General features: G+C 44.9%; 5 protein-coding genes across 8 annotated transcripts in view; 4 read left to right on the top strand and 1 right to left on the bottom strand.

Annotated features, from left to right (window-relative positions):
- The window catches only part of tmprss15 (transmembrane serine protease 15), a 33571-nt gene extending 16104 nt beyond the window's left edge, over positions 1-17467 (top strand). The window contains exons 12-27 of the mRNA XM_026182727.1: positions 26-170; positions 253-394; positions 3673-3762; positions 3887-4012; positions 4123-4263; positions 4913-5023; positions 5333-5456; positions 5679-5774; positions 9447-9496; positions 9574-9648; positions 9727-9871; positions 9966-10147; positions 10225-10317; positions 14972-15111; positions 16819-16873; positions 16976-17467. Of these exons, the coding sequence (XP_026038512.1) occupies positions 26-170; positions 253-394; positions 3673-3762; positions 3887-4012; positions 4123-4263; positions 4913-5023; positions 5333-5456; positions 5679-5774; positions 9447-9496; positions 9574-9648; positions 9727-9871; positions 9966-10147; positions 10225-10317; positions 14972-15111; positions 16819-16873; positions 16976-17109 (1849 nt within the window). The 3' untranslated portion in view covers positions 17110-17467. The remainder of the gene's footprint in view (positions 1-25; positions 171-252; positions 395-3672; positions 3763-3886; positions 4013-4122; positions 4264-4912; positions 5024-5332; positions 5457-5678; positions 5775-9446; positions 9497-9573; positions 9649-9726; positions 9872-9965; positions 10148-10224; positions 10318-14971; positions 15112-16818; positions 16874-16975) is intronic.
- Positions 17468-19170: 1703 nt separating this feature from the next.
- Positions 19171-28225, top strand: ttc1 (tetratricopeptide repeat domain 1). 3 transcript variants are annotated; one of them, XR_003273660.1, is made up of 9 exons: positions 19171-19251; positions 19643-20109; positions 20192-20252; positions 20911-21023; positions 21538-21574; positions 21665-21813; positions 27252-27306; positions 27689-27993; positions 28087-28225. XR_003273660.1 is itself a non-coding variant. In XM_026182597.1 (8 exons), the coding sequence occupies exons 2-8, from the start codon at positions 19657-19659 to the stop codon at positions 27826-27828; spliced, it is 1008 nt and encodes a 335-aa protein (XP_026038382.1). In that variant the 5' UTR covers positions 19171-19251; positions 19643-19656; the 3' UTR covers positions 27829-28225. The 3 variants fall into 3 exon arrangements, 2 of the variants coding, with proteins under 2 accessions (XP_026038382.1, XP_026038384.1); XM_026182597.1 differs by having other exon boundaries at positions 27689-28225; XM_026182599.1 differs by lacking the exon at positions 19171-19251 and having other exon boundaries at positions 19258-20109; positions 27689-28225.
- Positions 28226-33989: 5764 nt separating this feature from the next.
- On the bottom strand, positions 33990-35456 carry pfdn1 (prefoldin subunit 1). The gene is made up of 4 exons (XM_026181885.1): positions 35384-35456; positions 34881-35047; positions 34710-34794; positions 33990-34169 (listed from the first exon to the last, which is right to left on the bottom strand). The coding sequence occupies exons 1-4, from the start codon at positions 35414-35416 to the stop codon at positions 34086-34088; spliced, it is 369 nt and encodes a 122-aa protein (XP_026037670.1). The 5' UTR covers positions 35417-35456; the 3' UTR covers positions 33990-34085.
- Positions 35457-40768: 5312 nt separating this feature from the next.
- LOC113030460 (deoxycytidine kinase) lies at positions 40769-44615 on the top strand. Its single transcript, XM_026181942.1, has 8 exons — positions 40769-40951; positions 42066-42184; positions 42258-42341; positions 42430-42539; positions 42814-42961; positions 43084-43199; positions 43279-43378; positions 44481-44615. Exons 1-8 carry the CDS (start codon positions 40843-40845, stop codon positions 44505-44507), a joined length of 813 nt encoding a protein of 270 aa, XP_026037727.1. The 5' UTR covers positions 40769-40842; the 3' UTR covers positions 44508-44615.
- A 2041-nt stretch (positions 44616-46656) lies between these two features.
- Positions 46657-65816, top strand: oatx (organic anion transporter X). 2 transcript variants are annotated; one of them, XM_026183048.1, is made up of 16 exons: positions 46657-46991; positions 47198-47311; positions 47417-47584; positions 47719-47792; positions 47874-48003; positions 48108-48211; positions 48288-48442; positions 48519-48687; positions 48783-48906; positions 48978-49093; positions 49262-49316; positions 49444-49603; positions 50455-50563; positions 58270-58348; positions 58436-58563; positions 65490-65816. In XM_026183048.1, the coding sequence occupies exons 2-16, from the start codon at positions 47285-47287 to the stop codon at positions 65575-65577; spliced, it is 1686 nt and encodes a 561-aa protein (XP_026038833.1). In that variant the 5' UTR covers positions 46657-46991; positions 47198-47284; the 3' UTR covers positions 65578-65816. The 2 variants fall into 2 exon arrangements, with proteins under 2 accessions (XP_026038833.1, XP_026038834.1); XM_026183049.1 differs by having other exon boundaries at positions 46975-46991; positions 47174-47311.
- The last annotated feature ends 3616 nt before the right edge of the window (positions 65817-69432 follow it).

Below are 69432 nucleotides of genomic sequence, written 5' to 3'. Positions count from 1 at the left end.
TTATGGTGAATAACTCTGTGGGCAGGTACCACATGTTTGGACAGGATGTTCACCAGCTCAGAGTCCGGCTGCTGATGGAATCTGATGTTACCATATTCCAGAAAGATGGTGACTATGGCGACACCTGGAACTATGGCCAGGTGACCCTTAACCTGACATCAGAGGCTATGGTCAGTGAAATCACACAGGAAGTCCACAGATCAGTCAGGTGATCAATAAGTGATTCATTGGCATGACCTCTGACCTCTGAAGGTGGCGTTTGAAGCTCTGAAGAAAGGAGGGATGTTGAATGACATTGCTCTGGATGACATCACACTGACCTCTGATGCCTGTGGGCCCGCCCCCCCTGAACCCACCAATGTACCACCTCCAACAACCACATCCCCCATACCAGGTGAGAAAAAAATCCCCCCCTCCCCATACCAAGTAGATTAGATCAGATTAGATCAAATTAGATCAGATTAGATCAGATTAGATTAGATTAGCAGAACACCGACAGAAGTTGCAGAGTTAGAATATCAAATAAAGGGGAATGAGAGAGTACGAACATTAGCATAAAACTATAGCATATATACACACACACATATATAAATACAGAATATATAATAAGAATAAATCAGAATACTAGTGAAATATACTCATTGATGAGATGCAGACAGCCAAAGTTTGTTGCACATTTCAACTATTGTAAGTCAAAAAACACTGCAGCTTAGTTGGTCCCGCCCCCCTCTGTCCTCCTGTTTCCCCTCCCCCGCACCTGCAGCAGGGAGTTAAATCGTTTGATGGCGTGTGTATTTATCTATCTATAGTTATGGATGATAGATAGATAGACTATTAGCTTGGTGTTCCAACATTCGAAAGAAGGGACTGCTCTCACAGCTAGAGATTGACGAGGTACAACACAAATGCTACGGCAAGGAGGAGTCAGGATGCCAGGTCAGGGGGGAGATATCATCACCCCCACCCGAGATTGGGTACTAAGCCCCAATTGCGACAAAAGAAGGATCGTTGAGTGTGAGAGGAACTGACCTGAAAGATCATGGCCAAGCTTGAAACCACGGCCCCCCCATAGCCAGTTACCAAGACTACATGAAGTGCCCTCAGAAGGTCTGCTAGATGATGTTAATGCAGCACTACGGATGATACCTACAGCCACGATTATCAACACTAACAAGCTGATCTACACCACGGCAACAGTGATCAATGAGATGCTTGGATATAAGTTGAACAGCCACATGGGGCAGCATGGACAAGGAGGCTAGAGGCTAAGATCAAGGTAGCACAGAGGGAGGTTAGCCAACTATCGGAGCTGCAGAAAAGTGCGATGAAGAAGGTGCCTAAGAAGTACAGCAAGCTGTCCATACCTGAGGCCTTGGAAACTGCCAAGCAATGACTCACAGCCTTGGCCACCCACTTGAAGAGGTACACCAGAGAGATCGAAGGCAGGAGAATAAACCAGCTGTTCTCCACAGAACCAGCCAAGGTGTACTCTCATTTGCAGGGGAACAATATGAGAACAGCACCACCATGCTGGAGACGGAACAATACTGGAAGAGCATATGGGAGAAGGACGCAACCCATAACAGCAATGCTCCGTGGCTAGTGGATCTGAGGGCAGACCACAGCGACCTCCCTGAACAGGGTCCAGTAACCATCACAGTGGCAGATATCCAAGAAAGGGTCTCCAGTATGAAGAGTTGGACAGCACCAGGCCATGACATGATTCACACCTACTGGCTAAAGAAGCTGACTGCACTCCACGAGCACCTGGCAGCACAAATGAACCAGCTGCTAGTTGACAAGAGACACCCAGAATGGCTAACCAAAGGCCAGACAGTCCTGATCCTCAAGGACCCCAAGAAGGGACCGGTCCCCTCCAACTACCGACCAATAACCTGCCTCAGTACCACGTGGAAGCTCGTGTCATAGCGGCTAAGATGAACAGGCACATGCAGAGGGTCAGGCAAGTCCTAAGAAGTCAGCACACCTACGCCCTGCCCGTGATCAGGTACCCTGCTGAGATAATAAGTTGGCCAAAGGAGGAGATAGAAGCCACTGACATCAAGACAAGAAAGCTCCTTACCATGCATGGAGGGTTTCACCCCAAGTTCAGCACCCCGAGGCTGTACGCTAAGCGGAAGGAAGGAGGCCGGGACTGGTGAGTGTCAGCACCACAGTCCAGGATGAGACAACAAACATCCACAAATACATCAGTAAGATGGCCCCAGCCGTGCTCAGTGAATACCTCAGGCTGTAGAAACCCAAGACTGAGGAGGATGAGGAGGCGCCTTCATGGAAGGACAGGCCCCTGCATAGTATGTACCACCAGCAGATAGAAGAGGTGGCTGATATCCAGAAATTCTAAAAGTGACTGGACAAAGTCGGACTGAAAGACAGCACAGAGGCACCAATCATGGTAGCACAAGAACAAGCTCTGAGCACAAGATCCATAGAGGCTGGGGTCTATCACACCAGGCAAAACCCCAGGTGCAGGCTGTGTAAAGATGCCCCTGAGGCAATCCAGCACATAACAGCAGGGTGTAAGATGCTAGCAGGCGGGGCATACATGGAACGCCATAACCAAGTGGCCGGCATAGTGTACAGGAACATCTATGCCGAATATGGTCTGGAGGTCCAGAAGACGCCCCCAAGGGTGGTGGAGAATGACCGAGCTAAGATCCTGTGGGACTTCCAGATACAGGCGGACAAAATGGTGATGGCTAACCAACCGGACATAGTGGTGGTAGACATGCAGAGGAAGACATCCCAAGTGATAGATGTAGCTATACCAAATTTTAGCAACGTCACGAAAAAGGAACACCAGAAGCTGGAGAAGTACCAAGGGCTCAGAGAAGAGCTCGAGAAGATGTGGAGGGTGAAGGTAACAGTGGTCCCAGTGGTTATCAGACCATTCAGTGATCCCCAAACTGGGCGAGTGGCTCCAACAGATCCCAGAAACAACATCAGAGATCTCTGTCCTAGGAACAGGTAAGATACTGCAGGACCCTGAAGCTCTCAGGCCTCTGGTAGAGTACCAGAATTTTTTTTTGATATACAGTCACCTCAAGTTCCTTGAGATAATGCCAAAGAGTGTGCAAAGCAGTAATCAAAGCAAAGGGTGGCTATTTGGAGGAATCTAAAACATAAAACATGTTTGGAGTTACTTCATACTTTTGTTTACTACATAATTCCATATGTGTTCATTCATAGTTTTAATGCCTTCAGTGAGAATCTACAATGTAGACAGTCATGAAAATAAAGAAAAACTATTAAATGAGAAGGTGTGTCCAAACAAGTTATCCCAGCAGAGGAAAACAAAAAAACCCCGCAGCGCTGCATGCAGAGCTTGCAGTGAGAAACAAACCCCACCCACATACCAGCTGAGAACCCCCACCACAGACTAGGTGAGAAATAACCATACTTCCATACAGATAAGATATAGCAGGTAAACTGAATCTTTTGTCTGATCATTTAATGATGTCAGCAATTGTCCTTTGTACCAGTCAATTCAATTCAATTTTATTTATACAGCACAAAATCATAACAGTCACCTCAAGGCGCTTTATATTGTAAGGTAGACCCTACAGTAATACACACAGAGAAAAAACCAACAATCAAATGACACACCTGTGATGCTGATACTCTGCTACCTCTGTTCTCTGATCGGTCCAGCTGACTGTGGAGGCCCGTTTGACCTCTGGGAGCCAAACTCTACATTCAACACACCAAACTACCCAGAATCCTATGGGAATGGGGCAGAGTGTGAGTAAACCTGTCTGCTTTCAGCCTACCTGTATTTACACATGATCACTGGTTTCACTTGAGAACGTGTGACGTTTTTACCTGGCAGCAGGTTGTAATTACTCATAATGCTGTTCTGTTGCAGGTCTGTGGACTCTGCATGCTGGGGAAGGTCACAATATTCAGCTCCACTTCCTGGACTTTGACATTGAAGCATCCAGTGATATGGTGGAAGTGCGGGATGGGGCGGGGCCTAACTCCACCTTACTGGGTGAGGTTGTGTTTACCCACAATCCTCTGCAGCTTTATCCTCACCAGAAGACGTCCAAGTGAATTTTACGCTGACCCAAGTGATAACTTCTCTCTTTTTGTCTTACCCAGCTGTCCTCACAGGAAATGGCCCCACCCATGACTTCTTCTCAACAGCCAATCAAGTTACAGTGTGGTTCTATACAGACAGTTCAGTTTCTGGGAAAGGATTCAGAGCCAACTTCACCTCTGGGGTCAACCTGGGGTCACCAGGTGAGCTCATCACACGTGAAGAGACAGCAAAGATGTCATGGTCCTGGGTCGGTGACCCAGCGCTTTAAGTTTATTATTATCATTTTCTAGTTTATTATTATGATGATTATTATTGTTTGAGTTCTCTTTGGTCTGCCTCTGAGTCTGCGTCTGTATCTCTGTCTGTCTATGGCGTCACCCCGTCTGTTTGCGAATCTGTCTGTTCAGTTCAGCGTCTTGTCTGGTTCCCTGTGTCTGAGTTTCCTGTTTTATTGTGAAGGTCTGTGTCTTATGTGAGTGTGCTCAGTTTACTATTCCCCTGTCTCGTCAGCTGTGATTTCTCCCAGGTGTGTTCCCCTCCTCTGCCTCATCCCTTGATTACTGCCGTATGTATATTAGCCCTGTGTTACCTTTGTTCTCTGTCGCATCGTTAATGTCTACTCACCTTCATTCTGTACTCTGTTTTCCGTCCGTGTGTATCTGCCTGTTAGTTTGTATTTTCCCAGTTTAGTTGGTCCGCTGTTTACCTGCTAATAAAGCGGTTATTTTGAGTTCTACTTCGCCTCACTGAAACCTGCATTTTGGGTCCTTCTCTCCTTGCCTGCCGGTACGTAAACATGACAAAAGATGTACTGATTGATTACTGACAGCTCATGTGACGTTTGAACAGCTCCGTGTGCTGATGGTCAGTTCCAGTGTCAGACAGGAAGTTGCATCCATGGTAACAATCAGTGTGATGGTGTGGTCGACTGTCCCGACAGCTCTGATGAAGCCAAATGTGGTAAGTCACTCATAATCAATACTGATAATAAATACACAGTATCAGGTCATTTTGATTTCATGCTGCCCCCAAAGTGTGTGAATCAAAACAGAATCTAATCATCTGTAAATATTTTATATAATTTAATGTCGGTAGGAGTTTTTTGTGTTTGTGGGTTGGTGTTGGTGGGTGTTGGTGGATGAGCTCATCGAGCAGATGTTCACTAAAGACAGTGACAAGGAAGTTCTCTAACATCTTAAATTAGTCACGTGACCCCAGTTTGTCCACAGCACCTGTTCTGCTTCAGGTTTTAAGAAATTTGTGTATCAGTTATGTTGCAGGTAAATGGTTCCAGTCGGCTTCAGGTTCAAATTGTCTCTTCTCTGTTCACGGTGTGCACTGACACCTGGAGCTCTCAACTGTCTAACTTCACCTGTCAGTACCTCGGATACAGGTAACTACTTCTCTCTGGAAACTTGAGGACTTTAGTCAAACTGTTTGAGTGTTAAACAGTTTGATTTTTAAATACAGAAATCCTGGAAACTTTGAAGAACAGCTAATTTTTTCTTACATCTGTCTGTCAGGTGAGCCTGATTGTTCCAGCTGGACTGAAGGTTCCAACAGAAACAGGAAATGTTGAAGAGGCCCGTAGACTCAGATCTGGTATTTGTTGCAGGTCCGGGAAGGCCTCGTTCCTGCCGGCTCGGCCACAAGACTCGCCGTTTGCTCTCATCACAATCAGCAATGATGGGACACTGAAAACCAACATCAGGTACCAGAACCAAACCAGAACTAGGGCGCCTTTCAGAAACCCAAGGTTACCTTACAAAAGAAAAACTAAAAAGGAAAATAGTTATTAAAATACATAAAATAAGTTAAAATTGCTTGACAACAGACAAAATCAGCACTAAAGCGAATAAGCAGGCTTGAACAGATGTGTTTTGAGCTGTAGATAAGGGAAGAGAGTCTGCATTTCTTGAGGCTGGTGGAAGAGAGTTCTAGAGCTGGGGAGCTGAACCGAAGGCTCTGTTCCCCATCGTGGTAAGACAAGCAGCAGGAACCACAAGATGAATAGGAGGTGAGGATCTGAGAGGGCGGGAAACAGTGGTGATATGAAGCAGATCACACAGATAGGAAGGACAAGCTTTGGATACACTTATAAATAATAAATAAATAATAAATAAATTTTTATTTATATAGCACCTTTCTAGACAGAATCACAAAGTGTTGCACATAAGATAACAAATATATCAAAAGGTAAAACACTCAATATAAAGCAGGCAGAAATTTAACCAAAAACTGTTAAAAAGGTGAGTTTTTAGTTGTTTTTTTAAAAAAACTACAGAGTCCACAGTTATTAATGTATGAGGGAGAAAGTTCCAGAGTCTTGAGGCCACAGTGGCAGAAGCTCTATCACCCATATGTCTGTGAAGGTTCTCAGTCATCCAGGTCATCGTAGTCTAAGGAGCTTGGAAAGAAAAGCGTCTGGACTTCTTTGAGTTGCTTGAAGACGTTTCACCTCTCATCCGAGAAGCTTCTTCAGTTCTAAGGTCAAATAGTGGAGAGTCCCAGAGTGGTGGTAGACATGCAGTGGGAGTTTCCCCCCCACAGAGGGACAAAAGGACCCCCTGATGAGAGCCAAGGTGTGAAAATGGGTGTGGGTCACAATCAGCCATATCACCCTTAGTTCTCATCTTAGTCTGTTTTATAGCAAGTAAGCCCTGATCAGATGACCTCAGGGACCTGCTAGGGACATCGGGCTGTAGCAGATCAGAGATGTAGGCTGGTGCCAGTCCATGCAAGGCTCTAAATGTCAAGACCAGGATCTTAAAATGTACTCTAAATTTAACAGGAAGCCAGTGTAGCTGAAATAGCAATGGTGTCACATGTGAATACTTGGAGGATTTTGTCAGGAGCCTAGCTGCAGCGTTTTGCACAACCTGCAGACGACCCAGAGAACCTTTGCTTAGACACATTAACAAAGAGTTACAATAATCCAAGCATGAGGAAATAAATGCATGTATAGCTATCTCCAGTTCAGGGCAAGTTAAAATAGGGCTTAACTTAGCCACATTTCTTAAGTGATAAAAACAAACCAGAGATTTCACATGCCCATCCAATGTGAGAGTCGAGTCAAAAGTGACACCTAAATTCCTGATAGAGGATTTAACATACACTGAGAGAGGACCAAGGGCTTTCACTATCTGGGATAAAAATCTGTCCGGAGCGCATATGAGGACTTCAGTTTTCCCCTCAGTGAATTGGAGGGAATTTGCAGCCATCCAACGTTTGATGGAATCTAAGCAATCATTCAGAAGCTGAAGCTTAGATAAATCCTGGGGCTTAAAAGAGATGTACAACTGAATATCATCAGCATAACAGTGATAAGACATGTCCTCAAAAGAGCCCATTATGTGCTGGAGGGGGAGAAGATATATTAAAAACAATAAAGGCCTCAAAACCGAACCCTGAGGGACACCATAAGTAAGGGAGGTAGAGGATGACCTAAAACCGGAGACCACCACAGAAAAAGATCGGTCACGTAGATATGAGGAGAACCACTCCAAGGCAGTACCCTATACACCAACCCAGTGTTTAAGCCTTTCGAGGAGAATGTGATGGTCAACATTGTCAAAAGCCGATGTGAGGTCCAACATTAGGAGGACCAAGTATTTTCCTGCATCATTACTCATCAAAATGTCACTACAGACCCAAAGAAGAGCTGTTTCTGTGGAGTGAGCTCATGGAAAGCCGGACTGAAACTTATCAAAAATGCTATGTTTGTCCAGAGCCGCTATAAGTTTCTTAGCCACAACCTTTTCTAGAAGCTTAGTGATTAACGGTACTTTGGAGATTGGTCTGTAGCTGCTCCAAACAGAGGGGTCTAGCTGAGGTCTTTTTTAAAGCAGGAGAATAGCAGCATTTTTTTTAAAATAAACTGGAACTATACCAGACGCCAGTAAAGAGTTGATTAGAGTGAGCACAGATGGACCAATAACCAGAAGACATTTTTGAATAATGATGCAGGTACAGTGTCAAGAGGACAAGAGGATGCGTCCACTGAATTCACTAGTTTTACCAGCTCAGGTAGTGAAACAGGAGAGAAAGTATCCAAGATGACGGGCCAAGATGGGGTGGAGATTGAGATAACAGGTGCTGAATGACAAGAAGTTATTCCTATGTTATTAATCTTTGCAAGCAGAAAATAAAGAAAATGTTCAGTCTTCATTAGATGAAACAGGAGCCACAGGTAGAGCAGGAGTAATAATGTCACTAATGGTGTTAAAAAGCACCTTAGGATTACCTCTGCTCTTTGTAACCAAATGTAAGAAATAGGCAGCCCTCGCATCTCTGATAGCATTATTAAAAGAAGCTAAAAGGTCCTTTAGGTAGAGGAGATGAACATTTAGGTGAGTTTTCCTAAATGTATGTGAGAAGTAAGATTTTAAAGTTTATCCTGGCTTCTATGGATAACCAGTGAAGCTGCTGAAGAATTGGGGTAATAGACCTGAGCTGCACAATTTTGAAGAAGTTGAAGTTTATGAAGGGATTTATTAGGGAGACCAAATAAGAGGGAACAACAGTAATCAGTCCAGGAAGTACTAAGACTATGGACGAGGATGGCAGCAGTATGGGGAGGAAGGAAGGGACGGAGTCAGTTAATATTATGTAAGTGGAAGTATTTTCAGTGTTAATGGAAAAACTGTGGGATTTGGTTAAGATAGAGGCTGTGCCAACAAGTAAAACCTGTTTTATTACTGTTAGGTTTAGGAAAATGGGAGGAGAACAATGATCTAATCTCAATAAGACAGTTTGAGAGGGAGGTAGGTGGGAGGGATGAATCGGGTTTAGAAGAAATGTAGATCTGGGTGTCATCAGCATAACAATGAAAATTGATATTATATTTTTGGAATATATGACCAAGAGGGAGCATGTAGCTGATGAATAAAAGAGGCCCTAATACTGAACCCTGTGGCACACCAGCAGAGACAGGACAGAGACATGAAGAGTGTAATTTCAATTGGATAAACTGAGTGCGGTCTGAGAGATATGAGGCAAACCAGGCAAGGGGGGGTATGACTAATGCTAATGGATGCTAACCGGTTCAGCAGGATATTGTGAGAAATGGTATCAAACGCCGCACTAAGACCAGGAAAAATGAGGATGGATAGGAGATCAGAATCAACTGCCATCAGAAGGTCATAGGTAATCCTTAACAAAGCAGTTTCTGTGCTATGATTGGGGTGGAAACCAGACTGAAATTGTTCATAGAGATTATGGTCATTGAGGTGTAACTGAAGCTGGGGGGGCGACAACTTTTTCAAGAAATATGATGTACAGGACTCTGCCACTTTTCCCTAACCTTTGACCTCACAAAACATGCTCTTGGGTCAGGTCTTTTTCATGACCTTCTTTGTGGATGTTAATGCTTGTTGTGTTACAGTGAAACTTGCCACAGAGAGGAAGTGATGTCACTGGCCTGTAATAACCAGCGTGAGTACTCTCAGAAATGCAGACATGTTTCAGGCTCAGTGAATTTATGTTTATGTATAAAATGAAACGTGTTTCAGCGTGTGGAGTCCGTCAGGTCACAAATGTCTCAAGGGAGGCAGACCAATCAGAGCACAGGACACCTGGTGATGAAGGTGAGAGTATGAATGACCTGAACCCATGATCCTGATCGTGTTTCAGCCTGACTGTAGTCACATTGTTCTAACTGTCAGGTGCTGGCCGAGTGGTGGGCGGGGTTAATGCTGAGGAGGGTGCATGGCCGTGGATAGTGTCTCTTCAGTGGAAGGGACGTCATGCCTGTGGAGCCTCAGTGATTGGCAGTGACTGGCTGCTGACTGCGGCTCACTGCGTTTATGGGTGAGAGGCTCACAGCTGCTGCCTGCATGGGGCGCTAACAAGTGTTAATGTTGATGTTGGACATGAAGACATAGGTGCACGTCTGTCTCTGCAGGAAGAACGTTGACCTCCAATCATGGTTGGCGGTTCTCGGTCTTCACGCTCAGAATGATCAAACCTCAGAGGCTGTTCAGACCCGACAAGTCGATCGCATCATCTTCAATGAGCAGTACAACAGACGGACCAAACAGGCCGACATCGCCATGATGCATCTACAGCAGCCAATCAACTTCACCCGTCAGTAACGGCACAAAAACACAGGTATGGGTGGAGGCAGGCTGCAGGGCGCTGATAAATGTGCGTGTGTGTTTCAGAGTGGGTCCAGCCAGTGTGTTTACCACCTGAAGGTCAGAATTTCACAGCAGGAAGAAAATGTTTCATCGCTGGCTGGGGCCGAAACACTGACGGTAACCAAGCACCAGGTTGCACAACCTTTGACCTCCACAGTCTCGTCCTGTACAGGTCCACCTGTTCTCTATCATAAAGTTCATTACCAATGAACTTCTTCATAACACCTGTACAGGGGGAGGATGCTTTTATAACTTGCGTATTTAAATTAAATTAAGGCTTATTATTATGATTACCTTTTTGGGTGGCGCTGTTACTTGGTTTCTCGCTCTCTGCGGTAGAGTATCACTTCCTGTTTCTGTTCCAACCAGTGACTGTATAAAAGTCATTGGTTTTATACAGTCATTGGTTCCAACACACAGTGGTGTTTTTGTGTAGCTTGTCTGTGTAGCAATTTAATTAAAAACTTATAGATAAATTATTTCATAGTATAATCTTCACGTGCTTCATCCGAAGCACACTCTCTGTGTACTCACTCCCTAATTTATAGCCAAAGTATTCACTCACTGTGTCTTTACTGATTCTCTATCTTAGCTTAGCTCGTAGCCGACTCGCTAGCAGCATGGCCTCTTCACCTGTCCCTCCTGCACTTTCCTGCTCATTGTGTCAGTTACACCTCGGCCTCCTTTGGCAGTAATGATACCTGTAACAAATGTAGCATATTTGCAACTCTGGAGGCCAGGATTACTGAATTGGAGACTCGGCTTCGCACCCTTCATTCACCCGTAGCTAGCCCCTGTAGCTGATGCAGCCGAAGGTAGCGTACTGACTCTGGTAATTGGTCATTCTGTTCTCAGACATGTGAAGCTAGAGACACCGGCAACCATAGTCAATCGTCCTCCAGGGGCCAGAGCGGGCGACATTGAGGGAAATTTAAAACTGCTGGCTAAGGGTAAACGTAAATTCAGTAACATTATAATTCTTATAATTCTTTGCTAAAATAATGTAGTTTTGTTATGATACTGGATTGGGATGTACAATGCTTCCACATCTGCAGCACAAACTCTAAACAAACGCTTTATTCAGGTTAATTGTAAATTCTGTCTCTGCTTGGAAGATAGTATTTTGAATTACATATTCTCCAATATTCTCCCTACAGATAATATTTAATAGGAATGAATGAAACAGAACTGTACTGGTTATTATAACAAGATGTAATTCCGACAATTCAAAATAGATCCAATCAGGATTAGGGAACAATCAAGAGAAATATATTTCCTAAAAAAAAGAAGAAAAAAAAACAATTGAAAGGTACAAAATACAGAACAAGTTGCAAAGTGCTTGAAAGTAGTGCAAAAGGACTTGCCCTAACCACTTAGTGGCCTGAGTGATGAGAGTTACTCAGACCATGGCTCAGATTGGTGGGCAGGTGGGCAGGAGAAGGTGTGGGGAATAGTGTTTGTTAACAGTCCGAATGGCTCAGGGGAAGAAGCTGTTAGTGAGTCTGGAGGGACATGCGCTGATTGACCTGAGGCACCAACCAGCAGGTCAAACAGGTGGTGGGCGGACTGAAAGGGGTCACCTGTGAACTAAGTGTTATTATAGGAGATAGAGTTTTTCCTTTCCAGTCACCTTTCTCACTCACTATGTGTTAACAGACCTCTCTGCACCGAATCATATCTGTTATTAACCTCTGTCTCTCTTCCACAGCATGTCTTTATCCTGTCTTCCTTCTCTCACCCCAACCAATCACAGCAGATGGCCCCGCCCTTCCCTGAGCCTGGTTCTGCTGGAGGTTTCTTCCTGTTAAAAGGGAGTTTTTCCTTCCCACTGTCGCCAAAGTGCTGCTCATAGGCGGTCATATGATTGTTGGGTCTGTACCTATGAAGCGCCTTGAGGCGACTTTTGTTGTGATTTGGCGCTATATAAATAAAATTGAATTGAATTGAATAAGGAATAGTCTTATAGTATGGTAAAGGCAGGTTGACACAGCAAAATGGTGCTAGCATTAACACAAGCAAAAAGGAGCTGGAGTGGTTTAACCTGCAGCAGCTAAGACTGAAGCAATGGATGTTGCTGCTGAGCAAGTGATATCATGCTCACCTACAGTCTTATAACTAAGTTAGCAGCTGATAAGTTAGCACATATCAAATTCGGTTCTTTGATATTCTTTTACTGACAGAGAAAGACTCCGACTCAGTGTGGTCAAAAATAATTATTATTTTATTCAAGCATTACTTTCTGCTGGACCCTTCAGTGTTTTAGGTCAGTCCTGCTGTCTGTTTGTTGCCTGCTGTTAATTCTTCAAGTTCACGGTGTTGCTCTGTCTGTCTTCAGGAAGAGATTGACCATCCTTTAAGCTTCTTCTCAGGATAAGGACAGGATGAGCGGTGAAGCTGTGAAATTTCAGCCAAAGCCTGGACTGTTTGTCGTCCCAATTAAGTTAAACTATGATTTTGTTCTGGCCGCTGTACTGTTCCACGAGGCTGAGCCAAGTCCATGGGCACCTGTATTAATGCACTAAGACATTTATTTAATCTCATTTCCTTTCATTTCTCTAATTCTTATACCTAGATTTTAAGGCGTCTTTCTCAATCTCACGTTGCACACACACCAGGCAATTTCCATCAAACTGCCTGCAAACATTTCACTTCCTGTCACAGACACACACACTCTCCCAGTGCTTCTGTGCTTCTTACAGACACACACACACTTCACTGCATTTTCATCAATTTCTACAGCCTAATCGAACTCTTGTTTTATGTTCACACTCTATATACTGTACCCTCTGTAATTCTACTCATTTTTATATAAAAAGAATGCACCCTCAGCCACACACGCAAGCTGAACAGCTTCACACATATATATACTAAGCTCTTTACATTTGCAAGCATTAACCAAGAGAAATCCTTCGCATCAAAGTCCTCAGCATAATTAGCAGAATTCCTTTAGCACAAATCTTCAGCACAATTAACAGTTTGTCAACACACGTCAACATTCTCTTAGCGCAGCTCTGCAGCACAATTCACACAATCCTTTCAGCAGCATTTTAGCACACTTCACTCAACTCATTTAACAAATCTTCTCACACACACGCCACACCCTTTTCTATCACACTTTCAAAACAACATGCACTTCTGACCATTCATCCAAAGAACAATTTTACACTTCCCTCATATATTCACACGTTTATAAAGACACCAAATGCCAAGATACATTATTTCCATTTCCATAACACACTTTACATCATCTTCCCTGGTACCAGTTTTCCTACACAATTTCGACAACTTTAAAAGCCTATACGCCCAGGTCTCACCTTGCTGATCAATTAACCCGTTTCTGTCAGATTTCTAAGTCCTATATTAATTTAAAAGCGTTTCCCGCAGCTTGACCGGAAGTTTTACTTTCTCGGCTCTCTTCGCTTCACCCGCCACTCTACATTGAGGTGGTCACGCCTGAGGCCCGGCCTCTTCACTCAAACAATGCACAGAAAGTGGTCCCTGACCACTGGCCGTTAACCAAAGTCCCAAGTCTTGGCAGTGGCTAACTGAGATGACCTGACGCTGCGGGACCTTGCCCTGCATCCAAAACAAGGGGGGGGGGGTTCTCACCCCTGAACTTGTGTGCACTCTTAGGAGTCCCACTCCAGTCCTGAAATTAATTTAACTGGGACTCTAACCACCAGTTTACTGATGTCCAGGCCTAGCCTTCTGACCAAAAGGGACCAACCCTGAAACAAATGCTCAATTCCCTACTCTAATCTGTTTTTCTTGGCTGACACAACACAATTCACATTACACACAACCCATCAACTTTAAAATTTACCCCAACATTAACAGCAATAAATTTTCATTAGATATTTCCCCAGACTTTACTTTTATTGTCACAAATTACCCCAAAATCACCATGGACATTTACCAGAAATCTACTGAAACAGATTTTATAATTTAGTTTAATTTCACCACTACCGAGCCAATTTAATGGTGAAGATCATTAACTCGGCGAACAGATAATTTAGAATTCATCCAATACGCACACTTTGCTTTTTTTTTAAAACAAATATTAATTAATTAAAATATTAATTACATTACCTACCTTTAAATTTGGACCGGTCCTCTGTTCGCCTCATTTCACGATCCCACCTTGGACCAAATTTGTCCTCTCTGCCATAAAAGAATCCAGGTTCACAGCACCAATTATCAAATTCGGTTCTTTGATATTCTTTTACTGACAGAGAAAGACTCCGACTCAGTGTGGTCAAAAATAATTATTATTTTATTCAAGCATTACTTTCCGGAAAGGGATGAGCACAGGCCAAATCCTGAGCAAATCTATAGCATTACAAGCCAAATGCGTATAATATAGTTCTGTTATACGTCACACATGGTCACACAGAGTTTCAATCAAAACAGCTCCTGCGCTGCACTCTACCTAGTCTCACGTCCTGTACTCTGCAGGCCTGCACAAAGCGTGCAGAGTTTCCTGTCTTACACAGTACTCTGTGACCTTTACCACACATTATAACTCAAAGTGCCGTTTCTTCTATACTGTGCTCTATAAAACAATATAAACAGAAAATAAGCACTAAGAATATATATTTATTCCGTAACACACGCTACCCTCTTGTACAAATATGTCCGCTCTCTGAAGCAAAAAAACCCCAAAATGTTGGGGCTGTTGCACTTTGAAAACCACTGGATGACACCACTGCAGTCATCTTTATTGTAGAGTCCATGTTAGCAGTCACTCTCACTTCCTATCTCTCTCTCTCAGGTTCTCTCCCCAATGTTCTCCAGGAAGCCGAGATTCCACTGGTGGATCAGGATCTGTGTCAACAGCAGCTACCCGAGTACACCATCACCTCCAGCATGCTCTGTGCCGGATACCAAGAGGGAGGGGTCGACTCCTGTCAGGTAACCTCTCACCTGGACTCCAAACATCCACCATAACACAGACAGGGTAATGCTAACGTTTGGGCACCAAAAGATCAGAGCTTAAAGTCTTAGGCCTAAAGCTTCAGCTTATTCAAAACTAGGAACGTTCTAGATCCTCTGACTCCAACAACAGCACAAACATTCAACTCAGTGTCGCAGAGTAGGAGAAGCTGTAAAAACTTTAAAAAGAGTTTTCATCACCTCAGTAGACAGGTGGAGACAGAGAATAAGGTGGAGGGCTGTTAGACAGGTGAGAAGAACCTCTGAGGTGAACCAGCTAAAAGAATGAAGGTTTTACCCTCAGAGGTCCTGAACTAAACATCATCAATTTAATCAGTGATCAGAACTCAGAGCCTTTATCAGGAAGAACCAACCGGAGCCCTCCAAACAGACCCTGAATAACTCTCAGCTCACTGACGAAAACTTACTGACAGAGGAGAAGGTGTTACCCAGTACTTACCGTTCAGATAGTTCAAACTCATGCAAAAAAAACTTTCCTACAATATCAAATTCATTATTCAGCTCATGCAGATGTTTACACACTCTCACCCACTGTATCCACCCGAATGGTGGTTACTCTGTGCTGGGCTGAGTCAGAAACCCTTAAACATCCACCCTATGTCATCAGGTTACTGTACACCGAAGGAGGACACCATTCATATCTGAACAACACACTCTGCATGTCACCTCCTCAGCTCTTCTTTAGACTGCAGGGACAGATGAAGGTACATGTGCAGCGTCTGAACCTAACGGCAGTTCTTTATATAGAAGTACTGCAGCATTCACTTCAGTTTGTATAGTTCAGTCTTTGGAGGACAAGCAAACGTATGACCCCCTTTTATGGTGGAGGACTATAAATACCTTAGAGCACATGTAGATAACAAACTGTACTGGGTTTAAAACACCGTTGCACTATACAGGAAGGGCCAGACTCTCTGAAGTCCTTCAACATCTGTCTGACAATGCTCAGGATTTTCTATGAGTCTGTTGGGGCCAGTGCTATCCTCTCTGCTGTTGCATGCTGGAGCAGCAAGTTGGGGGTCGCCGATGCCAACAGGCTCAATAAACTGATCACAAACCTAGTAATGTTGTGGGGCCAGACTCCCTTAGGGTGGTGTCTAAGAGGTGGATATTGTCCAAGATAAGGACAATGCTGGACCTCCCACCCACTCCATGACATGCTGGCCACTCACAGGAGCACGCTCAGTGGGAGACTGAGATTACCCATAATACACTACTAAACAACACAGGAAATCATTCCTGCCAGTGGCTGTACAACTCCTCCATCTAATGGACAGCACACAGTGCAGTAGTTACAACCTCACTATCTGCACACGCTCCACAGTAAAATAACAAAGTTTTACAGGTTAGAGTCAAATGTCAGTCACACAGTAATATTCTGGATATTTATAATTGACTTATTTGTATATATTAGAGCTCTTTCTTATATTTTGTAACGCTATAACACATTGTATTATATAATTCAGCCTGTTCCTCTTATCGTCTCAGAGTGACTGTAAACACATCATTTCTTCAGGGATTAATAAAGTGTTCAGATTCTGATTCTTTTGCATGTCGTACTGAGTAAAGGACGAACCTGTAACATGGATGTGACTCTCAGGCTGTGCTCTCAGTGCTGATGGTCTGTAAGCTGTAAGTGTGTAAGTTTAAATGTGGTGTTTTCAGGGCGACTCTGGTGGTCCTCTGATGTGTCTGGATGATGGAAGCTGGACTCTGATTGGTTGGTGTCTCACACACAGACACGCGCACACACACACAGAATATAGATATAAGCCTCACATTAGGTTTGACGGAACGCTGCTCTCTGATTGGTTCCTCACAGGCGTGACCTCATTTGGCGCAGGCTGTGGACTTCCTCAGAAACCCGGAGTCTATGCTCGAGTCTCAGCCTTTGCTTCCTGGGTCGCTCAGACCCGACGTTCCTCCTCTTCATCACACTTTAAAGATCCACTGTGACCTTCCACGTGTTCCGATTATAAAAGAGTCACATGACACACTAACAGCTGACTAGATGGAAACACATTTCCAAAGAGAAATCAATCAAGTTTGATTGTTTCAAATAAAGATCTGATTAATCAAGTCTATGAAATAAAGATTTTATTCTAAAACGTTCATTATGGCGTAATATCCAACTCTGTCAGCAGGTGGCAGCAGAACACAGTGACCAAAAAGATGCGTTCAACTTTTTATGTTTATCAGTAACAACCAGAACAGAAATGTGTTGAATGCAGAGAAAATATCAAATCTGTGATTCTAAAATCTCTTCTCTGTTTGTATCAGTCTAAACAAAATAAATGAAATTCAACAAATTGAATCCTTGTGATGAATGACAATAACTGGTTTGGTATGCTTAGTTTCTGTTACTAAGACCCTCCGCACCTCCTCCTGTCACAGCGTCCTCCTCTTTTTTTTTCTTTTTTTTTTTTTGCCTGTCCCGTTTGGCTCCTTTGCATCAGAATTGTTGTCTAAAGGCAAAGAAAGATGCCCAACGGATTTACTTTACCAAATTGACCATCCCAGCCTTGCCGTAATGGTCCATTTGATTCACCTTTTATTGTTTATTTTATTTTCACTTACTGAATACGGGACAGACTTGACTGGGGGAAAGAAGGGGAGAAAGAAAGAGGGGAAAGAGAAACAGCTGAGAAGAGGGACGGGGGAGAAGGGCAAAAGACAAAAACCAACAGAACGAGCAGAAAAAAAAAATACATCTATCGATCACCTGGATCACCTGCTGAGAAAGAAAAAGAAAACAAGCAGAAGAGAACAAGAGTAATAGAATAAACAACATCACAATGATATATGGGAATATGACAGTAAATACTAAATATTAAACATTATTGTGCAGCACATAAGATCAACAGAACACAGTGTGCTTTGAGGTAGGAGCCAAAAAGGGTGTAGTTTGTGGGTGTGATCACCCGTGTGTACACCTGTGAGCATGGACGCGCTTGTTTTTAAAAGGTTCCTTCATGTGATGATGTGCTAGAGGGTGTGGGGGGGCCACAGCCCCGTCCTCCAGGGCATGAAGCAGGTATGGAGGAGATCAAGACTCCAGACATCCAGAGGCCCCCAGAACACAAGAGACCAAGGAAGACCAACAGAGGGGCAGCCGCGCCACTGTCCCAGAAAGAGCTGAGGAGAGTCCCAGATGAGGGCTCACTCAGCAGCCGCGGAGCAGAAGCCAGGGGGAGTTGCAGTGACGCGCCCGTGAGCTCCGCCGGCAGCCAGCCGTGCCTGAGTGACCGAGCCCCAGGCCGAGAGGCCGAGGGCACCCCACCTCCGAAGTGGCCCGAGCGAGCCCCAGGCTCCAGGCCCCGATAAGCGGCCGCCAAGGAGTGAGCCGGTGTGTACCTGGACGCCCATCCCCGGACACAAAGAACCACCAACGCACCGACACCTGAGGGAGTCCGCCACTGGCAGGGGAAGTGGTGGTGGGGGGAGATAAACCTCCAAACCTTGGAGGGCCCGAGATGTCCCCAGAGAGGTGGCGCCTGATACCCAACCTGACATATAGACACAGACATACAGGCACACACAGACACAAACATCCATTCCCACCCTCATGCTCTCATATGCACTTACTCCACACTCAACCAACGTGGAGACAGACATGAAGAGTGTCCTCCTCTTTTACTCCGACCCTCTGTACCTTCTCCTGCCTGTTTAAATCAACAGGCAGGATTTAAACACATTTGTGACCTAATATTTAATAATCCACATTTCACTGTTCTACTCTTTGGTTCAGATGTGGATACTGTATTGTTCTTTCTTTGTGAATTTTTATGTTTAAGTTGTTTTTTGCTGGTTTTTAGTTTGTTTTTGTCTGTTTGGGAGCTGACACAGTCTCTATGGAGATGGGTTTTTGGGGGGTAGCAGGAGGAGAGAAGCTGCAGAGAGGCGTGTAAGACTGCAACTCTGCTTCCTGGTCCCAACTCTGGATAGTCAAATAAAGTTCATATCAAAATAAAAAAGACCAAACTACTCCTCCGGCAGGGGGCGGTACCTACAGGACACTTTAAATAGGAAACGGAAGCGTTCCTCGTATAGGAAATGACGTCAGTGAGCGTGGTCGCGCAGATTCACCGGTGTTTACAGGTGAGACCGAAAAGCAGCTGATTTTAACGTTTCTGTGGTTATCGATATGCAACGGACTGTCACCTCGATGACGTCAGGCAGAGCCGTGACATAGTTACGACTGACACGTGCGTGTAGAGTCCCAGCTGACCGTTAGCTTAGCTGTTAGCATGTAGCTCCTTAGTAAACAAACAGAAACCTGACCAGTGATCGATACCGGCTGATCAACAGGAAGTGACGCAGACGCGAATCGCGCCGATCCTTCAATAGCTGATCAGCTGATCGCCACAGAAGAAGAGTGAGGCTCAGCAGGAACTGAAGCTGTTAGCTCAGTGCAGCTAGCTGGCTAACACTGGCTCTGTGTGACGTCAAAGGTCAGGCCTCTAATCAGTTTGTTAAATTTTTATTTTAGCTCAGAGTTTCAGAATGAGCGGAGGAGGCATACAGAGACACAGCAGGGCCGAGGAGGAGGAGCACGAGGAGGACTTCTATGACTGTCCGGACACGCTGGAGCCTCCTGACCCCACTGCAGGAGGAGAGGAGAGCCAGCAGGACGTTCATTTTAAACACACACAGACTGAACGAGGAGACACAGAGAGGGAGGCAGCAGAAGGACACCGGGGAGAGGAGCGGGGAGACAGACTGAAGGAAGAGGAGGACGAGAAGGAGGTGAAAGCTCCACTGGAGACAGAGGATGTGGAGCAGGGGGAGGAGGGGGTAGACGGGGTGAAGGAAGAGGAGGAGGTGAAGGAGCAACAAGATGGAGACTCCCTGCATGACTCTGACACGGAGCTGAAGGAGGAGGTGAGCCCAGCCGTAGAGTTTGATGATGATTACCTGAGGGAGGTGGAAAAGGAGCTGACCGAGGAGGAGAAGGAGGTAATACCTGCTGACCAGTACCTGCATTGAGAGACATTTAGGTGTTGGCACACGGTGGTAAATCAGAGTTCTTCTTTTTCAGAGTCGACGGCAGCAGAGCATCAGTCTGAAGGAGGCGGGAAACGCCCACTTTAAGAGGGGAGGTGAGTCTGTGAGATCAGCACTGTGGAGCTCCTGCATACTGCAAGGGGTCAGAGGTCACACTATCAGGGTTTCCCGTACACGGTCAAATGAAAGGGGCGGGGCTGGCTGCTTCTGACCCATTTAAAAAGGGCAGTATGGATCATGTGACTCATCTCACACAAACACGAACCCTGAGAGCCGCCTAAACCACAGGTGAGAGTCTGTGTGACCTCTGACCCTGAACGACCTCTGACTCAGACCAGCAGAATCTGGTGATCTGTGGCGGGAAAATAAATTTTGATTGCCGTGAATGATTTTGTGTCTGAGCATGCTCAGCACTGCCCCCTGCACTGTGAGACTTTAACCTGTATCCATGGAAACGTGAAAGATTCCTCTCCCACGGCCTGATGAAGGAGACGTGAAATCAGATTAGGGTGAATGAATGTGATTGGATGAACACGTGTTCAGGTGTGTGCTCTGTGTTTGCAGCTGAATGACAGAGACTTGATCACATGATCACTTTCAGTCTGACCTGCTGGAGCAATCAATATTATTTATTACTGTTGCTCATCAGGAAACTGAGCCGTCTTCAGAAATGGTGATGTCATACATGTTGATCTGTTACCGTGGTGACCTGCTCTGGGCTCTGTGTGTAACATTTGCTTGTTGTTCCCACAGACTGGGCGGAGGCGGGGCGAAACTACACGGATGCGCTGTCTGTGTGCCCCATCTGTTTCAGCAGAGAGCGAGCTGTGCTGTTCTCCAACAGAGCCGCCGCAAGGCTGCACCTGGTAACATGCTATAAACACGCTAGCTCTATGCCAGTATCGTTGCTAACATGAAGGATGTAGAGCCGTCGGTGTGACAGAAGTCTGGTTCTATGAGTACCTGCTTCACCTCTAACACAGCTTTGTGTTGGTTAGTCCTTTTGTGGCTCTGCACACAGATACACCTCATCCAATCAGGAGGAAGCGTCCACACGCTGTAAACATCGCTCGTTTCCCTCTGAAACTTGGGTACCCCCCTAACGTTTTCTACTTCCTGTGTCACTTCCTGTGTGATGCCCTGTGCGTGGGCATCACACAGCCCCAAATTAGGCCGCTGGACATTTAATGTTGCGACTGCAGTTTGCTCGAGTCACCAGGTTCGTGCTGCAGCAGGTGGGCGTTTCCTCCTGATCGACCAATGAGAGCAAAAGTTTGAAACGTGCAAAACACTGCATGTTAGCAATGATCAGTTATCAGTAATGCCATTAGCTGCGTGCTAACAGGTTAGCGGCGTGCTTACAGTGTGTGTCTCTGTCAGGATCTGAAGGAGCAGGCGATCTCAGACTGCAGCAGAGGTGAGCGATGACATCACACCCCTCCTGGGTAGCAGCGGCTGTGTAATAATTATTCATTGTACTGACTGATTGGCTTTGTGGTTCCCATAGCAATAGCGCTGGATCCTGACTACCTGCGGGCGCTGCTGAGGAGGGCGGAGCTTTACGAGCAGACAGAAAAGCTGGACGAGGCTCTGGAGGACTACCAGAAGGTTCTGGAACGAGACCCAAATAATGTTGCTGCCAGGCAGGCGGCCATGGTGAGTTCACTGACTGTGGGACAAAGCAGAACCAGGCAAGCTCTGTTCAATGTTAAAACCTAAAATGTGGGCTAAAAGCCAAAGAAGCTGGAGTTTACATGAAATCTCCATTTCATTTGTATAATTTATCAGTCTTTAAATTGTGATGCCAGTTAGCGGAGTTTTAGAAACAGGAAGTGAACCCGTTAAAGAGATGACCGGCTGATGGAGTACTCTGTAGGTGAAATCATGATGAATGTAAATTCACTGAAAGTTCTCAAACTAAGGATGTCTGTGGGCTGATGCAGTTTGTCTGTCGTGTAGGCAGGTCACCATGGTAACTGCTGTAGTGTGTTCATGACGGCGCCAGGTCAGAGTGTTCTCAGAGCCCTGCTAAGGTTACTTCTCTGTAGAAGAAGAGCGCTCGTGTTGGTGCAGATCTTATAGACTTCCTGTGGTGATTAACAGCTTAACTCTTACATGTGAAGGGTCCCCGGTTTGATGCTTGGAGAACACACAGACTCTGGGCAGGCCTCAGACGATGTGGGCGCTGTCAGGAAGTGAAATCAAACACCTGCTGTGAGGGAGAACAGCTGGAATCACCTGCACCATCTGTTTGACACCATCAGTCATTCTCTAACTCAGCTTGTTTTTGTGAGGATGTTCCTCTGTGGATTCAGTCGTGTTTAGAAAGAAATGTGTACGTATGTATGGCGTCACATCGCCTTCCCTGTACTGCAGGCTCCCGCCCCCTGTAACCACACCTTACATAAACTGCCTCCCTGCTAGGACTGGGCTATATTATACAGTTCACGGTAATACCGGTACAATGGCCCTTTCTCAATTCTCAGGTACGCGAGTCCGTAGGGCTGTTCGATATAACGATATATATCGGATGACAATATAAAAACGTTTAAAACAATAAAATCATCACATAAGAATTAAATCAATAAAATCAGGGTCTGACTGTGTCATAAGCCAAGAAGTAAAAACGGGTTTTACATTAAAAGTGGACAGTGAGGGGGCCTCTCTAATGTGCTGGGGCAGAGAAGGCCCCGCCCCCTCTGAGCTTCCTCTTGGACCTGGGTACCTCCAGGAGCAGACCTGGGGGGTAGGTAAGGACGAAGAAGCTCAGAGAGGTAAGTTGGGGAAAGACCGTTTAAGCCAGGGGTGCCCAATCCCGGTCCTCGAGAGCTACCGTCCTGCAGCTTTTAGATGCATCCTTGTTCCCACACACCCGAATCAAATGAATGGCTTGTTATCAGGCCTTTGCCAAACATGATGGCATGCTGAAGAGGTAATCAAACCATTTGATTCAGCTGTGTTGGAGTAGGGATGCATCTAAAAGCTGCAGGATAGTAGCTCTCGAGGACTGGGATTGGGCAGCCCTGGTTTAAGCATTTAAAAACAAACATGAGAATTTTAAAATGAACTCTAAGATATACAGGCAGCCAATGGAGTGAAGCCAGGATGGAAGTTATTTGCTCTCTTTTACGAGTTCTGGTTAAAAGTCGTGCAGCAGAATTTTGGACCAGCTGCAGACGAGAGAGAAGACGCTGACTAACTCCAAAATACAGCACATTACAGTAAGCCAAACGAGATGGAATAAAAGCATGGATTACTGTTTCAAAATGCAGCCTGGATAAAATAGGTCTTCTCTTTGCCAAACGCCTTAAATGATAAAAACTGGACTTGACAATAGCCCTAATTTGACTGTCTAATTTAAAATCACTGTCCATCTTAAAACCCAGGTTAGTAACAACAGATTTAAAATACTCTGCCAGGGGTCCCAAATCAATAGCGGAGGGTTCACAAGGTCCACTAGGACCAAACAGAATCACCTCAGTTTTGCTTGAATTACATCTTAGAAAGTTTAGGGACATCCAAGATTTAATGTCTTCTAGAGATGCTAGAAGTGGCTTAATAGCAGTGGAAGGATATTCCATGCCTTCTGAGGATGGTTCCCAGGGGCTGTAAATATAATGAAAAAAGTAGAGGCCCTAAAATTGAGAAAAGTTAACACTAATAGTTCTGTCAGAAAGATAAGACCTAAACCATTTCAAAGCAGTACCACGAATGTCTGCAAGATGGTGCAAGTGAGTCAGTAAAATGCGGTGGTCTACAGTGTCAAAGGCAGCTGTTAGGTCAAGGAGGACAAGAACATCATGATTGCCAGAGTCACAGGTAAGGAAGATATCATTAAAATCCTTTAAGAGTGCTGACTCCGTGCTATGAAAGTTTTTAAAACCTGATTGGAAGACCTCCAGGACACCATTCTCCTTTAAAAAATCCATCAATTGGCAGTGTACAATTTTCTCTAAGATTTTAGACATAAAAGACAACTTGGAGAGAGGCCTGTAGTTAGCCAACACAGTGTGGTCCAGGGCAGGTTTCTTAAGCAAGGGTTGTACTACTGCATGCTTAAAATGAGCAGGGGCTACACCAGATATTAAACTGCTGTTTATAACAGTAAGAACAGCCTGGCCTATGCTAGGAAAAATCTCCTTAAAAAATTGTGGTGGGACAGGATCATTTGGGGAACCAGAGGGCCTCAGGTGGCCGACCACATCCTCTAAATAAGAAAGAGTCACAGGCTCAAACTGGTTAAAAACAGCAGAGCAAGGGATCGAGACAGAGGGGTCGGACTCATGAGTGCCCGCGTGGCTGCAACCTTCTCAATGAAAAACACATAAAATCATTAGTTTATGAGAGGCCTCCAAGCAGCCACTTTGTGGAGCATTTAAGACTGAGTCAGTAGAGTTAAATAACACGTGGATTGTGACTGTTGGAGGAAATGATCTTAGAGAAGTATTTTCTTTTAGCCTCTTTGACCGTATCCTGATAGAGGCGCCAGCAGTCCTTTAGGATTTGCAGAGACACCTGCAGTTTGTCCCTCTTCCATCTGCGTTCAGCTCTACGACACTCCCTCCTCACAGCCCGAGTGGCGTCATTAAACCAAGGATCGGTTTTAGCCTTGGGCTTCCTGGTTTTTAATGGTGCCACAGAGTCCAGAATGGTTAGGCAAGAAGATTGAAACCAGGAGCTGAGGTTCTCTGTGTCCAAGGGAGTATGATCGGCGGGGATAGACAACTGGTTAAAAGCAGAGGAGAACTGGGCAGCAGTGGAAGGGTTAATAATCTGACAGCGGCGAACAGGAGCGCTGGTTTGAACTGTAGTGTGTGAAAACACATCATCAAATGATACAGCCATATGGTCAGAGAAGGCAGTGTCAGTCACTTCCACATTAGACACAGGTAGACTGTGTGACAAGACCAGGTCTAGTGTGTGTCCGTGTTCATGTGTGGGACCAGGTACGGACTGGACCAGATTAAAAGAGTCAATGAGGCTTAAAAACTCCTTCACCAGAGGTTTGTCAGGACAGCAGACATGGATATTAAAATCTCCCACAATAAGAACATGATCATAGTTGGGCATAATCCCAGCTAGAAATTCTGAAAAGTCATTAATGAAATTCTTATTGTATTTAGGGGGACGATAAATAACAGCAAAGAGCACAGAGTTAGAACTTCAAAACACGTGAGCTCAGAACTGGAAGACGAGGGCTGTAAAACACACTGTTTACATTTAAAATCCTTTTTAAAAACAACCGCCGTACCTCCTCCTCTCCCTGATGTCCTTGGTGTGTTAAAATAGGAACAACCCGCTGGTAAAAGTTCGGATAAAATACTGGACTCACCAGTGTTAAGCCAAGTCTCCGTGACACACATGAAGTCCAATTTCCAGGAGATGACGGACTCATTCAGAATAAAAGATTTGTTCACGAGTGATCTGGCGTTTACCAGCCCAATCCTGACAGGCGCCGGGGATGAGGTAAAAGCCCCAGCGGCACAGGGAGTCCGACACAGCGGCCTCAGATTGTCGAGGTTCGCCCGGCGCACGTTGAGCCGAGGAGGACAGGGGTCACAGAGGAGCGGCGCATCATCCTGGCAGACCACAGGGATGAGGCAGGAACCCACGGGGTCCAGGAAACGTTGGTGCACAAAAACTCCAGGAAATAATCTTTGACGGTAGTGAGATGGTGCACCAAAGAGATCTTGAGTTTGACCAGCCGACCACTGCGCCTACCCCGACGCTTCGCCGGGGAGGTAGCATGACAGCAGGGCATAGGCAAGTTGGGATTTGTGACAGCAGCGGGAACCAGGACTTCTGTCCTCCATTAGAAAATCTAACAGTATTTTGTCCAGAACTTCGGAGATTCAGAAGCGATTGGCGATCGTACACCAGTAATGACCCGATTTCTTGAGTAACACACGACAGGAGCAATATAAAAACAAACAAAACTGACAGCGACAGACGAGCAGCCACGTACACCAGCGCCATCTTGAGGTACAGAGGACATTTTTAGTACGTTTTAGTTCGACTTTGCTTTTTAAGTTTTGTGGATATTATACATGGTTATGGTGGGGATACGTCGGCCAGTTTCCACTGGAAATGCCTTTTGGTTAAACTGAAGCAGCTGCTACACGTCTCAAACACAGTTTATTTGATGAGTGTATCCGCTGGGGCTGCAGGCGCACCTGGTCACTTTTACTTGAGTCTGGCATGTTTACATCACCGTGCATGACCTCTGATCCGTGCATGACCTCTGATCCGTCCCTGTTAAAGACAGTCACAACTCTCAGAGCTTCCTCACTCAGTAAAACAGTGGTTCCCAAACTTTTTTTGCTAGGCCCCCCGCACAAACACATCCTCCTATCACACGCACATATTTTGTTTTCAAACTTCATTGCAGTTTACTGTCAGTGATAGACAGAAAACAACGGGTCAAAACAAAACAACCCAAAATAAACAAGATTTGACAGCAAGTAAAATCTGTATTAAAGCGAGATATGCTTCATCACACGTTCTAGTCTTTGGCCTGGAAGGAAGCTGGTTTGGAAGCATATCTGGTGATGCTTCATCCTCTGCTTTGTGTTTGTGTGGGAGCCCCATCAAAACAATGTTCATTATGCTCGCTGCGTCCAAACATTGTTTTGTTTGTTTTGTTTTGTTTTCATTCATACCACGACCCCCCCTGCAATGGCTCTGCGCCACCTCCTGCAAAAACACCTCAGCCAGTAAAAGAGAAACGCCTCCTCGTTTCCTACACGGTCAGAGCTGCTGCAGCAGTCTGTGGAAAAATCGTTGAAACAAACACTCGACAGTGTCTCAGATCTTCAAACTTTGCTTCTAGTTCTGACTTCTTCTTCTCCTCCGTCTAACGTGGCGACTACAGCAGCTTCCTGTGCCAGTCTGATGGTGTCACAGTGGCGTGCAGAGCGACCAGTAGGGTTTACCAGGGCCTCCTGTGCTTATTCAGGTTCAGCCCCCTCTGAGGTCAGGGGTCAGCGCTAAGGAGGCGTGAAAGGGACGAAAAACAGACTTACACAGCTGACCTCTCTCTCTCTCTCCCTCCACCTGTGTCTCCCACCCTGTGTCCACCTGTGTGTCTCTATCAGAGGCTGCCTCTACAGATCCAGGAGAGGAACGAGAAGCTGAAGGAGGAGATGCTTAGTACGTATTGCACCTGAACACACCATTAATCAATCATCCATGATTGTCTGGTACGTACCTGTCGGTGCGACATGCAGCTTGGTACCTGTTCAGGTGGAGACAGTGTTTTTCAGCCATAACATCACCTGTGACAGGTGAGAGGAGCCAATCGGTGACAAGACTGAAATGAAATCACATGATCAATCCACATGATTTTAAAGGCACACACAGATCAGACATGAACTCTGATCAGCTGTTGGCTCTGATTGTTCACATTACAGAGATGCGACTTAAACAATAAAAGCCTGCAGCCTGATAGCTCAGGGCCTGGAGTCCTTTCACAATAAAAGCCATACATTAGACATACAATGGAGCTGTGATCTCTGTGACCTCTGACCCACAGGTAAGCTGAAGGACCTAGGTAACATGGTCCTGCGGCCGTTCGGACTCTCCACCAACAACTTCCAGGTGAACCAGGACGCCGCCAGCGGCGCCTACTCCATCAACTTCATCCAGAACCCCAACAACAACAACAACAGGTGATGATGTCACAGTGATGTCGTTGCTCACAGCTGTGACATCACACCACAGAGCAGCGGTTCACCTGTCTGCTGATCAGTTTAGTTACTGATCATGAAGAAGCCAGTACGGACTGGTTATTGATTGGTGATTGACTCTTAATGAAGAGGAATAAAAAACCTCTGAAAGGTAATCTGTTCCAACCAGACTCCATTCATTTTCTGTCTGATTTAAGCTGCTCTGATGAAACTCTTAACTTGGAGCTTCTATGCGTCACCGCAGTTACCTCTGACGGTGTTGAGCTGGATTAGGCCCTCCTCTGTGCTGAAGCAGTTCCAGCTGTGAGTCTTTATTAATAAAGTAAGCAGACAGGCTGTTGTCTGTTGTGGAAGTTTTCCGTTTAAATAAAGCCTGCAGACGAGCGGTGAGCAGTAGCTAACATTCTTTAATCAAACACAAAGAACAGAAAAAAACAAGCTTGATGAAGTCCCTGCATGACCGCAGGGCAGGTCAGCAGAGTCTCTCTGAGCCTAGCATGGCTCTCAGTTAAATGCGTCTGTGAAGGTTCTCAGTCATCCAGGTCATCGTAGTCAAAGGAGCTTGCAAAGAAAAGCGTCTGGACTTCTTTAAGTTGCTTGAAGACGTTTCACCTCTCATCCGAGAAGCTTCTTCAGTTCTAGGGTCAAATGGTGGAGAGTCCCAGATATAAACCTAGTGGGAGTTTCCCCCCACAGAGGGACAAAAGGACCCCCTGATGATCCTCTAATCGCCTGAGCCAAGGTGGGAAACTGGGCATGGGTCACAATCAGCCAGGGTTTCGGGTGTGTTCATTGTGAAACCTGGCCCCACCTTATCATGCGAATTCCTGAGGTCAGATGGCCCAGGATGTGAGTGGGCGTTAAGGCGTCTGGGGAGGGATCTCAAAACTGGATTATAGATGGCAGAGAGTTGGTGTCGTAAACCCCGCCTCTGTTCAAAGATGGTCGCTCACAGTGGACATAGATGCTTCTTTCACTCCTCTTTCAAACCATCTGTCCTCTCTGTCCAAAAATGCTCGAAAGAGTGACCTTTGACCTTTAGATGCAGCTGGACTGCTGAGTCTTGTCCTGTGGAGGTGGCTCTTCTGTGTTGTGCCATGCGCTTGTGAAGTGGCTGTTTGGTCTCTCTGATGTAGAGGTCTGAGCATTCCTCGCTGCACTGTACAGCATACACCACATTGTTAAGTCTGTGTTTTGGCGTTTTATCTTTCGGGTGAACCAGTTTGTGTCTGAGCGTGTTGCTGGGTCTGAAATGCACCGGGATGTCGTGCTTGGAGAAAACTCTCCTAAGTTTCTCTGATACACCGGCTACATAGGGGATGACAATGTTGTTGCGTCTGTCCTTCTTATCCTCCCTCGCTGGTGTCTGGTCTTCTTTTCTGTGCCTCTTTGCTGACTTTAAGAACGCCCATTTAGGATAGCCGCACGTTTTGAGTGCTTCCTTTACATGTGTGTGTTCCTTCTTTTCCCCTTCAGGCTTAGAGGGAACATGTTCTGCCCGGTGGTGTAGGGTCCTAATTACTCCAAGTTTGTGTTCCAGAGGGTGATGGGAGTCAAAGAGGAGGTACTGGTCCGTGTGTGTGGGCTTCCGGTAAACTTCGATGTTGAGGTTGCCGTTCTGTTCAATGTGCACAGCGCAGTCCAGGAAAGGCAAACAGTCGTCCTTTGTGTCTTCCCTGGTGAACTTGATGTTTTTATCCACAGCGTTAATGTGCGCAGTGAAGGATTCCACTTCTTGTGTCTTGATTTTGACCCAGGTGTCGTCCACATATCTGTACCAGTGGCTGGGTACTCTTCCTTTGAAAGAGCCAAGAGCCTTCCTTTCCACTTCCTCCATGTAAAGGTTGGCTACAATAGGTGACACGGGGGAGCCCATGGCACAGCCATGTTTTTGTCTGTAGAAGCTTTCGTTGTATTTGAAGTATGTAGTGGTGAGGCAGAGGTCTAACAGTGTGCAGATCTGATCGGGTGTGAAGTTGGTCCTGTCTTCCAACGAGCTGTCTTCTTGTAGTCGTTTTCTGACAGTCTCCACGGCCTCCGTGGTGGGTATGCAGGTGAAGAGAGAGACTACATCAAAGGACACCATGGTTTCATCTGGATCCAGGGTAAGTTTCTGGACCTTGTCGGTGAAGTCAGTGGAGTTCTTGATGTGGTGTGGGGTGTTCCCCACGAGAGGTGCAAGGATGGTAGCAAGGTGTTTTAGCAATGTTGTAAGTGGCTGAGTTTATGCTACTGACTATGGGTCTGAGTGGGACAGCTTCCTTGTGGATTTTAGGAAGTCCGTAAATGCAGGGTATGGCATCCCCTGGGTAAAGGCGGTGATATGTAAGGCGGTCAATAATCCACACCTCCACAGGACAAGACTCAGCAGTCCATCTGCATCTAAAGGTCAAAGGTCACTCTTTCGAGGATGCCAATGTTCACATTTTGGACAGAGAGGACAGATGGTTTGAGAGGAGTGAAAGAAGCCATCTATGTCCACTGTGAGCGACCATCTTTGAACAGAGGCGGGGGTTTACGACACCAACTCTCTGCCATCTATAATCCAGTTTTGAGATCCCTTCCCAGACGCCTTAACGCCCACTCACCTGGGCCATCTGACCTCAGGAATTCGCATGATAAGGTGGGGCCAGGTTTCACAATGAACTCACCCGAAACTCTGGCTGATTGGGACCCATGCCCAGTTTCCCACCTTGGCTCAGGCGATTAGAGGATCATCAGGGGGTCCTTTTGTCCCTCTGTGGGGGGAAACTCCCACTAGGTTTATATCTGGGACTCTCCACCATTTGACCTTAGAACTGAAGAAGCTTCTCGGATGAGAGGTGAAACGTCTTCAAGCAACTTAAAGAAGTCCAGACGCTTTTCTTTGCAAGCTCCTTTGAGCTCAGTTAAATACCTTCTCCAGGAACAAAATGCAGTACACAGCTGTTTCACACCTTAAGGGTCACACTCCCTTGCTGCCTCCCAGAGTCCTCGAAGACACAAAGGATTCTTTCTGTGGAGTCGTCTGCTCCCACCAACTTCCTTACTACACCCCCACCATTTGTCTAACTGCATGAGTGTGAGACATGCTAAAATCCAGTGGCACCAAGGTATCATACAATAAAGTAATGTGATTAATACATAAATAAAAGAAATTCCTATACATGTCCTGCAGAGGGGCGTGGCCACAGACTGAGGTCATGAAGACAGGTACAGAGCACTCGCTGACCTCAGTGTCAGCGCTCTGATGGATCAGCTGTTTGTGACACAATAACCTGATTAGACTTAATTATCCTGACAGCAGGTGACTTCCTGTCTGACATCAAGCCCCGCCTCTAACAGCGGTATTAGCTCCTGGAAACCAAAGAAGAAGAGTACCTTCCACTTTTTTTTTGTGTGTGATTTCTTTTTGAGCCTAAAAACTACTTATAATGTATTTTTTAAACACACAGGACTATAGTGGACAACAACAAAAGGACAACTTTGGTTTGAAATTACAGCTGAATTTAGAAAATCAAACTGGACCACTTTACAGCTTTAGAGCAGAGGTGGGGAACTCCAGACCTCGAGGGTCGGTGTCCTGCAGGTTTTAGATCTCACCCTGGGTCAACACACCTGAATCACATTACCAGGCCTCTGGAGAACTTCAAGACATGTTGAGGAGGTCATTTATCCATTTAAATCAGCTGTGTTGGATCAAGGACACATCTAAAACCTGCAGGACACCGGCCCTCGAGGCCTGGAGTTCCCCACCCGTGTTAGGGTGTCATTAAAAACCTTTAATTAGATGAAAAAACAAAAATCTTCATTATTCTTGTTTTCTGCTGTTTGCTACCAGGACGATATTAACCTGCATATTTAGCTGAACAGACGTAGTTCTTCCACCATCACTGATGCTCCTCTCCTGGCGCCTCATTGGCTGTGACACTTGGTCCTTCACTGTGGTTCCAGTTGTTAGAAGACTCTGAGATCGATGGCTGTGAAATATAGATCAAAGCTTATGTGAGTTCCTGTGGGAACCGATCCAACCAATCACAAGTCGACTGCAGCACCAGTCTCTGGTCACTCCACAGACAATCCAGCCCCAGACCATTAGCAGCAGTGGGGGCAGAGACTTGTAGGCAAGGAGGTTTTGCCTGCTAACCTACCATCGTTGTCCTGCTGATAATTCTGGTCAGTGGAGGCAACCACATGTACTGACGTGGCAAAGAAAACCTTTGTGTTGGCAGGTGGTGTTTGTTGTTGACAGCGGGGTCTGAGGAGCAGCTGCCAAACCTTCAGTTTATCATCCATGTGCTTAATCGGACTCCAGTGTTCTCGGACTTCAGGCTCACACGAGTACTGAAGTACCGGATACTCTCAACACAGTAATCTAATGTGATACTACGCTGGATACGTTATCCTGGAACTAAATGATGCACACAGTTCGTGCTGGCCCACCGAGCACCGCCCCGCCCGAGTCAATCTCCTCGTCAGGTAGTCCTGTGTCTTCCTCCTCTTCGTCGTGTTCTTCTAGACCAGGCGTTACTCCTCCTCTTCATCCAGTCTGAACCTCCCTCTGCTTCACCTTTGTACTCCAACAGCAGCACTGAACCTGTCCTGGTGTCCGCTGCAGCTCACATTCAAAGAAAGACAATTTCACAGGTAATAACCATGTAATAAACACCACTACATGTAGTTACTATGGTAACAATAGTAGTAGAAGGAGAGTATTTTGCTAACCTCTCCTCTTGTTGGTGTGTCGGCGGTTTTGATTGAAAGGAGGTGGTAAACTGGTCACATGACATAAGTGGAAAGCCCAGGATGTGGGCTGGGTGGGCATCACAGTCCGAGGATACACAGGTGACACATACATGAACAAGTGGGCTGGCTCTCAGAAAGTTTCATGCAGTCGGGGCTCTGATGTCACTCACCTGTCCAGGTAAATGTGCGTTTCTTTCAGCTTCATCTTACACCGGCAGCTTATCTGACCTTTGTAGGAGTGTTTAGCTGATTTTAGAGTTTAGAAATGTGTTAACATAGAATGTAGAATTATTGTAGAGACACTGCCCTTAATATAATAAAGGCCTCACTGTGTCGTGAACTTAGGAGTAGATTGTAGGAGACCCCTCCCCCACTTGAACTGTGAAAGTAAAACAGAGAGGCGTTAATGCTGAGTGGAAATTCCCCAGAGGATGTTTGGGTGGGGGTCTCAACATTTGTAACTGGATAACTGTGGTCTGGAAGGGAGATGGGTTTTATGACCTAGGGAGTCACCTACACCCAGTGTTTTAACTGTCACGCACACACATCCACACGCACACTCACTCATGTGCACACACATACACACAGGTATGCGAACACAGTCACTCACAAGCACTCACATGGGACACGTGGGAACGCGCACATGTAGGCATTCATGTGCTCGTGCACATAGACACAGAGTTTGCAGCACACCGTGGGGGGTTTTTATGATGGGGTCGCCACTACAAAACTGTGTTTCACAGACAAAGCAGTGAAGATTTTTGCAGAGGGACACACCGGCCTCGTCTTCCCTTCTAGAAGTGCATGCTTAAATGAAGATGAATAAAGGTTTTGTGAAATGACAACTTTCGACGAATAAAAGAACCGGGGTAAAACTGATTTCGTAACACCTTTGACCTTCGACGTTCAGAGGATCTTCACTGTTCGGATGAATCTCTGACCAAATGAATCAGGTCGCTGCTGTTTACCTGCAGCTGTTATTTCTGCTGCTGCTCAGTTATGTGCTGATTTATCACCTGAACACTGAGAACATCATAAAACCAGAGAAATACAGGGCCTGTGCTTAGCGCTGCATCCACTCATGGTGCAGTTACACATGTGTGTTAAGCATGTGTTAGACATGCAGCTTTAAATATCTGGTAAGTTATAATTGCTTAATATAATCGCTTCATGTCCTGATCGACCTCAGGGCACAGACCTCAGGTCAGCTCTTTGAATCCTTCTGTTTCAAAGGATTCAAAGTGACCGATCACATTATGACCCCGCCTCCTTTGGGCAAACGTAGTTCCATACAGTCACATGATCGTCTGCTGGTTTTAATCATCAGATCACCCACTGAGAACAGGGTTGTCTTCCTCTTCATCATCATCAAATTCAAAGTAAAGATTTAAATCACAGACTAAAAAAACCCACCAGCAGGCAGAGCGTCTTCAAGTTTTTATTGTGGAAAACTCACACGGGAAACAGCGTGTGTGTGTGTATTACAGTGTAATTATAGTGTGTGTGTGATGATGATGGTCAGTGGGCTCTCCTGGACAGCAGCATCTCTCTTATGTTGTCCTCAGCTTCCTTCACGCTGCGTTCAAGGTACACCTTCCTCTGCTGGAAATCACAAGCACAAACATACTGTCAGTGCTTAGCTCTGTGTGTGTGTGTGTGTGTGTGTGTGTGTGTGTGTGTGTGTGTGTGTGTGTGTGTGTGTGTGTCGCACACCAACGCTGTTCCAACCTCCTGAAATCAGACTGCAGGACAATTCATTCCTTTTTTTGTGTAAATCACAACAACAGTTACATCAACGTGTTTCATTTTTAAAGTAAAGACTCTAACCCCAACTATCATGTGACCCTCTGTGTGTGTGTGAGGGGGGTCACATGATAGTTGAGATTGTTGCCAAGGGCCCCTCTATAAGCACCTGGCAACAGTGAGAAGGAAAAACTCCCTTCTGACAACCGTGTTCAGTAAGTTTAAGGTGAAACAGGTCCCAACTCTGGATAGTCCTATTTTGAGAGCTGCTCCAACCAAAGTGGGATGGATGCCGTCTCTCCTGACAAGACTAGGTTTCCCTAACCCCACGCAGAACACGCCCACACGCGTGATGTCAATCAGTAGTTAGCCAATGAGAAGAGGCGTGTGCATGCGCACCTCCAACTCTTTGATCTTCTCGTCAGCCGTCTTCTGTTTGTCTGTCAGCAGGTTGTTTATCTCCTCCTTGGACTGCAGGATGAACCTGAAACACATCATGATTGAACCAATGTGATTGGCTGACACCTGCGTGACGTTCAGGTGTGTTAAGGTTGAAGGTAGGTGACTCACATGCGCCCCACACCCTCATAGAGTCGCGTGTTGTCGGGCAGCGTGGCGATCTCGGCGTGCGTCAGTTTGGCGTGCTTCTGAACGCGCGTCAGCTGATCGATCTGCAGATCGGCCATCTTGACTTTCTGCTGCGTGTCAATCATCTTCACCTGCAGCTCGGAGAAGGCCTGCGGAGCGCACCTGGGTTAGTCCCCATGGTAACAGAGCCTGCCCACTGTGAAGTACCCGCCCCCTTTAGCCCTACGTCACGGCGTCTCACCAGAGACCCACAACCCACTCGCACACGATTCCGCTGCGTCAGTATGACATTAGGGGCTCTAACTACCTCACGGTGACGACACAAGGCCTGAGCGCAGCTGTGTTAAAGTCACGAGCGTGACGGTCTCGGTGTCCCGCGGACACAGACGAGGTCGTAGGCAGTTTAAATCGGAAACTGTGGAAAAAACACTCGACCACGTGTGAAACAGCCGCGCTAGTCACACACACAGGTGAGGAGCTCCTACCTTTTTCAGCTCCAGATCTACGGGCGCCGCCATCTTCTTTCTGCTCCCGACTCTGAGGACACACTGCGCATGCGTAAGAGCCTTCTTCTTCTTCCTTTATCTTTTTATGGGCGTAGCAAAGAGCGTCAAGTGCACTACCGCCACCTGCTGGACTGGAGTGTCTGTCTTGTTAATGTTTGCTTATAATGGAGCACTGTAACAAAAAATAATTTCCCCCAGCGATCAATAAAGTATTCTGATTCTTATTAGCTGTGTCCCAAAACGTCTTTCGGAGGACCCCGGCCTTCGCGGTCTACGTGGGCCAGGTCCTCCAAAGACCGAGAAGGCCGGAAGTGCGAGGCTGTGAAATAAGACGGTCCAGCCTTCAGATCTGCGTCACCGCTGTCTCGGGGGAGTTTAATAAACTCGGCCGTCTGCTCCTTGCTGTCTAAAATATAACAGGACACTGGAGTAAAGTCGACCATCTCACACTTCTGTTTAATCAGTTTTCTGTTTGATGTTTATTCAGCTGGGTTATTCAGAGACTTGACGAAGGCATTTGACTCTATAGATCCTGATATATTAATAAGAAATCTGGAACGTTATGGTGTCAGAGGGGTCGCTCTAGATTGGGCCCGGAGTTATTTAGGTGACAGGAAGCAGTTTGTGAAATTATATGGTGGTTGCTCCTTATGTATGCACATTGCTTGTGGTGTACCCCAAGGGTCAGTTTTGGGTCCAAAATTCTTCAACTTGTACATTAACAACATCTGTAAAGTGTCCAAAGTATTAAAAGTGGTTCTCTTTGCTGATGATACAAACATCTTCTGCTCTGGTGATGATCTGCAGAATTTATTGGAGGATATGAAATAAGTAAAGTGAAGTTCTGGCTTGATAAAAACAAATTATCATTAAATTTGAATAAATCTAAACTTATGTTATTTGGAAATAGTAGTTTAAATACAAATGCTGAGATTCAAATAAATGGTGTTGATATTGAAAGAGTCAGTGAAAATAATAGATGAAAAACTTAACTGGGAGCTCACGTAAGATATATTCATTCCAACGTATCACGAAGCATTGCAACACTAAACAAGGCAAAGCAGGTATTAGACAAACATCCCTTCATGTTCTCTACTGTTCACTGGTTTCACCTTACTTAAGCTATTGTGCAGAGGTCTGGGGCAACAACTATAAAACCACATTACACTCACTTTGTACTCTTCAAAAAAAAAAGCAGTTCGAATCATCCACAGTGCAGGTTACAGGATCGTACAAACTCACTATTTTTGCACTGAAATATTGAAAATCGCCAATCTAGTAAAATTCCAAACAGCACAAATTCTAATCAAAGAAAAAAATAAGGAACTGGCAGGTAATATTCAGAGTACGTTTTTTCTTGTTGAAAGAAGGAAGCTATAATTTAAGGGCTTTTTGTCACTTCACAACAGGGAAGGTTCGTACTAAAAGGAAAAGCTTTTGTGTTTCTGTGCATGGAGTGAAACTGTGGAACAGTCTGAATATGGAATGAAAGCAACGTCAAAACATAGAACAGTTCAAAAAGAGTTATAAAAATATGATCTTCTCAAACTATAAAGAAAAGGAAAATATTGAAATTAAGTGAATCTCTATTTTAAAAATGTCATGATGTGATATTATAGTATATAGTTGTTCACTATTTTTATTACAGATTATATCAATGAGGAAGCAACTAAATATTTTTTTTTCTTCTTCTTTTAGAGGGAAAGAGAAACAGCTGAGAAGAGGGACGGGGGAGAAGGGCAAAAAACAAAAACCAACAGAATGGGCAGAAAAAAAACCACATATATGTATCGGATCACCGCTGGAGATGCCAACCCTGCTGAGCAAAGATAAACATAGAAAACAAGCCAAGGAAGAGGGGCACTCGCCACTGCCAGAAGAGGGGTGATTCACTCAGCAGCTGCGGAGCAGAAGCCAGGGGGAGTTGCAGTGACGCGCCCGTGAGCTCCGCCGGCAGCCAGCCGTGCCTGAGTGACCGAGCCCCAGGCCGAGAGGCCGGGAGCACCCCACCTCCAAAGTGGCCCGAGCGAGCCCCAGGCTCCAGGCCCCGATAAGCGGCCGCCAAGGAGTGAGCCGGTGTGTACCCGGACGCCCATCCCCGGACACAAAGAACCACCAACGCACCGCAACTAAATATTAACTGATAACTTATGGGATTAAATCGGTGTGTACTTCTTCCCACTTCCTTTCAACGTGTAAACGAATCAGAACAGCAGCGATATTGAAATGCATTGACTTTTGTATAGTATAACTTTCTCTCTCTTATTTTCTTTACTCAAATCAAATCAAATCACTTTTATTGTCACATCACATGTGCAGGTACATTGGTACAGCACATTCGAGTGAAATTCTTGTGTGCGAGCTTCACAAGCAACAGAGTTGTGCAAAATACAATAACATAAACAGGCAAAATATACGAATGGCTAAATCTGAAACTAATAAATATATGTACAATATATAATAGTATATGCAAAAAAAAAAAAAATTTCTGGATGTGTATACTAAATGTTTTTCTACATGTGTGTGTGTGTGTGTGTGTGTACACATATTTTACAAATTAAATAGAGTCAACAATAAATAAAATATACAGAGTTGAATATGTGCAAAACAGTGGCATTTATATACAGTGTGGAGTGCATAATGTTAAAGTTCCAGTAGTGAAGCTGAGGTGTCTATGACGTGTTCAGCAGTCTGATGGCCTGATGGAAGAAGCTGTCTCTCAGTCTGCTGGTACGGGACCGGATGCTGCAGAACCTCCTTCCTGATGGAAGCAGTCTGAACAGTTTATGGCTGGGGTGACTGGAGTCCTTGATGATCCTCCCCGCTTTCCTCAGGCAGCGCTTCCTGTAGATGTCTTGGAGGGAGGGAAGCTCACCTCCAATTATCCGTTCAGAGCACCGCACTACTCGCTGGAGAGCTTTGCAGTTGTAGGCGGTGCTGTTGCCATACCAGGTGGTGATGCATCCAGTGAGGATGCTCTCAATGGCACAGCGATAGAAGGTCCTGAGGATGCGGGGGCTCATGCCGAATCTTTTCAGTCTCCTGAGAAAGAAGAGGCGCTGCTGCGCCTTCTTCACTGTTTTGTTTGTGTGTACTGACCACGTAAGATCCTCAGCCAGATGTACTCCAAGGAACCGGAAGCTGCTCACTCTCTCCACAGCAGCGCCGCTGATGGTGATGGGGGTGTGTACTTCTCTGCACCTCCGGAAGTCCACTATCAACTCCTTTGTCTTTGCGACGTTGAGGGTGAGATGGTTGTCTTGACACCAGTGGGTCAGGGCGCTGACCTCCTCCCTGTAAGCCGTCTCATCACCGTTGGTGATAAGACCCACCACTGTAGTGTCGTCCGCAAACTTCACAATGATGTTGGAGCTGTTAGTGGCTGTGCAGTCGTAGGTGTAGAGTGAGTACAGGAGAGGGCTCAGTACACACCCCTGTGGAGCACCAGTGTTCAGTGTGATGGGGGATGAGGTGATGCTGCCCAGTCTGACCACCTGGCGTCTGTCAGACAGGAAGCTAAGGATCCAGCTGCAGAGGGAGCTGCTCAGTCCTAGATCCTGCAGTTTCCTGTCCAGCTTTGAGGGAACGATGGTATTGAATGCTGAGCTGTAATCTACAAACAGCATTCTCACATACGTGTCTCTCTTCTCCAGGTGTGACAGGGCAGTGTGTAGTGTCAGGGCTATGGCATCATCAGTGGACCTGTTTTGGCGGTATGCGAACTGTAGAGGGTCCAGTGAGTCGGGTAGTGCAGAGCAGATGAAGTCCCTGACCAGCTTCTCGAAGCATTTGCTTACGATGGGGGTCAGGGCTACAGGTCGCCAGTCGTTCAATGAGGAGATGGTGGAGGATTTGGGTACAGGGACGATGGTGGCCATTTTGAAGCAGGCTGGGACTACAGACAGAGAGAGGGAAAGGTTGAAGATGTGCGTGAACACTCCAGCCAGCTGAGCCGCGCATGACCTGAGGACGCGGCCGGGAATCCCGTCCGGACCAGTAGCTTTGCGTGCGTTCACCTTCCTGAAGCACCTCCGCACATCCTCCTCAGACACAGTGTGCGCACTGACGTCATCCGCGGTGCGCACACTGTCCGGTCTCGTGGTGTTCGCTGTGTCGAATCTAGCGTAGAATACGTTCCTCACACAGAGAGGCCGTGGTCTGCGGTGTGCTGGTTTTCCCTCTAAAGTCTGTGATCGTGTTTAGTCCCTGCCACATACTCCACATACTAAATGTACCTGTATATTGTTTACATGTTTGAAATAAATTAACAAACAAACAATATGGACATTCTGTGTCCATTGTTTATTTCATTCTGAAACCTAATTTTTATTTACTTTATTCCAAACAGAAGTGTTTATTTATTATTCTGAAAGCTGGAGACAGTGCCAAATAGTTCACTGATATTTTGTTGAATTACAATGTGGACACTCTGCAATAATTTAACAGAAGTGCTTGTGTTTTACTTGAAGTTTTATTTTTTCAATGTTTTTCTATTTAAAGTTTTCAGGGATAAGCCTCTTGAATTTCTCTAAGTAGAAATATATGTAAAAAAAAAGATTTTAAATTTTCTTGTAGTTTATTGCACATTTTTGCAATTTATGTAATTACTATGGACTTAATGCAGACATATTATTAAAATTTGGGCTATAACGGTTGTATTGATGTATAGCAACTTGAAATGCTACTACACCATGTAAAAATATAAAGTAAGCTCTGGCAGACTTGGTTCTATGGTAGGTCTTAAAGGGTTAAATCATCAAACTGTAAATCATAGATTTTGAATTGTTATTGATCCTTTACTCCTGGTCCTCAAGTGTATATTTATTCTCTTACTCTTCTTATATTTATTGTTTGTTTACTTGCACTGCTGTAGCTGCAGCCTCGTCGTCTCGTCTCTATATGCTGGACTGTCTGTAGCGGAGATGACAATAAAGTTTACTTTGACTTCAGCAGCGCGCAGGCGCACCGAGGGCTCTCGCGCTCACTTTTCGCGTATAAAATTTCGAAAAAACATCGGTGCAAATTATAAGTCGGTATCATGATGTCTGGTGTTTTCGTGTTTGTTGGTTTGTTTTTATTTTGCGGGTTGGTGATTAGATGCTGCTCCAGCCAGCCAGAGAATCCCCCGCTCAAAAACCGCTACTGTTTCCACCCACTGTGTTTCTCTCCTCTGTGGATGAGATGAAAGGCTGCTGTGAACACAGGTAACAGAAGGTAGAGCCAGGCAGGTGGAGTGAGGCAGGTGTGATGTTGGACATGAAGGAAACTGAAGGAAGTCTGCACTCCTCCTCCTCTGCTCATGCGTGACTCCGCCCCCGGAAACGGTCTGTAAGTCTGTATGCGCGCGGAGTTTAATTTGAGCAGCATCTCGCGCGCCGGTCAGTGGGTTTCAAAACAGCAGCGAGCAATAATCGATAATCAGCGATCGATCCGTGAACATGGCGACCCCCCCGAAGAGGCCGTGCCCCCCTCCCCGCAGCCCGCCGCTGAACGGCAGCTTTTCCCGTCAAAGGAAGGAGAAGAAGATCTCCATCGAAGGAAACATAGGTGAGCTCACCGGGGCGCGCGCCCCCCGGACCGGCTGGACGCTCACGGACCCCGACTGACCCGGACCGACCGGGGCAAACGGAGCCGGGGGACCGACCCGGACCGCCGGTTAACGAGCTCTCAGGCCCGGGTCTGTAAGTCCGTGAGCCTCCCGCCTTCACGGAAACAAGTGGCGCCAAAACCGCCCGCTTATCGTCAATAATCAGCTGTTTGTGATCGATAAATAGCTGTTTCTAGTCACAGTTAGCTGTCCATGGTCAATTGCTGTTTATATCGCAAATCAATTGTTTGTAGTCAATACTCAGCCCTGTGTTCAATAACCAGCTGTTTATAGTCAAAATTTGCTGTCAACAGTCAGTAATCATCTGGACGTTTCCATCAACCGAGTGATTTCTTACGATAATCGATTGATCATCAGCTGTTTGAACTCAATTATAAGCTGTTTGTCTTTGAAAATCAGCTGTTTGTGATCAATAATCAGCAGTTTTTAATGGAGCTGTGCTGCTGGGGTTAGAAGGCGGAGGTTTAAATTTGGGTGTTAAATAGGTGGAGCTTGCTCCTTTAGGTGTTTGAAGGTGAACGCTGGTCATGTGGAGTCTGTGGGCGGGGCTCAGGTGAGCCAGACTGATGGAGGTTTGCAAGTCGAGGTCAGACCTCCAAAGGTTGATTCTGTTCATCTGGACGCAGCGTTTTGTGGAGAAACGTTCTGTCACTCATCCAGGTGACTTCTTCAGTCTCAGGTCAGAGTTTTGATCTCCAGAGCGAGGACGTGACCTCATCACTGAGGTTGGGGTCAGGTGACAGCGTGAGGAGTGTGAGCAGAGACAATCAGAGGTTGAATCAGCTGCTCATGGTTGCCATGGTTTTACTTGATCCTGCGGTCACATGACTTCCTGCAAAAGTCAGCTGTTTCGGTCCTTTTCTTAAGCCCCACCCACACAGGAAGTCCTACGGCATCAGCATTAATGCTGATTTCCTGTATTAGTGTGTGGAGCATCAGTAGCTCATGTCATGTCAGGGTTACCTGAACAGGTGTGATTCCTCCAATCAGGCAGGACCAGAGATCTGTCACATTTCTGTGTCTCACCCGTGTGTCTCACCCGTGTGCCTCCAGCTGCAGGAAAGTCGACATTTGTGCGCCTCCTTCAGGCAGCATCAGAGGACTGGGAGGTCATCCCTGAACCCATTGGCAAGTGGTGCAACGTGCAGAATGACAGCGATGACGTTTACCTGGTGAGCCTGAATGCAGCACACATTCTCTAAAGTCTGTGTTTACTTGCTTGTTTACCTGCTTGTTTACCTGCAGGAGCTGAGCTCATCTCAAAAGAGTGGAGGAAACCTGCTGCAGATGCTGTACGATAAACCCAGCCGCTGGTCCTACACCTTCCAGGTAACACACCTGGCTCCATCCCCTACCATAGCAGCACTGTGTGTCAGACTATGTGTACCTGTCTCAAGTGAGTCTCACCTGTGTGCAGAGCTACGCGTGTCTGAGCAGAGTTCGAGCTCAGCTTCAGTCGCCATCAATCAAACTTCAGCAGGCAGAAAACCCCGTCCAGTTCTACGAGCGCTCCGTCTACTCCGACAGGTAACTTACCTGACAGGTCTCCAAAAGGTTGCTTCTGTTCATCTGCACGTAGCGTTTCATCATCATCAGGTGACGTCTTCAGTCTCAGCTGACTGCAGGTTTCAATCTAATAAACATAATGACTGAAACCAGCCCACTGAGGGAACAGTGGGCTGGGAGGGCAGTTCCTTAATCTTAATTATGTAAATTCTCATGACCATTGATCACCTGACAGGTAACTCGCACGCATTTAACACAGACACAGGTGTGAGACATGTAACTCCTGTGTGTACAGGTACGTGTTTGCGTCAAACCTGTTTGAGAGTGGCGACCTGTCGGAGACGGAGTGGAGTGTGTATCAGGACTGGCACACCTGGTTACTGAACCAGTTTGAGTCCGACATCGCTCTCGACGCCATCATCTACCTCAGAGCCCCGCCACAGGTAAAGACGTACAGGAGAACCTGGAGAGTCCTGCCACCTCAGGGTAAACGCATCGCCCTCTGTGATGGGCTCTCCTTCCTTCGGTTGCCTTCAGGTGCCGTGTTTGTGTGTGTATTTTTCAGCGCTGCATGCAGCGGCTGCTTCATCGCGGCCGGCAAGAAGAGCAGGAAATTCCTCTGGAGTACCTTGAGCAGCTGCACTTCAAACATGAAGCCTGGCTCTACCACAGGAACCTCAGGTAACTATATGCCACTGAGCGTGCTCAGAGCCTCAGCGGTGCGTTCAGGAGCGCCTTTTTAACCTGTGTTTGCATTAAGGTTGGACTTTGATTATTTGAGCGAACTTCCTGTTCTCGTCCTGGACGTCAACGACGACTTCAAGAATGACCGCATCAAACAGGAAGCCATCATCGACAAGGTCAGTCTGAGCTTTTATTTTGAAGGTTTTCCTTCTGATGATGGTGGTTTTATTTGTTTTTCATACACGTCCCAAACCGCTCTGTTTCTTCTCTTGGTTACAAACAACCAGTGAACCACTTCTTGTTTGCTTTTATGTAGAAGTCATTGACTCCTCGTCTGTATAACGAGTGACTCTGTTTGTCAGGAGTACCGTCACTGTCAGGGTAAATTGTTAAATGTTGCCATTGTTGCACTTAAATGTGTAAACCGTGCCTTAAACTGCGTGGTTAGATATTCTTCTGTTCGTCCGACACATCTATGATGCTGGAGGAGGTAATCAGCTGTAGCTGTTTAACTACAGGCAGGTTTCATGTGAGATTCTGGTTTCCTTATCTTGTGAAGGATGTCCACTCCCGGCCATTTAGGGGCTCGCCTATGCTTGCATATGGTGAACCATTAATGTTAAGCCATATATGGGTGTGGGGAGATGGCCTTTGGATAACCAGGAAATGTGGTTAACAGTTGTGAGCATATATTGTGTGGCAAGAAGACACACACACAGACGCATGCGGTGATTTTAACCATTTGTGGGTGTTACAATGGGTGGTGCTTGCATTCACTGAATAAAAGGCTGCAGGGAAGGCTGTTTCTTGGAAGTTGGCTAGGAAACAGTGGGGGGTGATGCGTCTCTGAACTAGCGGGCCTGCTGAAGCGCAGACCCAACGATCGCCACCAGAGGAAAGACCGTCAAGCTTTTATTGGGGTTTTTAACAATCAGTATCTTAATTCTTAATAGAAATCTCAGTCTTTGCTGCATTTTATATTCTGACGTGTGCCTGTTTATATAAAGCAACACGCCTAACATGTGTTTAATCTGTTTTTGAACATCGTTCCTGAGAGTAACTGAATAAACTGTGTAAACTCTGTGACCTGCGCAAAAGTTTGTATACTTTGAAGTGACAGTAAAATATGTCAGATTCTTCCATGTTTGGCTGTTTGTTCATGTATGTGCTGCTTCCATCTTTCTGTGCTTGTATTTAATTCTCATTTAACTTTCACCTGGTGGTTTTATTTTGAAAGGCTTTTGTAATCTGGTAACAGGACTTAATTTTTGTCTGCAGGTCAGAGAGTTTCTCACCACACTGTGAAGCTCATCCACCAATGAGAGGTGCTGGGAGAAGTGGTGGCGCGTCTGATTGGAAGACTGATGTGTTTGTTTTTTTGTTGTTGTTTTGTTTCTTTAACTTGTTTTTATATTTTTGTAGTTTAACTGTGTGTGTGTGTGTGTGTGTGTGTGTGTGTGTGTGTGTGTGTGTGTGTGTGTGTGTGTGTGTGTGTGTGTGTGTGTGTGTGTGTGTGTGTGTGTCCCCATGATATATTTACTTGCTCTTAGCTTCATATTTATCCTTCAGTCTGATCATTCCTGTTTGTCCTGACAATGAGGTGTTGTTGAAGCCACCACGATGCCTTCAGGGACCGTTGGTGTTCTGGTTTCTGTGTGAATAAAGTCAAACTGAATGAGCACGCCTAGTTTTTTTAAAGACCAAAGTCCAACATGTCAGTGAAACGTGTGTGTGTGTGTGTGTGTGTGTGTTCAGGCTCGCTCACAGCTCAGAGGTTTAACTCTGTGAAGCTGGATTTAAGAAATAACTAACTAGTTATTGGAGCATGTTTAGCGCTGTCTTGTGGCGGTAAAGGACGTGACAGTGTAGTCAGGTTAACCAGCGGGCCACCTGACTTAAACAGGCTCCCCTCCACACTGATTCATTCAGTCTACAGACCCGAACATCACAGCTAATGAGTGGATTCACGTGTTTCACTGCAGCTCGCCACAGCGAGAAACCGCCGACAGCATCAGAGAGACACAACGACGAGCCTCTACAGTTCTTATTTACCTCTCAGTTATTGGTTCAGTCGTTAGTTAGCGCAAACCAGGTGACGTCATGTTTTGTACAGGCACAGGATGGCACTATGGACACTCCTTTAAAGGCCGTGCCACAGATAAACCTGTGACGGTGTCAAAGTAGGGCTCTTTGCTGGAAACCAACCTGAACACGTATGTTTGACCTCTGAGGGTTACTCAGACTGAGTGTGATGGATGATTACAGAGGTCGGTAATGATCAACTGAGAGACGGCGAAGCGTGACGGGAACAACGTCGAGTCATCGTGAACAAGGCAGATTCACTAATGACCTATACACAGACTGGGATGTTCACTAAACATTTCTTTTGTCCCGTAGCTCACAGACTGATTTATGATTGGTTGGTTGATTTGTTGATCAGTAGAAACTCTGTAGAAACAGTTTCATGTTTGAGACATTTTGTATTTCCAAAGAGAAACTTTGTCACAGAAAGAAACAGCCAAACATGAACTGAACAATTCAGTTTATTTTCAATTCAAAGTCTAAAATCAGACAGATTTTAAATGGAGTCTGGTCTGTTTGATCAGAGCCTGAATGTGAACTAAGACTGACGGGAAGGAGCAGTTTGAGCTTGAATAAAATCTAAAATCAGACAGTTTTTAAATGGAGTCTGGTGTGGCATACTGACGGTTTCATTTTAAGGCTTTTCAGAATCAGAATACTTTATTGATCCCTGGGGGAAATTATTTTTTTGTCACAGTGCTCCATTATAAACCAACATTAAAGAGACAGACAATACGCTAACTAAGAATAGTACAATATATACACACGTATATATATATATATATATATATATATATATATATATATATATATATATATAAAAGTCACTCATTAATAAATAGCTGGAAAAGAAACGTGTAGTTGTAGCAGTAAGAGTTTCAAGAGTTTTTGTGTGACTGAAGAAACATCTCACGCTGTGACCTCTGACCTGTGTCAGTCTTTCTGCAGCTTCATAAACACTGTAAAGTCGCCTGCTCTGCTGCGCCCTGATTGGGACACTGACACACGTGTCACAGCGTGTTCATGAGTTGCTGCCGCCACCATTCGGAAACCTGCTGAGATGATTGTTTGCAAAAACTGCTGGACAAATTCCAGCGAGAAGCTCAGTGAGGAGCGAGGACACGAAAACAGATGACTCCACGGGGGGGGGGGACAAGTTTCCACAGTTTTCAGATGTTTTGAACACTTCCTGATGAACTGTTATGGACTTTTATTTTGAAATCACAACAGTATGACTAAGAGCCCCAATAAAGTATTTTATTTTGAAAATCTAAATGTCTAATCCTTCTAATTGTTGTCTAATTTTTGTGTTCTATCCAGTTTTTCTTTCTCGACTCGTTGAGATACAAACGTATTATTACTGATACATGATTATGTTCCTGTTCCTGATCTTCTGCTCCGGTCTTCCTGTTCTTTATTAAAATACTCGGGTCGCTGTCAGAGCACAGACCGCATTAGTTCTCTGATGGAGTGCTACAGTGTGATCGTTTCCTCCCTGCTGAAGGTGTCTATTTGGTTGGTGGTGATGTTGGTGGTGACTTTGACGATGTCGCCAGTGTCTCACAAACATTAACACAAACACAAAGTTAGGAAAATAGACAGTGTCCTAAAGTCACTGATTAATGTCCAGTCACTCATTTCCTCTCAGTCTGTCTTCTGCCTGCTCCGTCAGTCGCCCCTCCGTCAGCGGGCCGTCCGGCAGCCTCTGTAAGTACTCTGAGTAAATCCTCTTTCTGCCTCTGCATTCTCCTCAGCTGCAGACTGTAATCCTTTAAGAGCTCTTACCAGACTCCATGCAAATATTTCACAATTTTAAACTCGAGAAGAAACTCGGAGCAGTTGTTTTCATGTTTTTCACTCTTTGACCTTTGACCCAAACACCTGCTCAGGTCTGCTGTTTGGTTTCTTGTCAGGTTTGTTCTGATGGAACAAAAGTTCAGATCCTGAGAACACCTGGAAGCACCTGAAGATACCTGCTGCTATTTGTTGTTGTTGCTGAGATGGGATTCGCTGAGCTGCTGGATGAGGTGAGACACTTAAATTCCTCCTATGCAAGAAATAACTTCACTGTCCAGGTGTGTCATACAGGTGTGTAGGGTTAGGGTTAATGTGTTTCCTGTTGTTATGGCAAGGTTGGTGGGTTTGGCAGGTACCAGTGGATCCATGTGACCCTGATCAGTTTACCTGGTTTGCTGATGGCGAGTCAGAACCTGCTAAACAACTTTGTCTCTGGAGTCCCCACTCACTACTGCAGCATACCAGCCAATCACAGCTTGAGCAACCTGTCGCACCTTCACCAGGTGACCTGTCAGCCTGACTGTCTACCTGTCTGGGCATTTTAGTGCAGGCACTATGATCCCATTTCTTTAGTTTTCTCAATTTTACTTCCTTAAATCAATAAATCTGGATGGATGAATGTGATTGGTTGTTTCAGGTGGATGAGAAGCAGCTGCTGAAAATGTTTATCCCTCCTGATTCTTCAGGAAATAGACTGGCCCGCTGCAGGAGGTAAGGTTTTCTTCCTTCTCCTCAGTTGTTTAAATAATTAACCTGACCGTCACATCATTTCCTGTTGCACCTGTTGTCCAGGTATGCAAATCCTCAGTGGCAGCTGTTAGCTGCTAACAGTTCCACTAATGTTAGCCACCTAGAGACCGAAGACTGCATTGACGGATGGACCTTTGAGCAATCAGACTTTCTCGCCACCACCGTCTCCGAGGTAGCGGCAGGCACACGGCGAGCCTATTAGCGCGCATTGCCACAGATATGTTAATGAGGTCACTTGTCTCTTACCTATCAATCTCTCACCTGTGTGTGTCACAGTGGAGTCTGGTCTGCTCCCTCCGTCCTCTCAAACAAATGATTCAAACCATTTATATGGGTGGAGTTTTAACGGGAGCCATAGTCTACGGCAGCTTATCTGACAGGTGAGAGTTACCTGTGTATACCTGTTCATTGTCTCAGGTTAGCAGTGCAATCCGACTCCTTCTGTCTATCTCTCAGGTTTGGGAGGCGGTCCGTTCTGATTTGGTCATACCTGCAACTTGCTGTGCTTGGCTGTAGCTCCGCCCTTTCCCCCACATACTCCACCTACTGCATCTTCAGGTTTCTGAGTGGGATGGCGGTGTCTGGGGTCATCATTAACGGAGTTTCCCTAAGTACCCGTCTACCTGGTTCCTTATTTAACTGTCCACCTGGGCACTTGTCTGTCTTCCTAACTGAGTGTCTCCTCAGAGGTTGAGTGGATCACAACCAAGACGAGGACAGTAGTCGGCACACTCAGTTCCTTCTTCTTCACCTTTGGTCAAATGGTCCTGGCTGGGCTTGCATATTGGCTGAGAGACTGGAGGAAGCTGCAGATGGTTGTCTGTGCACCTAACTTCCTGTTCTTCGCCTACAGCTGGTCAGTCAGACTTAAAAAAAGGACAGTGATTGGTCAGGTGTTTCTCTCTGCTCTCCGATTGGTCAGGTAGTTCTCTCTGTGCTCTGATTGGTCAGGTGGTACTCAGAGTCAGCTCGATGGCTTGTTTTGAACCAGCGCTCTGAGGACGCATTGAAGAGTCTTCACCGAGTTGCTCGGATCAACGGGAAATCAGAGATGATCGATAAGATCACTGTTGAGGTAACCTGGCCACCTGTGTAAAAGTGCAATTTCTCCAATCAGATGCTGAGCTCTGTCCCATGTGACTGCAGGTGCTCCACTCTCACATGAAGAAAGAGATTGAGTCGGCTCGTTCAACATTCACGGTGTTCGACCTGCTGAGGACCCCGGGGATGAGACGCATCTCCATTTGTCTGATGGCCGTCTGGTCAGACATACACCAGCTCATATGCTCACCTGTCTCACCTGTTTACCTGTTTACCCATTTACCTGCTCTTCTGTTTACCTGCTTCTTCTATCTGTTTTATGTTTTTTTTATTAAATAAAATGAAGCTCCTGTATCCACCTGTACACCTGTGTACTCACCTCTGTGCAGGTTCTCTACTAGTTTTGCATACTATGGCCTGGCGATGGACCTCCAGAAGTTTGGGGTGAGCAACCCGATACCTGTCTTCCTACTTACCTGCTGAAGTTTCAGTACACCTGTTTAAACTTCTTCTCCCATCCTATTGGTTGGATCTACTGTACTTCCTTCCTATTGGTTGTTTGTTGTTGCAGGTGAGTATTTACCTGATGCAGATCATCTTTGGAGCTGTAGATATTCCCGCCAAACTGTTTGCATTGGGAATACTCAGTTACCTGGGGAGGCGGGTCTCTCAGGCAGTTTGTCTCTTCTTCTCTGCCGCCATCATCTTTGCCAACATCTTTGTCCCCACAGGTACATCCTAATCCTGATCCCCATTCTGAATCTATTTGAGACCCTGGCCCTGATTCTAATTCGGAAACTGATCCCAATCCGTATTCTGATCACAATCTTGATTTAGATCCTATTCCATATCCCCAAATTTATCATAACACTGATTTAGGATTGTGATCCCAAATCTCATTCTGATTCAACCCTGATCCTGATCCAGAATCTGATCCTGATGCAATCTGAACTGTAATCTTAATCCCGACTGTGATACTGCCCTGTTCCTGATTCTAATTTAGATCCCGATTCTAATTCCAATTTGAATTTTTTAAAAGAATCCTAATTCAAATCATGGTCCTGGATTCTGACAACGACCCAATCTGAATTGGAATCGTGATTCGACCCTGATATGAACATAACCCCAATCCATTCCTATACCCTGTCCTGGATTTGATCATGACCCTGATCTTAATTAGGATCCCAGTCACAATCCTAATGCTGACTCTGATTTCAGTTCAGATTCTGATCCTGGTCTGAAACTGATTCTAATCCAGATCCTATTTCTGATCCTGAATATGAACCTGACTCCGACCCAGAGTCTAATTTTGGATTCTGATCTTTATCCTGATCTAAGTCCCAATCTCTATTGAAGTCTGGGTCTTGATTTTGACCCCGATCCTAATGTGGACCATGATCCCAATTCTAATTTCAATACTAATTCTAATTCCTACCCAAATCTTTGATTCTGGCACTGATCTAGGTCTTTAATCCTAACCCTAATTCTGACCCTATGTCCTGTCGTGAACCTGAACAAAATCCTGACCCTGCCTTGAATTCTGATCCTGGTCCTATTCCCAATCCCGTTTCTAACCCCACAGACATGCAGACTCTGAGGACCACGCTGGCCTGCCTGGGTAAAGCTTTCACCTCAGCCTCCTTCACCACCGTTTACCTGTACACCGGTGAGCTGTACCCAACTGTTATCAGGTGATTAAATAAAACCAATGGCTCATATTTAATATTAAATAATGTTAATTTACCTAACAAAAAACGCATATCTACAGGATCAAATTGCTGAAACAAATGATTAATGAGTTTGAGTAATATTCCTGTTCTGATGACTTCATAACCACTGGTCTGAATACTAAACATCGCAGCTAGGCCAGGGTCATGTGACTCATCTCAATAACTCACTGATAGGATGAGGCAGGGTCTCACAACGGTTTCACCCGAAACCCTTTTTCACACCTTGACTCGGGGGTCAGCAAGCTTTAAGACCCAAAGAGCCTTTTGGACCCGGTTTACACGGAAAAGAAAACTGGGAGCCGCAAATACTTTTTGACATTTAAAACAAAGATAACACTGCACACATGTAAAAAACAATGTAAGATAAGATCAGATAAGATAATAAAGTTCTATCTTATCTTATCTTATCTTATCTTATCTTACATTGTTTTTTACCGTTATGCTAAACAACTATAGTGTGTTGCTTATGAAATCCATGAAGTGCTACAAAGAAAATAAAATTTTATTTATGTAATGAACACATTTTGAACTCTTAAAAAATTATAACAAAAAAGAAAAACATCCAGGGGAAGGTCTCTTTTAAATTAATTAAAAAGATGAACTTAAATTTAGCAAACAAAGACTGAGCCGTCATCCTTGTATCCTTTTTGGGCTTTGACCTGAATTTTAAAAATAATTGGAAAAAAGCACTATGCTCCTAAAAAATGAATAATAAATATTTGCAAAATACCTGCATAAATATTTATTTTGCCTGGTTAATGTGTATGGTGGGGCGTGGTCTGCAGTGCTGCTGCAAGAGAGGTGGTCACACCTGCCTTAAAGTCGGTGCTCTCTCTGCTGTTGTGTTATGTGTCGGACTGTGTGCTGGAAATAAGACCAGCTGCATGCGCACAGCAACCGCGTGTGAAAAGTGGCCAATAAAGAGAAGCTGTAAAGCATGTTCATGTAAACATCGTTGGGTCTGCCGTGATATAATAATAATAATAATAATAATAATAATGATAATAATAATAATAATAATAATGGATTGCATTTCTATAGCACTTTTCAATGGGACTTCTACTCCTGAACCTCTGAACATACTGGTAGGCCGTTCTCGTCAGAAGTAAATGCAAATGAATCTGCCCAGGCATCATTAAATGTTCTATTTTCCTCAGATATTTTTCTTTTCTTACATTTCTCCATACTTGGGCTACCTCGATAAATGCACGGCGTTTCGGCAGATATACCAGCTTCTGCGAGTGTGACTCTAATTTTGAGCAATGAAAAATAATAAAATATCATTTTATTTTTATATTTCAAGATCACGATAATCTTCCAATGTAGAACTACAAGTTAAAAAAAGAACGAACTCAAATAAAATACACTTCAGCTAAATACTTATAATTTATTTTCCCAAACCACGGAGCCGCAGTACAGGGAGTGCAGAATTATTAGGCAAATGAGTATTTTGTCCACATCATCCTCTTCATGCATGTTGTCTTACTCCAAGCTGTGTAGGCTCGAAAGCCTACTACCATCCATCCATCCATCCATTTGCTTCCACTTATCCTTTTCAGGGTCGCGGGGGGCGCTGGAGCCTATCCCAGCTGTCATAGGGCGAGAGGCGGGGTACACCCTGGACAGGTCGCCAGTCTGTCGCAGGGCCAACACACAGGGACAAACAACCATTTGCACTCACATTCATTCGCACATTCACACCTAGTGACAATTTGGATTGTCCAATTAACCTATCCCCACAAGCTGCATGTCTTTGGACGGTGGGAGGAAGCCGGAGTACCCGGAGGGAACCCACGCAAACACGGGGAGAACATGCAAACTCCACACAGAAAGACCCCGGCCTGATGTTGGAATTGAACTCAGGACCTTCTTGCTGTGCAGCAACAGTGCTAACCACCGTGCCACCATGCTGCCTACTACCAATTAAGCATATTAGGTGATGTGCATCTCTGTAATGAGAAGGGGTGTGGTCTAATGACATCAACACCCTATATCAGGTGTGCATAATTATTAGGCAACGTCCTTTCCTTTGGCAAAATGGGTCAAAAGAAGGACTTGACAGGCTCAGGAAAGTCAAAAATAGTGAGATATCTTACAGAGGGATGCAGCAGTCTCAACATTGCAAAGCTTCTGAAGCGTGATCATCGAACAATCAAGCGTTTCATTCAAAATAGTCAACAGGGTCGCAAGAAGCGTGTGGAAAAAACAAGGCGCAAAATAACTGCCCACGAACTGAGAAAAGTCAAGCGTGCAGCTGCCAAGATGCCACTTGCCACCAGTTTGGCCATATTTCAGAGCTGCAACATCACTGGAGTGCCCAAAAGCACAAGGTGTGCAATACTCAGAGACATGGCCAAGGTAAGAAAGGCTGAAAGACGACCACCACTGAACAAGACACACAAGCTGAAACGTCAAGACTGGGCCAAGAAATATCTCAAGACTGGTTTTTCTAAGGTTTTATGGACTGATGAAATGAGAGTGAGTCTTGATGGGCCAGATGGATGGGCCCGTGGCTGGATTGGTAAAGGGCAGAGAGCTCCAGTCCCACTCAGACGCCAGCAAGGTGGAGGTGGAGTACTGGTTTGGGCTGGTATCATCAAAGATGAGCTTGTGGGGCCTTTTCGGGTTGAGGATGGAGTCAAGCTCAACTCCCAGTCCTACTGCCAGTTTCTGGAAGACACCTTCTTCAAGCAGTGGTACAGGAAGAAGTCTGCATCCTTCAAGAAAAACATGATTTTCATGCAGGACAATGCTCCATCACACGCGTCCAAGTACTCCACAGCGTGGCTGCAAGAAAGGGTATAAAAGAAGAAAAACTAATGACATGGCCTCCTTGTTCACCTGATCTGAACCCCATTGAGAACCTGTGGTCCATCATCAAATGTGAGATTTACAAGGAGGGAAAACAGTACACCTCTCTGAACAGTGTCTGGGAGGCTGTGGTTGCTGCTGCACGCAATGTTGATGGTGAACAGATCAAAACACTGACAGAATCCATGGATGGCAGGCTTTTGAGTGTCCTTGCAAAGAAAGGTGGCTATATTGGTCGCTGATTTGTTTTTGTTTTGTTTTTGAATGTCAGAAATGTATATTTGTGAATGTGGAGATGTTATATTGGTTTCACTGGTAAAAATAAATAATTGAAATGGGTATATATTTGTTTTTTGTTAAGTTGCCTAATAATTATGCACAGTAATAGTCACCTGCACACACAGATATCCCCCTAAAATAGCTCAAACTAAAAACAAACTAAAAACTACTTCCAAAAACATTCAGCTTTGATATTAATGAGTTTTTTGGGTTCATTGAGAACATGGTTGTTGTTCAATAATAACATTATTCCTCAAAAATACAACTTGCCTAATAATTCTGCACTCCCTGTATAAAGACTGAAGGGCCGCACGCTGATCAATAGTGGGTCCAGGACCATCTTAGGGGACACTCCCACGGGGCTTAAAAACTGGGATTCTCTAACATTTCATCTGAGAACTGAAGAAGCTTCTCAGTTGAAAGATCTTCAAGCAACTTAAAGAAGTCCAGACTGCGATGACCTGATGGCTGAGAACCTTCAGACATGTTGCCTTGCACTCTATAAACTAAATTACCAGCTGACGGGGGGAGAGCACTGTTGTTTTATTATTATTTAATGCTGACCTATGCTTCCTTATTTTTCTTACTGTGTGGAACTTTGACATTTTGAATAATAATTCAAAGTTATGTTACAAACAAGGGCAATACAAATTATTAACCTGCTGGCTGTTACCATCACACTGTTTCCATAGTCCACATTATGAAACTTAAATGAGTTATTATTACTATTATCTCTAAAGCACAGTGAAAATGACACAGTCTAAACTGTGTATAAAGTTTGTTTTTTCAGTGCAGGAATCAGACAAAAATGTGTTTCTGTTGTTGGGCTTGAACGGCAGAGTACTAAGTATGAAAATGTGTAATTCTCTTTTGGTTTTTAAATGGATGTGGTATCAGTTTTTATGAAGTTACATGTTTGTTTGTTTACTGTTTAGTTTGTTGTTGTTTTTTCTGTTGTGGAGGGTAGAGTTGCTTTAATAATGAGAACACGGCATAAGTGTTGCAGCCTGTTCAGTCACAAACTTTATATAAACGTTTTCACACTATCTGCGTAACGTTAAAGATGAGTGCACTGAGCTGTAATTACCAACGGCCAACGTGTGTTTATGAGTCTAATGCTGGTTAGCTTTTGGGATTAGCATGGAGCAGAGCTAGCATTAGCTTACGCAGGTGAACAAACCCTGCAGATGGTGACGCTCAGAACCGCGTGGACCTCCATAATTCACCTCAGTGTGTGAAGATAAGATAGAACTTTATTAATCCCTCGGGTGGGTCCTCTGGGAAATACGAACACACACGAACACACACGAACACACACACACTTCAAGTATTGAGTCTATTGCACTGTTGACTATTTACAAAAAGTATTGCACAAGGTATTGTACAGTGAGCTTAGTTGTCCCCCCCTCCTTTGTCCTCCTGTTTCCTGTTTCCCCTCCCTCTCCCCTCCAGAGAGGAGTTAAACAGTCTGATGGCGTGTGGGACAAAGGAGTTTTTCAGTCTGTTAGTTCTTGTCTTGGGGAGAAGCAACCTGTCACTGAACAGACTCTTCTGGTTGTTAATGGCCGTGTGCAGAGGATGCCCAGCATTGTTCATAATGTCCATCAGTTTCTTTAATGTCCTTTTCTCTGCCACTGTCACCAGAGTGTCCAGCTTCATGCCGACCACAGAGCTAGCCCTCCTGATCAGTTTCTCCAGCCTGGATGAGTCCTTCTTTGCTGTGCTGCTCCCCCAGCACACCACAGCATAGAAAAGTACTCCAGCAACCACCGACTGGTAAAACATCCTCAGGAGCTTCCTGCAGATGTTAAAAGACCTCAGCCTCCTGGGAAGTACAGTCGGCTTTGGCTTTTTATACAGGTGCTCTGTGTTGCATGACCAGTCCAGTTTATTGTCCACCCACAGCCCGAGGTACTTGTTGACCACCTCCACCCCTCTATCTGAACCGGTAGTGGACCTTCTCTGGACCCCCCGAAGTCCACAACCAGTTCCTTAGTCTTTGAGGTGTTGAGTTGCAGGTGGTTTGTGTGACTCCATGCGACAAAGTTCCTCACCAGACTTCTGTACTCCTCTTCCTGATCATCCCAGATACACCCCATGATGGCCGTGTCATCTGCAAACTTCTGAATGTGGCATAATTCAGAGTTGTAGCAGAAGTCAGAGGTGTACAGGGTGAAGAGAAGAGGGGACAGCACAGTTCCCTGTGGTGCTCCTGTGCTGCTGACCACAGTGTCTGTCAAGTGTTCCTCTGACTGTGAGGTGTCCACACTTGAAAAAGACCAGACTTTGAATTTCACTCAACTTTATTTAGACCAACTAGTTTGGTAGCTGGTAGGTAGCAGCAGGTAAAAAACCTTTCAACACAAAAATAAAGAACATTCCATTAACCAGTAACATTCAGATAAATTACATGCATTACACAGAAGACAGATGAAATAACAAAATACACTTCAGTAAAGCCATTTACCATGTGGTTAACTGTTAATTTAACTGTGGTTCTTAAATATACAAAATGTGTCTTCTTTGCATTAACACTTTTTTTTATAAACAATTGTATTTTAAAGTATACATTTTAGAGTTCAAACATTTTAATAGACTTTAACTAAGGATTTTCTTTACAAAGAATTATTTTCTTTAAATCAAAACCAAACATTTATTCACTAGTTTTACAATCCACCCAAGGATTTGGGGTAACTATTTTTAATATTAATTAACATAAATATGTGCGAACACTAACTGCACAAACAATTTATTCAAACTTAAACATTCATTTTTGTCAATATAATTTTTTTAACTTAAATGCAGCAACTATTTCCCTAAGCGTAAAACATTTGCACAACTGAGCTTCCATAGTTCCAAATATATGTGCAGCAAATGTGAGCTCAAGAGCTTACCGATAGCCCGTCTTGTTCAAAGTCTTCCTCACAGTGGAAAAGTGGATCGTACTTTGTTTGCTGTCCTCTCAGTATGTCGCACACGGGTCAAATGACTGCTGCATGCATTTTAAGGTATACTAGGCACGCCCACCCTTGATTGCTCTAATGTGGCTCACCTGGCAGGGCGGCGCACACCAGGCCGTGCTTAGTTGTTGATTGCACCCAAGGTCTAATCAGCGGCCATGCACAAACAGCAGCACCGAACAGGTAGTGGGCAGGAGGAGGAAGAGAGGAATAACAGCCACACCTACTAGGTCAGCGCGACAGTGTCAGATGTGATGTCCTTCAGCCTGACGTACTGTGGTCTGTCGGTGAGGTAGTCGGAGATCCAAGCCACCAGGCAGGGGTCCACCTCCATCCTGTTCAGTTTTTCCTGAAGCATACAGGGCCGGATGGTATTAAAGGCACTGGAAAAGTCCAGAAACAGTATCCTGACCGTGCCTTTTCCCCCATCCAGGTGTGAGTGGGCTCTGTGTAGGAGGTACAGGATGGCATCCTCCACTCCGACACCCGCCTTGTATGCAAACTGTAGTGGGTCCTGGGCATGTTGTACCTGTGGTCGGAGGAGGTTGAGGAAGAGCCGCTCTAGAGTCTTCATAAGATGTGACGTCAGTGCCACCGGTCGGAAGTCATTCAGCTCATTGGGCCGGTTCTTTTTGGGGACCGGGACGATGCAGGATGTCTTCCATAGGGCGGGCACTCTCCCCAGTCGCAGACTGAGGTTGAAGACTCGTTGTAGCGGCTCCCCAAGTTCAGCAGCACACGCCTTTAGCATCCTAGGACACACCTTGTCTGGGCCTGCTGCCTTTCTGGGGCGAAGCTTCCTCAGTTGCCTCCTGACCTGATCCACTGTGACACTGGGAGATGTTTGGGAGGAGGGGAGGGGGGGAGATGTCTTGCTGCTGAGAGAGGGATTGGAGGAGGGGGGTGTCATGGTGTCAGGAAGGGGGGGAAGCGAGGGAGGCAGGAGAGTGGGGAGAGGACTCTGTAGTGAAGGTGAGGGTGGGGGGGGGGTTGTGGGCTGGTCAAACCTGTTGAAGAAGTTGTTGAGTTCGTTTGCCTTCTCCACAGTCCCCCCCACTGTGCTTTTCTTGGTGTTGTGGCCTGTGATGGTTTTCACACCATTCCAGACCTCCCTCATATTGTTCCTCTCCAACTTCTGCTCCACCTTCCTCCTGTAGGTGTCCTTTGCTTCCCTCAGGCAGCGTTTCACCTCCCGCTGTGCTGCTTTCATCTCCTCCTTCACTTTGCTCCTGAAAGCCTTCTTCTTTATGTTGAGGACAGCTTTGACTTCCTGTGTTACCCACGGTTTGTTATTAGGATAACACCGTACCGTCTTAGCAGGGGCGACTGTGTCCACACAAAAGTTGAGGTAGTCTGTAAGACAGTGTGTCGCCCCCTCTATGTCCTCACCATGTGGGCTCAGGAGCACATCCCAGTCTGTGGTGTCATAGCAGTCTCTCAGAGCGACTCTCCTCTGTTAGCATAATGCCAAACATAAGAAGCTTATCAGAATTCTTCTTACTCTGATAAGCTAAATGATTTGTTTCCTTGCTACATCATGTCATTTCCTGTTTGCATGTCTGTTTTATGTCATACGTAAAAACATTTAGATCATGTGATGTGTGCCTGTGCTTTCAGGCAGACGGGAATGGGCTTCGTCTCCACCATGGCAAGAATTGGCAGCATGGCAGCGCCCGCCGTCCTCATCCTAGATGAAGTAATGTCACTAATCTAACCGTCCTTTGAATATGATCGAGGTCATCAATACAGGCAAACACTTTACTGATGGGACGACATTTCCCAGGTACTCCCTGCTCTGCCTAGCTTGGTGTACGGTGGCTCGGCCGTGCTCGCCGGCTGCTTCGCCTGCTTCCTGCCAGAGACGCTCAACGTGCCGCTGCCTGACACCATCGAGGACGTGGAGGCCAGGTGGTAAGCTACCGGCTATCTGCTAGCTTTACCAGAGCCACCTTCAGGGATCACAGAAAGTGTCAGGGATATTTTCCTGAAACTGCTGGATAAACAGGCACTCACTCAAGAACGAGATCGCACAGCGCTCTTTGTTGCACTTGCCGCAAGGGAAGTAGCTGCCTCCGAACTACTTCAACTAGCTTCCCTCTGCAGGCTGCTTTTATTGGTTACGCTCATGAGTATGCATTTTACAACTACATGTGACATTCCTGAGCAGGCATATCTGAACAACATCAGTGTCTGTATTCTGTGTGTGTGTCTTCCTGCCACACAATATATGCTCACAACTGTTAACCACATTTCCTGGTTATCCAAAGGCCATCTCCCCACACCCGTATACGGCTTAACTTTAATGGTTCACCATATACAAGCGTAGGCGAGCCCCTAAATAGCTGGGAGTGACCATCCCTCAGAATGTGCCTGTAGTTAAACAGCTACAGCTGATTACCTCCTCCAGCATCATAGAATATCTAACCACGCAGTTTAAGGCACGGTTTACACATTTAAGTGCAACAATGGCAACATTTAACAATTTCAATCTAACAGAAGGGAGCTAAGATTAACCACAGAACAGAGCTAGAAACATAGAAATGTACTTAAAGGTGACAGACCTAGAACTTAAATCCCTTCATAAACCCAAAATAAATCACAAACCCACCAAACTCAAACACTGAGTCACAGGAACCATGACCGATTCTTCAGTCTTCTATATCTGCTGTTCACATTCAAATGTTTGTATTAACAGTTCTTTAACCTTCTCCTGAACACAGTTATTATTTCAGACATGCAAATATAAGTGAAATAACAAGAGGAAAAACAAATCAAGTTTTCATGTATATATCTATGTCTGCACATAAAAGCAGCAGGATGAAGTTTACACTTTTCCTGTTCCCACCCCCTATTTCAAATTTCATTGCTTTCAAATCCATAATTAACATTAATGGATCCATACATGTTTCACTATGTACAAGTGCAACACATGAACATACACAAATAAAACAATTTTCAGCACGTAAACAAAAACAACAACAAACTACATGTTTACATCAACTAAGCGCCCTGTGTTTAACTTAATCTCTGAGCGTATTTCACATATATGTGACAAACACCTGAATGAACACTTCATCCTGGAGTACTCTGACAATGACCTATAAAAATGAGGACACAATGAGACGACTCAGTCACCGACAGGAAGATTTCCTATATTCATGCATTTATTCTTTTTAAACAGGCGTGTGAGTTTTATGTACTTTTCTTGATCTCACCTGTGCAGGTGTTGCACACACTAACTCCTCTGATACTGTGATATTTTACATTTGTCCTTCAGGTCAGGAGTATTCGGTCTCATTGTGGGGCAAAGACTTATTTGCTGCTTTGTACACTGTGCAGTTCTGAGGGCGACCAAATCTTTAAATTTGAGAATATCTAATTTGACAAAAAGTGGATTTGATGGTTCTCTTGCAGTAGTTTTATTTTTCATCCCTATTACTCTCTTTTGCAGAATCAGGGCTTGCCACAGTTGCACTGGTGCGCCTAACTTTTTTCTTAGGCGCACCGGCACAAAAGTTAGGCGCACCCAAATTTTTAAACCGCATCTCTTTACACCGCAGTTTTACATGTGCACTTTATTGGGGGAATTGCTGTCCATACAGACAATACTGATTTATAAATGATTCACTAACAATCTTGTCAACACAAAGTTCTTTATTTGGAGCACATTTCTACCAGACAGATAAGTTAAAAAGTGCTTGTGCTTAAAGTGCTTTGGCTCTCTTAATGATCACATCGGCTCCTCTGACGACCTGTTTGCTGCTGCCTGCCGCTGAAAGGCAGCGGGGGGAGGGGACACTTGGGCATTCATCGCAGCATATAATGTGTTTCTGGACACACTGCTGCTTTTTCAGCGTTCAAAGATTGATGGCTCTGTGTCAGAGCTGGCTGTGAACTTCAGACGGATCAGGCCTTAACAAAAAAGTTATCAATCGTTCTTTTCATCTTCTCTTATTACCCACAGCTACATCCACTCTGTCAGGCCTAGGCTGCTCACTGGGGCTGGGTACCATCACTGATTTCTACAATCCATTTGATTCGATTCAGTTTTGCCTCAGACAGTCAGAAATATTAATATTCTGATCATTTATGAGCACTGATACATGTGAGACTTCATCAGAGGCGTGAGCATCACAGCAGAGGCCTTTGTGTCAAAGTAACTGAGAATAAAACAGAAAAACATGAAGCAGATTTTCCTGGCCTGGATTTTTATAGCAGATAACCTTAAAAATATTCTGCAATTTTGCATAGTTTGAAAAAGTTTAAATTTTAATGTACAACATGAATAGCAGCGGCCCCCAAACTGATCCTTGTGGAACCCCGCACACAATTTTGACTTTATGGCATTTATTTGGGTAAATTGTTTACGGTTTTTAAGGTAACCCATGATAATGCCCCCTCACTGACCCCACATGTACATAGTTTAAGTTAAAGATTGTGATCAACGGTATCAAATGCTTTTTTTAAATCTAAAAAATTCTGACAGCATATTCTTTGTTTCCAATAGCAATTGTTACTGTATGTATAAACTGCATTAAGGAACGTGTTGTGGTCCTTTTGGGTCAGAATCCATACTGCTGTTCATATAGTGCATTGTTTTTTTGATAAAGTCATATAATCTATTGTAAAATATTTTTTCCAGTATCTTAGAGAACTGCAGTAGTAGAGAGATGGGCCGATAGTTTGTGAGAAGATGTTTATCTCCAGCTTTATATATTATATGCTACCTTTGCGATTTTCATCTTATCAGGGAATAAGCCACTTTGTAATGGCAGATTACAAATGTAGGTAAATGGTTTCACAATACATCCAATAATATCTTTAATTAAGTCCATATTAATACCACCACAGTCGATTTCTTGGAGTTAAAAGATGTAACTATATCAATAATTTGCTCTTCATCTACACCCCTCATTAACATTGAGTTTGCTACATTAATAGTTTTAGGAGGGTGTCCAGTTTTTAAAGTTTCTTTAGCCAAGCCAGGGCCAACATCAAGAAAAAAGTAATTAAAACCATTTATGTCACTAGTCGTTGTATTTTCCATGAATGGAACATGGAGAACATGAACTGCTCTTCTGGCTTCTCTTGCCTACTCCTCGCTGCTAGAGACCTGGCAGCTCTTTGCATAGCCGAGCCAGATTTGGCCCGAGGGAAGAAGCAGCTGAGACCCTCAGTATGTCTTGAAGATGATCATCAGTAGTTCTGGACCTGTACTTGGACTTACTGAAGTCCAAGGTGGAGAAGAGCTTTTCGCACAAGTATGTGCTCCCAAAAAGGCACATGGTCTGCTTGAATATTCGGGAAAGCCGAGGGAAACTAGGGCTCAATCCTCTCAAAGGTTGCCCAAGCTGCTTTTCCACTCACCTCCCTGAACTTCACTTTGAGTTCAGAGTTGCACTGCAGCTCAATGATTCCTCCATTTGAAGAACAGAAGAGGCATCTTGCACATCAAAGGAGAAGGGGTCCGCAAAAATGTGAAATGTGGCTCTGTTTGTCTTGAAGTCAGCAAATCTGTGATCAAATTCCTCCTGTAGCCTCAAAATGACATCAACATACTTTTTTTCCTGCATCCACGAGTGCCTTGCATGCTGGGAGATGGCAAAGGTTTGTCTGAGAGAGCTGAGCTTTCCAGAGCGCCAGTTTTGTGGAGAATGCTCTCACGTTGTCATAGGCAACACTGACGAGTTGCCCCTGGCCTTGTAACGTCTTGTTCAGTGCATTAAGCTCATGTGTTATATCAACAAGAAAAGCTGAGTCCATGAGCCATTTGGGATCAGTTAGCACAGGAACACTAACTCCATCCTTCTCCATGAAGGCTTCACTTCTGCTCTCAACTCAAAAAGTCTCTTTAATACATTTCCCCTGCTGAGCCAACGTACCTCAGTGAAGTCGAGCACATCCCCATATTCTGACTCCATTTCCTCTAAAAAAGCACAGAACCTTTGGTGCTGTAAGCCCCTGGATCTGATTTGGTTGATGCATTTCACAACAGTTTTAACTCTTCCAGTTTTATTTGAAGTGCCACCAGTCCATGTTTCCTCCCTGTCATTGATGGCGCTCCATCTGTTGTTATTCCAACAAACCTCTTCCATGGCAAATCTCAATGGCATCACACAGCTTGTAAATATCTGCTGAGCGGTGGTCTGGCCATGCATTGGAATTACTGTGAGCAGCTCCTCCATCACTTCAAAGCTGTCATCAACACCACGGACATACATTGGGAGCTGGGCAGTGTCGGTGATGTCTGTGGTCTCATCAAGAGCGACTGAGTATACACTGAAGCATTTGGCTTTCTCACACAGTTGGTCATAAATGTCACTTGACAGGTCAGAAATGCGATCTGCTGCGGTGTTGGCAGAAAGGCTGATGTTGCTAAGCTGACCTTTCTTTCCCGGACAGACTATATTTGCAGCCTGCAATATGCACTTTTAGACAAATCCCCCTTCTGTGAATGGCTTTCCTGCTTTAGCAATCATCTTACTGACCACGTGGCTCCGACTGCTGCCTGCTGCATTATTCTCTTTGGTTGCTTTCTTGAAGAAATCTTGCTGCCTCAGTAGATCTGTTTTAAGACTGGCAACCCGGTTCGCTCTCTCATCTCCCTGGTATTTTGCATCCAGCTCAGCATGTCTAGTTGTGTGATGACATTTCAAACTGTATTCCTTGTGCAGCGCAACTTTCTCTGTGCAAATAAGACACGTCGGGGTGCCCCTGAACTCAAAGAAACATTGCATTTCCCACTTTTCCTGAAATTGTTGGTGCTCATCACCAACCTTTCTGTCATGTTTGGGCTGTGTGGCAGGCAGGAATGGACCTAAACGCAAACTCACAGGAATGGAACTTAAACTCAAAAGCACAGCTTTTATGGTGGGAAACAGATCATACAAACAATACAAAACTAAACTGGGAAAAACTAATTATAATGTGCACAAGGAGACACAGGGAGAATCACACACATGGGATGATGCGACACGGAAGAGAGGGAGGCTTTGACATCAATACACAGAAGGTGATGAGGGAAGTGGAAGCACACGGGGATCACAGCTGAGGATAATTACACGCGACAGGACGGGAAAGACACAAAGTGAAGGTGCTGACACCAGACACAAACCTTCAACACAACACGGGACGTACACAGAGGCAACCTGGAGAGGGAGAGAGAACAAGGAGCAGCACATGACGGGGTGAGGAAAACACGGAGCGCAGGGCACCAGAACTAACATCACAATATAAACACAGTTACACAAAGGGAGACACAGAGGGCAACTACATGATAGCGAGCGCAAAAAAGGCTGCTCATGGACTGTTATCCTGTTGTTACAGGAGAAAGAAGCAGAAATGACACTGTGACACATAACAAATCAGCTGTTGTTCAATTCAATTTTATTTATATAGCGCCAAATCACAACATAAGTCGCCTCAAGGCGCTTCATAGATACAGAGAAAAGCCCAACAATCATATGACCCCCTATGAGCAAGCACTTTGGCAACAGTGGGAAGGAAAAACTCCCTTTTAACAGGAAGAAACCTCCGGCAGAACCAGGCTCAGGGAGGGGTGTTGTTGATGTTTTTTGTTTTGACTACTTTTACATTATATTGCAATATATGTAATGTTCATGTGTGAGGCAATGTAAACAGAGTGATGTAAATAAAAAAACATCGACCCACACATTACGGTACGACCCTATAATTAGTCCGGGTTACCGCGTCGCTATGTGACTGCAGAGTAAATTAGGCTGCATCCTTACTTTTCTTTTATGGCGCAGCTTACTTATATAAATATATATATGTACAATGTCCCGCCGGGCAGCAACTTGAAAAACAACTTTTTTGAAGTGTTGTGAACGCAGCACGCTGGGGCGAATGTCCGCGTGTGCCGAAACGAGGCAGTCAGCCAGGCACAGAAAAGAAAACAGTCCAGGGCAACGCTGTTGTACGTTTCACTCAATGAGAAATGTTTCTCTGCTTGCATCAAGTCCCGCCGATGTCCCGCCCCCGAGATCCATATCCCACCGTGATTGGTAGGTTCGTTCAGCTCCACACACAACACTGTAAAGTGTCTTACATATCAAACTCGTGGGCCGCACTAACATTAAATTTGCATATTAAGGCGGGGGCCAGTTGTGGCCCCTGACACAGACAATACAAAAGGTGACACGTGGATAAAAATGTAAGCTTAAAAAAACAAAACAAGCATTGATCAACAGAAGGCCTGTTTAAACAGAAAAGTTTTAATTGCTTTTTAAAAGAATCCACATTGTCAACCAAATGTAGTTGTGGTGGTAGACTGTTCCACAGACTTAAAGGCTCCGCCCCCTTTAGTCTTCAGAATGTTCCTTAAATGAAAGAAACAGTAGATGCTAGAAAGCCAATCAGAAGCCTGGGTTAAGCACTAGACTAGATTGGACAGCCTACCCAGCTGATGAGGCTTAAAGGACATATGCAGCTGAATGTCATCGGGATAGAAATGAAATAATGTCACTAAAAGATTGAATGATGCCAGCTAAAGGAAGCGTGTAAAAAGAAAACAATAATGGACCCAAAACTGAGCCCTGTGGAACAGGTTAGGTTAGGGACGCAATGATAGAGGTCAATCTGATGAGTTTTCAAACCCAAAGGACCATCTCTCTCCATTTACTCCATTATTAACGCGAACTTGTGTGAAAAAGTACATTCCAGTTCTGGTACCTAAATTAGCTTCAGTGGCTGTGTTAGCATCACTAGCTGTGTTAGGTTAATTAGCTGCGATGCTAACATCCTACTGTTGCTCTCTCATAGACTGATCGATCACCTGATAATTAAAGATGAGTAATCACATGTCTGTCTTTGTAAAGGTCTGGCAGACGCAGCGCCTCACAGCAGGAGTGCGTGGCTTTAAAGGAGCTCAAGGAAGCAGAAGAAAGTGGCCTCAATGCGCTCTGACCAACAAGACGCTGCCACATCACACCATCAGGACCAATCAAAAGGGGACTGACTGTTGACCAATCAGGTGTTTTTAAGATACAGACCAATGAAGATATCTAGAGTAAATTAACTGGTGATTATTGATTGATCTCATGTAATTGATCAGATCAGAACAGCAGACAGTGATAATGATCAATAATTAATAACACTCTCATTACTGTTGTATTGAACCATCATTAATAAAGATGTTAATCTGCTCCTGAGTTTTGACTATCAGGCTTCAGGAATGAGCTCCTGTGTGGGAAGCTCTTCCTCATCAATATAAATTTAATATAAGAATATTGATTAGCTGGCACTCAGGAAGAAAGCTGCCAGCTTTGTACACCAGCACTGCTGGGTAAGATAAAGTTTTTACTACAGGGCAAAAAAAGATCCATTTGATCCACTCTGACTGCTCACCTGAGCTAAACTAATTTGGAAATGGAAGTGGTTCTTATATAGTGTAAGAAGCTTTATTCAACTTATTCAACCTCAAGCTCTTTTTCTATGCTTACGTGTTCTCTATGTAACAGTGACACTGTGATGCATCCATCGCAGAGAAACCCGGGGTTAGGATCTTGCCCAAAGATATTTGGCATGCAGACTTGAGCAATCAAAGATCAACACACAAACCTCCTAATTAGTTGATGACCTGCTCTACTTCCTGAGCTACAACCACAAAAGCCATCATCAGTGGAGCTGTGATAGCACAGGTCAGCATGGCAACAGGTAAACAAAGAGCAAAGTGTCCATGAAGACGTCAAACCGTGACATTCATTGAGTTTAACCTGACTGGACAAAACACCCCTGAAAAGTGTGCAACAGGCAGGTGATGAGGGTGGTGGAGGTGTTGGTCAGACCCCCTGAGACTGAGTCAGGTGGTCAGGTTCAAACTGTACCTTTTAAAAGTGTACTGGCTGAATCTCAATGTGTGAAATCATAATCGAATGTAATCAGATTACTTTCAGACTTGTCTGCAGCTGTTTTAAAAGCTTAGGGTTGATAAAGATAAGATAAGATACCTTTATTAGTCCCGCAAGGGGAAATTTCATAATTAGCCATAATTTCATGAGGCTGCCGACCTATTGCACGCAATGGCGGCGCCATCTTACCCTCCGACCACACATACACACATACATGACACAAAACATCACATGGGGAAGACAGGTCAGAGAGGTATAACAATGGAAAATGCACCACACGAGGAAAGATAAGGAGAAAAAATAACTCCCCCCAGACTGAGCTCCAACAGGGAGACCGGTAGTGATGTGCGATACCACTGATTTCTTTTCTGATCCGATACCAAGTAATATTCAGGGTGGCATCGACGATACTGATCCGATACCGATACTTTGTACAAAAACTTATTTTAGTTATTGTATCTCAAATTATACCATCATAATGATTACAGGACATCAGATTACTTGTTCTTATCACTTAATAATGCAAGGTTCATCATATAGAAATAAAAAACCTGAAGTTGTGCCTATTTGAACACCTTGCCTGCCTGCAGCACTAAAGGACTCCGTGAGAGACGTCTGTCTCGCCCCAGCAGCACCTGTCCTTCTCCTCCTCTTCAGTTCGCCTCAACATAAGCTCGTCATATTCTGTGATATGATTTACTCTGTGTCTGACAAATTTGTGGTGTTGCCACAACATCTCACTTTCTTGCCACATGTATCACAAACTACGTTTGTGGATGTAAAATACGTCCGCACATGACTCCATTTACGCTCAGCCATTGTTGTGAGTGCGCACACCAAGGGGCTGCGACACATTTATACATTTCGCACATGTCTATGAAAGGCGGAAGAGGAAGTAGTTCCTTCCAATGTAGACAATCCGAATGAAATAGGTTCTTTCCACTGTGTTCCTGTTAATGATAAACTACAAATTTACCCTAAATTACTAAAATATCGATATTTTAATGTGAGAATCGATTCTAGTCCTGACAGGGACTAGAAAGAGAGCAGATTTCTCCTGTTTTGGCTTCCTGTTAAATCCAGAATTCAAAATCCTGCTCCTCACATACAAGGTCTTAAATAATCAGGCCCCATCTTATCTTAATGACCTTGTAGTACCATATCACCCTATTAGAGCACTTCGCTCTCGCTCTGCAGGCCTACTTGTTGTTCCTAGAGTATTTAAAAGTAGAATGGGAGGCAGAGCCTTCAGTTTTCAGGCCCCTCTTCTGTGGAACCAGCTTCCAGTTTGGATTCAGGAGACAGACACTATCTCTACTTTCAAGATTAGGCTTCAAACTTTCCTTTGAAAGGGCGATCGTGGCTCAAGAGTTAGGAGTAGTAAATGCAAAGGAGGATATATACACAGGCTATTTACACAATGATTCAACAATCTGTCATCTTCTTCTGAATTTTCTTACCTGTGAATCTGTGCCTTACTGTTAGCCATGTATCCCATCTGAGGTATTGCTGCTCTTCCTTGCAGTTCTCCTCAGGCACCAGGCGCTGGTAGTTGAGAAGGATGAGGATTCCCCTCGACATCCACAAGGAAGGGTGGAGGCAATAGGTGTGGCGCCTGTTTGCGTCTGCTCATACCAGGACCGGTAGTTTATTAGAGTCCACGGATCAGGGATTTGTTACGCGGGGTTCCTTTGTCTGCACCAGGTGCTTCGTCGTGTGAAATTAAGAAATTCCATTTCGGTCTGTGTTTTTCGGGGTACCGGGTACTGGAATCTGGAGGGGAAAAGTTAATGTAAAACATTTTGGGTTGTATTTGATCCGCGCGACCGCCAACATTAAAAGGCCGGTCGTGAACAATATTGTCGGGCATAAACCGGTCCGGGGTTTGACAGGCGGCAAAAGGTTGGAGACCAGCTGCTCTAACCCTATATGATGGAAAGGGACCCAAAGCTACAGTAACTATTCGTTAATTGATGCTAAGCATATATCGGTGTACATCAATAATAGAATATATAGTAGTCAAGTAAAATTAGCTCTGAACTCAAAAATCCACTGTACTAGCCATTAGACAGTGATCCAAATAATATTATGTTCATATTTAGCAGTCATTTTAGACCAATATAAATGTTCCTAATTACATAAAGAAGATGAGGACATTTAAAAGGTTGAGAACTTAATGAGGAATGAAAGAAAGTGAATAAACATGTCTTGGAATCTGAGACAAAAGACACAAGCACCATGTAGCACTAGCTAGCGACCAATTACCTCTTTAAACTGATTAGTTTTACATAGTGCGCTCTCTGCTAACAATGGCATTACACCCAAGAAATCGGAAGCAAATGGCCGTGTGAGTCAGTGGCAGGCAAAACTGCTGCCCATCTGCTGAAGAACTTTGAGTCAAAAATTAGCACATCAAAGTGAACCACTGGTGTGACAAGTATGGCTGGCATTCCTTAGGGTGGAAAAACTAAACATCCTGACTTTAAACAAAAAATACTGGTAAATAATTTAGTGAAAACCCTTACTGTGAACAAAAGTATGGGAATGTTAACTTACCTGACTGTGACACCTCACCAGGGAAAAGTCCACGTGGGTCACAGCTCTGAGCCTGCCCACACCTGTAGACTGGTACTAATCATAATACTGTGTGGAATTAAATCTTCACTTTACACTGACTTTTAACTTCACTATTAGAGCTGATTTACTCCTGAGTTTTAAGTGCTCTATCGAGGTTAAAATAGGTTTCCTCTAAAATACTGACATTCCATTTTTTACTGTGTAGGAAGACCCCAGTAGCCTAGAGCTACTGCAGCATAACTAAAGGAGGATTCAGGGTCACCTGGTCCAGCCCTAACTATATGCTTTAGCAAAAAGGAAAGTTTGAAGCCCAATTTTAAATGTAGAGATAGTG

This window comes from Astatotilapia calliptera, chromosome 10 (assembly GCF_900246225.1).
Source record: "Astatotilapia calliptera chromosome 10, fAstCal1.2, whole genome shotgun sequence".
Classification (NCBI taxonomy): domain Eukaryota; kingdom Metazoa; phylum Chordata; class Actinopteri; order Cichliformes; family Cichlidae; genus Astatotilapia; species Astatotilapia calliptera.
Note: the sequence above shows the minus strand (reverse complement) of the source record. Positions and strands in the feature narration are given on the sequence as shown.

Coding starts and splice junctions, on each gene's coding strand:
- ttc1 (XM_026182597.1), top strand. CDS start 19,657: ATGAGCGGAGGAGGCATACAGAGACACAGCAGGGCCGAGGAGGAGGAG. Junction 20,110..20,191: donor TGACCGAGGAGGAGAAGGAG/GTAATACCTGCT, acceptor CTTCTTTTTCAG/AGTCGACGGCAGCAGAGCAT. Junction 20,253..20,910: donor CGCCCACTTTAAGAGGGGAG/GTGAGTCTGTGA, acceptor TTGTTCCCACAG/ACTGGGCGGAGGCGGGGCGA.
- pfdn1 (XM_026181885.1), bottom strand. CDS start 35,416: ATGGCGGCGCCCGTAGATCTGGAGCTGAAAAAG. Junction 35,048..35,383: donor TAGATCTGGAGCTGAAAAAG/GTAGGAGCTCCT, acceptor TGCGCTCCGCAG/GCCTTCTCCGAGCTGCAGGT. Junction 34,170..34,709: donor AGAAGATCAAAGAGTTGGAG/GTGCGCATGCAC, acceptor TGTGATTTCCAG/CAGAGGAAGGTGTACCTTGA.
- LOC113030460 (XM_026181942.1), top strand. CDS start 40,843: ATGGCGACCCCCCCGAAGAGGCCGTGCCCCCCTCCCCGCAGCCCGCCG. Junction 42,962..43,083: donor ACCTCAGAGCCCCGCCACAG/GTAAAGACGTAC, acceptor TGTATTTTTCAG/CGCTGCATGCAGCGGCTGCT. Junction 43,200..43,278: donor CTCTACCACAGGAACCTCAG/GTAACTATATGC, acceptor GTTTGCATTAAG/GTTGGACTTTGATTATTTGA.
- oatx (XM_026183048.1), top strand. CDS start 47,285: ATGGGATTCGCTGAGCTGCTGGATGAG. Junction 48,004..48,107: donor TCGCCACCACCGTCTCCGAG/GTAGCGGCAGGC, acceptor TGTGTGTCACAG/TGGAGTCTGGTCTGCTCCCT. Junction 49,317..49,443: donor TGGACCTCCAGAAGTTTGGG/GTGAGCAACCCG, acceptor TTGTTGTTGCAG/GTGAGTATTTACCTGATGCA.